This window comes from Hypanus sabinus, chromosome 29, assembly GCF_030144855.1.
Source record: "Hypanus sabinus isolate sHypSab1 chromosome 29, sHypSab1.hap1, whole genome shotgun sequence".
Taxonomy (NCBI): domain Eukaryota; kingdom Metazoa; phylum Chordata; class Chondrichthyes; order Myliobatiformes; family Dasyatidae; genus Hypanus; species Hypanus sabinus.
Window position 1 is genome coordinate 21,150,925 of NC_082734.1, and position 72,089 is coordinate 21,223,013.

Here is a 72,089-nt window from a genome sequence, read left to right on the forward strand (position 1 = left end):
CAATCAGTGCGGATTGGAAATAACATCTCCACCTTGCTGACAATCAACGTCAGTGCACCACAGGGCTGTGTGCTTTGCCTACTGTTCTACGCGCATGACTGGCTAGGCACAGCTCAAATTCCATCTATAAGTTTACTGATGATACAACCATTGCTGCCAGTATCTCAGATGGTGTTGAGAAGGCATACAGGAGTGAGATATCAGCTGTATGAGTGGGGTTGTAGCAACAACTTTGCACTTAACAACTTATCAGGACCAATCCTCATAGAGGATTCAGAAGTGGAGAGAGTGAGCAATTTCAAGTTCCTGGGTGTCAATATCTCTGAGGACCCAACCTGGTCACAACATATTGCTGCAGCTATAAAGAAGGCAGGACAGCAGCTATATTTCATTTGGAGTTTGAGGAAATTTGGTTTGTCACCTAAAGCACTTGAAAACTTCTACAGATGTACCATGGAGAGCATCATTGGCTGGTATGGTTGTGCTACTACACAAGATCGAAATAAGTTGCAGAAAGTTGTAAAATTAGTCAGCTTCACCATGGGTTCTAGCCTCCGTAGTATCCAAGACATCTTCAAGGAGCAGTGCCTCAGGAAGACAGCGTCCATCATTAATGACCCCCACCACCCAAGACATTCCCTCTTACAGTTGGGAAGGAGGTACAGAAGCCTGAAGGCACACACTCAGCGACTCATGAACAGCTTCTCCCCTTCTGCCATTGGATCTCTGAATGAACTTGGAGCCCATAAACACTACCTCACTACTTTTTTTTAAAATTTCTGTTTTTACACTACTTATTTTAAATTAATAATTTAATGTATATAATTACTGTATTTCAATTCTTTTTCTATATTTATCATGTATTGCATTGTGCTGCTGCTTCAAAGTTAACAAATTTCACAACATATGCCAGTGATATTAAACCCGATTCTGATATCTGGAGAGAGAAAGTCAGCAGGTGGTGAGAGGAACCCACCCAGGGCTCACGCATTTTCTAGATAACCATCAAAAAGGAAAGGACCACACTCTAGCCATGATTCTTTAACATATTCCCCGTCACTGACGTTTTTTGTATTAATCTTTGCAACCTCAAACACTAGCAGCAGCTAAGTTAGAACTACCTGAAGTAAACATCATCAAAAGATTTAATTGTGGGTTTTTTTTGTTGCAGATTTCCTCGTGTTTGCATTTCTGTTCTTACTCACTTTTATCGCAAAGCCATTTATGACCAGTTTCACTTTACGGAGGGAGACCTCCACACTGCTGTTTCAGAGCGTAAGGTGCTCAGTGCTTTTTTGTGCTTTTTAATCATGCCAACTCTTTCACTTCACCCATCTTGAAAATCTGCTGCTTCTCCCAACATTTGAACATTTTTGTTTCTGACATTCTGAACAGGGTAAATACAATTAAAACATATCTCACCAATAAAAAAATTACAAAAAAGGGGTACTAAACTACATACAGTGCTTACTGTTATTATCACTCAATACCCAGCGTTCACTCACAAATGACCGAAGTGTGCCAACAAAACTTTTGTACTGCCATTGGTTCGCTGCCCCTGTCTTAGGGTACTCTTGGTCAGGTTCTATGGATTCTTTCCTCTACTCCTTTATAATCCTCAACTTCATCAAAAACTCCTGGTTTGTAATTGGATTTAATTGTCAGGCACTGAAACCTACATGAAATGCGTTGTTTGTGTCAAATTAATTTGGTAAGGATTGCGCTGGACAGCCCATGGTGTCACCACTCTTCTGGTGCTAACACAGCGTACCCACAGATCTCTAATCCTAACTCTATGTCTTTGGAATGTGGGAGGAAACCCACGAGGTTTTGGGGAAAGCGTACGAAACTCCTCACAATGGCAGGAATCGAGTCCTGATCTTACGGCTGGAGCTGTAGAGAGATTGCAGGAATGGCCCTATTATGCCATATGCCATATTTCAGAACATCACCATTTTCCCCTCAGCTACCAAGGTAAATACAGAGGAGAAACATTCACTAAGACCTCACGCAGTCTCTTGTGGATCCACACGTAGACAACAGCACCAAACCTTAAGGAATCTGTTCCTTCCCTATTGACCCTTTTACTCTTAAAATACTCCTAGAATCTCTTTGGATTCTCCTTCACCTTATCTGACAAGAATAGGGTGTAAGAAAGGCATTCATCGAGACATTGAGTTCAAGAGCTTGATAGAATTTATAAGATTATGAGAGGCATAGACAGTAGACAGCCAGTACCTCTTTGCCAGGGTCAAAATACTAGAGGGCTTTAATTTACGGTGAGAAGGGATAAGTTCAAAGGAGATGTGTGGGGTAGGTTTTTTTTTACACACAAAGAGTGGTAGGAGTCTCAGTGTCACTGCTGGGGTGGGGGTGATGGAGGCAGATACAATAGAGGGGTTTGAGTGGCTCTTAGATGGCTATATGAATGTGCAGAGAATGGAGGGATATGGACAATGTGTAGCCAGAGAGGACTAGTGTTGTTAGTTATGAGTAAAAAAATCATTCAGCTTGATAACATGGGCAGAAGAGTCTGTTCCTGCACTGTACTGTTTTACGTTTTATGTTCTACATTTGGCCACTTTGCAGTCCTTTGTAATGAACAGTCAACACTCCAGCTTCAGGTAAACTGCTCTCTCATCATTTCCATGATGGTGCTGATGTCCCTGCCCCACCTGGTTCTATAAAATCCCTCCTTCGATCTTCACTTGCTCAGTCTGTTACCTGATCTGTCCAAAGCAGCCTCCACATTGCTTTGTGGATCCAGAACTGGCTCACCCACAGGAGGTAAAGAGTGGTTGTAGACGGGTCATATTCTGCATGGAGGTTGGTGACCAGTGGTGTGCCTCAGGGATCTGTTCTGGAACCCCTACTCTTTGTGATTTTTATAAATGACCTGGATGAGGAAGTGGAGGGATGGGTTAGTAAGTTTGCTGATGACACAAAGGTTGGAGGTGTTGTGGATAGTGTGGAGGGCTGTCAGAGGTTACAGCGGGACATTGATAGGATGCAAAACTGGGCTGAGAAATGGCAGATGGAGTTCAACCCAGGTAAGTGTGAGGTGGTTCATGTTGGTAGGTCAAATATGATGACAGAATATAGCATTAATGGTAAGACTCTTGGCAGTGTGGAGGATCAGAGGGACCTTGGGGTCCGGGTCCATAGGACACTCAAAGCTGCTGTGCAGGTTGACTCTGTGGTTAAGAAGGCATATGGTGTATTGGGTTTCATCAATCATGGGATTGAGTTTAAGTGGCAAGAGGTAATGTTGCAGTTATGTAGGACCCTGGTCAGACCCCACTTGGAGTACTGTGCTCAGTTCTGGTCACCTCACTACAGGAAGGATGTGGAAGCCATACAAAGGGTGCAGAGGAGATTTACAAGGATGTTGCCTGGATTGGAGAGCATACCTTATGTGAACTCGGCCTTTTCTCCTTAGAGTGATGGAGGATGAGAGGTGACCTGATAGAGGTTTACAAGATGATGAGAGGCATTGATCGTGTGGATAGTCAGAGGCTTTTTCCCAGGGCTGAAATAGTTAGCACGAGAGGGCACAATTTTAAGGTACTTGGAAGTAGGTATAGAAGAGATGACAGGGGTAAGTTTTTACGCAGAGAGTGGTGTGTGCATGGAATGGGCTGCTGGTGACGGTGGTGGAGGCAGATACGATAGGTCTTTTAAGAGACTCCAGGACAGGTACATGGAGCTCAGAAAAATAGAGGGCAAAGGGTAACCATAGGTAATTTCTATGGTAAGGACATTACGGCACAGCTTTGTGGGGCGAAGGGCCTGTATTGTGCTGTAGATTTTCTATGTTTCTATGTTCTATAGATGTTTGTCTTACACCTCACTTTTACACCCCCACACCCACTGTTAAAAAAAACTTGCCCACCTGGTTCTGAGGAAGGGTCCTTGAGCTGAAACATTGGGTTCCCTTTCCACAAATGTGGTTTGATTGGCTGGGTTCTTCCAGCATTTTTTGAGGTAAGGGATAACAGGTCAGAATGATGTAACAGGTTGCAGTGAGGGTAATGGGTTGAGGTTAGTCATAGGAGGTTGGGGTGAGGGGGGATGTTTTGCAGTGAATTTTATTGAAATATTTTGTACTTACAAAGATGGAGAAAGTTTTCCTCCTGCTCTGACAAGTTAATTATTTTGTTTCATTCCTCTCTGGAGACAGATCCTGTCGAATGATTCACTGGAGTTCATTGTCATTTTGCTCTGGTTAATTGCTGCTTTCAGCAGGTTTCACTGTGGAGACAGCGTTCCGATGGGCACCTCTCCAGGACTAATTTCAATTCATCAGTAACTGTCCCCCTGTTTACGTTGGATGCTTTTTGGCAGGATTAACAATGATTAAACAGAATGTAATGCAATCATCTTCACTCTCAGAGGAAATGAAATATCTGCATTAACAGGTGACTGAACTAGGGGCCTGACTGATGTTCTTGTAGTGGGTGTCTGACCCCAGTGGGTGGATAATTGGAAGTTCCTGGCTGAGTTACTGGTGTTTTCAAACAGATTTCAATTTAATAACAACAACTTTTGAAAGACAGTCGCGTGTCGTCTCAAAGAATCTTTACTGTGACTTGTTACATGAATCAACAGCTTTAAATGTCACTTGAGATCAGACGTTCTCCATTAGATATTCAATTTTAACCCTGTACTGAAGATCTGGAGGCTGCAAAACTTCCTTACACACCCACTGACAGTGAGCTCCTCTTTACACTCTTTATTGAGCGTGAGAGTGTACTTGCTCAGTCATATGTTGAGACCACACACTGAACACTATGCAGTTCTGTGTGCCACAGTACAGGAAGGATGTGACTGAGGTAGACAGGAAGCAGAAAAGTTTCACAAGGATACAATAGGATATTTTAAGAGACTCTTAGGCAGGTACATGGAGCTTAGAAAAATAGAGGGCTGTGCAGTCAGGTAATTCTAGGCTGTCTCTAGGGTAGGTTATATGTTCGGCATAATGTTGTGGGCCGAAGGGCCTGTAACATGCTGTAGACTTCTATGTTTCTAAGGAAGTTGCTAGGACTGGAGCACTCAGTTACAAGGAGAGACTGAACAGTCTGGACTGCTTTCCTTGGAGTGAAGGAGGCTGAGAGGTGACCTTGTAGAGGTTTATAAGTCAGGAGGGGCAAAGATAAGATGAATGGTCAGTTTGGGGAGTCTAAAACTAGAGGACTCAGGCTTAAGGAGAGAGAGGATTGATTTAAAGGGAAAGTTTTTCCACTAGTAAGGTTCTGCCAGAGGGAATGGGAGAGACAGGTACAATTACAATGGTTAAAATATATTTAGACATGTACATGGATAGGAATGTATCAGGGACAAACATGGGGAATGGAGTTTTGCTCAGGAATGCTCCTTGGTTAGCACGGATGAGTTGGGCCAAAGGGCCAATTTCCTTGCTAATATGATTGTGAATCTAAATAAATTTTAGTTGCAACTCTGTTCACCTCTCCAGCTGGGTGAGCACACACTAAAGCTCTGAGCTGTGTCTATTTCAGTGCAAGAAGTATTGTAGGTAAGGCAGATGAGCTTACAGCATGGACCAGAATGTGGAGTTATGATGCTGGAGAGATAGTAATGGGGTCCATTTAGAATGGAGATGAGGAGACTTTCGGTTTAAGATGGCAGTACTGAAGAGTGCAACAGCTTACTGCTAGATCAGAAGGCAAATAACGACTGAAAACATTACTAATAAAGCCTTTTCTGAAGTAACTTGTGGTCAACTATCACCGCAAAGAATGGATAAGCAAGCGGAGATGAAGCATGATTTGAAGGATAAGCTGTATTGGGGTATCTCAAAGCAGGAACTCAAGGCATTCAAGACGGCGTCACGGACGCAATTAGTATTGCTGCCAGCTGTTTGAGTGAACGATTTGGTGAGGAGGAGCCACTGCGGAAGAGTTTCGATGCCCGTCCACCTAACCCGGGTGCAAAGTTGGATCACTCCAAGCACTGAGCTGATTTGGTGAGATCGAGAATGGCTTCGGGTTGTGTGGTCTGGGTGTGTCACTGTGCCAGGGCCTGGGTCCTAGAGCGAGGCACTACATGGTACCAGGACAATTTAAACGTCAGTCCAGATAGACTGGAAAGCCCAAGCGCAGAAGCGACGGTCGGGCTGATTTCGCTCACTCTCACGCGATGTTCATTCCTCTCTCTGGTAGTTGTCATTTCTCCAAGTTTTGCGGCGTCTTTGCCTGGCTAAAATGATGAACTTGAGATGGAGGCTTGGGCCTACTACTCCGGCTGCTCTTGGGAGCAGACCTAAGGGCTCGGCCTGATTCAGAATGTTGTTGTTTGCATCTGGTGTCTGCATGACATGGACTTTTTTTCCCTTTATCTCTGCAGTGGTTATGGTCCTTCTCTATTTTAAATTGGATTTTTTGTGGCTGCCTGTAAGCAAACAAATCTCAAGGGGTATATACATTCCTTGATAATAAATGTACTTTGACTTTGAGGAATTTCTTTAGGCAGAGGGTGATGAATCTGTGGAATTCGTTGCCACAGATGGCTGTGGAGGCCAGGAGGTCATGGAGTGTATTTAAAGTGGAGGTTGATAGGTTCTTGATAAGTCAGAGCGTGAAAGTTTACGGGGAGAAGGCAGGAGAATGGGATTGAACAAGGAAATGGAATAGCCGTGATCAAATGGTGGAGGAGGCTCAATGGGCCAAAAGGCCTAATTCTGCTAAAATGTCTTATGGTCTTATTAATGAAACTTGGTTGCAGGAGGGGCAGGATTGGCAGTTCACAGAGTGGGAGGGAGCAAAGGGGGAGGGTGGCGTTACTCATCAGGGAAAGTGTCGTGTAAGTGCTCGGTCAACATGTTCTGGACATCTCATCTAATGAGTTACCATGAGTGGAAATAAGATATAAAAAAGGGATGACCACATTAACAGGACTATATTGTAGGTCTCCAAACATTCAGCGGGATTTAGAGGAATAAATTTATTGAGAGACAGCAGACAGTTGCAGAAAATGTATGGTTTTGACAGCAGGTAACTTTCCATATATTGACTGTAAAAGGGATGGGTGGGTTAGAGTTCATCAAGTATGTTCATCAATATGTAGAGGTCCCAACTACAGAAGGTACCATACTGGGGTCTCTATTAGGGAATGAGACAGCACAGGTGACAGAAATGTTTACAGGTCACTTTGGAGCTATTAGAATTCTATTACTTTCAAGATAATTATGGAGAAGGATAGGTCTGGTCCTCAGGTTCAGATTGAAAGTTGCAGAAAGGCCAATTTTGATGGCATCAGAGGGCATCTAGAGAGTACAGAATCTGTATGTTCCTGGTAAGGCTAACAGGTTTAGGGGACCTTGGCAATCAAGAGCTATTAAGGCTCTGGTAAAGAAAGAGAAGGAAGAATAGGTTATTCAAATCAATTGAGATGTTTGAAGAGTATAATAATTGCTAAAGAACACAAGAGAGTGATCACGAGGCCTGAAAGAGAACATGAGGCTGCTCTGGCAGAGAAGGTAAAAGAGAATCCCAAGGGCTTCTTCAGATCTTAGTGAAAGGATAGCAAGGGATAACACTGGTCCTCTCGAAGATCAGCATGATCAGCTATGATTGGAGCAGAAAGAGATGTGGGAGATCTTAAATGAAATTTTTGCATCCCGGTTTAGTTGAGAGACACACAGAGTCCATAGAACTGAGGTAAAAAATTAGTGAGGTCATAAACCATATACAAATTGTGAAAGAGAGAGTTGCAGGCTGTCCTGAGATAGATTAGGATGGATAAATCCCCAGAGTCAGATAAGGTGTCCCCTTGGACCTTGTGGGAGGTTAATGCAGAAAGTGCAGGGGACAAGGCTGAAATATTTAAAATGTCCTTATGAAATGTTGTTCAGTTGTTCAAGGAAGGCTCCAAGAATAATTTGGGAAATTCAAGGCCAAAGAGCTTGATATCATCTATCCAATCTTACAAAGTTTTTTTGAGGAGGCTGATGAAAGAAAAGTGATGGACATTCTCTACAAGGTCATTAGCAAGACCTTTGACAAAGCCCCATATGGGAGACAGGTCCAGAAGGTTAAGTCATGTGGCACTCAGGTTGAAGTAATCAATGGGATTTGACATTGGCTTTGTAGAAGAAGCCAGGGACTGCTAGTAGACAATTGCCTCTCCGACTGGGGGCCTGTGACTAGTGGTGTGCGACAGGGATTGGTGTTGGGTCCTCTATTGTTACTAATTTAGATGATAATGTAGTAGACTGGATCCACAGATTTGCAGATGACACCAAGATTTGGCATACATATACATCATGTGTATGTATGTGTGTATATATATATGTATATATATATATACACACACACACACACACACACACACACACACACACAATGCCCAAGACATTTATGCAATACTGTATTTGTGAACATGGAATGGAGAGTGAGTTTGTAAATCTAGTGGAAGCAAAGGATGTTGGGACTGGAGAGGATGGAGTACCAGGCAGGAGTGTGGGACTGGTGGCAGAGGATGAGTGCCAGGTATAGACACACCCAACCCTGAGACAACAGGCAGAGTAATTTGATTCCAAACTATCGGTTTATTGATCATTACAGTATGTGTCTCTGGCGTTTCCCACTCCCTCCCCTCTCTTCCCCTTACCCCAACAATGAGACCCCTTCCCACTCTTAGTCCACAACAGAGACTCATATCAGAATCAGGTTTATCATCACTCACACACGTCATGAAATTTGTTTTTTTTGTGGCAGCAGTACAGTGCAATATATAAATGTACTACAGTACTGTGCAGAAGTCTTAGGCATCCTAGCTGCACATGTGCCTAGGACTTTAGTGCAGTACTGCTCTTGGTTTTCCTTTAATTGATAAACATCCAATGGCGTTGCAGACACTTTTTATTATGTGACATTTGTAGAATGCAAAGAGGAACTGCTGAAAACCCAAACAAGGCGGGTAGAGGTCAAAGATTTGTTTCTCCTGTTACTCCCTCCACAGATACTGACTGACCAGCTGCCTGTTAATATTTTTTGCTTCAGCTCTCCAGCACCTGCAGTTCTTTCACTTTTGAACTGTGTCTAGAAATGGATACAAGTCCGTTGTTGCAAACCTGCTCAGACAGAAGGGACAAAATCAGGATAACACTGACAGGTACAGAACATGTTCGCCAATGACAGGTTTGTTCATTATGTGGCATGTCATATTGACGTTGGTGATCATGGTCTTTCCATGGCCATGACTATTCTCAGCAAATTTTTCTACAGAAGTGTTTTGCCATCGCCTTCTTCAGGGCAGTGTCTTGACAAGACAGGTGGCCCCAGCCATTATCAATACTCTTCAGAGATTGTCTGCCTGGCTGCAGTGGTTACATAACCAGGACTTGTGACATGCACCAGTTGCTAGTAGGACTGTCCACCACCTGCTCCCATAGCTTCACGTGACCCTGGTTCATGGAGGGAAGGAGCACCTCACACCTCCTTTAGTAGGGACGCATCTCCACCCTGCCACCCAATACAACAATTAGTGAACTGTAAAGTAACTGAGTAGGTGAAGGAAAGCAGACTGCTCTGTTCTCCATGGCTTAGACCAGTGAAGGGATTAACATGAGGGGATTTATTCATTAGGCCTTGTGAAAATGGGTGACAATGTTCTCTACTAGAAATTGCTTGAGTTGATTGGCCATAAAGAGTAGAATATTGAAAGCGACAGAGAAATGATCTAATGGAGACAGCAAATATCTGTGATAAATGAACACTACTGAAGCTGCTGTCAGGCTGAATTCCCCGGGGGATTGCTTTATGGATCACATCTTTCACTGAAGAATGAACAGCCTGCATTTAGAGTTGAAGGCTGGATGTCAAAAGCTCAGTGATCAGGACAAGTTGACTGTCAGTTCACATTGACTCTGTACCTGGGCCACCCACTCCGTCTCTTCCTGGCACCAGCTGAGGTTTCACTGAGATTATCACCTTCTCACTACACCTGCAGCACTTTCACAGTCCAGGGTGTGGTAGAACAGGGGTACAGACTAGTACAGATACACAGTTCCCCAGAGTAGCGACACAGGTAGATAGCATGGTGAAGAATGCATTTGGCACGCTGGCCTTCATCAGTCAAGGCGTTGAATATAGGAGTGGGGAGGTTATGTTGCAGCTGTACAAGATGTTAGTGAGGCCAAATTTAGGATACTGTGTTCGGTTTTGGTCACCACTCAAGGATAAAGGAGGGAATATGTGCTTGGAGGATGAGGATATGGGCAAGATCCTAAATGAGTAGTTTGAGTCATTCTTCACCAAGAAGGAGGACATGGAGAAGAGTGAGAAAGGTGTGAAGTGTGTTAATATGGTAGGGCATTTTGAGATGAGGAGGTAGAGTTAGGTCTCATAAAGCATATTAAAGTGGAGAAGTCTCCAGGTTATTGAGGGAGGCAAGAAATGAGATTGCTGAGGCATTGTCCAAGTAGACCAGTTTACTTAGGTATTTAATTACTAGCTTAATCTCTGTACTGTATTGTATTCTATAGTGTATTCTAATTCTGTAGCACTGTTTTCTGTCCGTGTCTAACCCGATGCTTTTGCTTTTCAGATTTTCCCCCCAGTGCAAGGAGAATTGTCCATTTATCATCATATGTAGATTCCACAATATTCCTGTGGCCACAATCTTTACAACACACGCCACGCTGCTGGGATGGTATCTGTGTGCTGGGAATACTAATTTCTACAACAACCTTTCAAATGTGTGTTAACATCCTTCCATTTCTGAGAAGGCACTGTTCTGAACTTTGGTCTTTCAAGAGCATCTGAGAGGATTAGGGTGGGAATCCCAGTTCAAGGATCCTGGCATTTGGAGATGCTCAAGAGAAGCTAGGAATTGTGGAGAATTTGTGGTCTGATTATGCGAAGAGACCAGAGAAGAATTGGAAAAATCAAGGATAATAATTTTAAACGGAGGCTCTGCTGGACCAGGAATGGAGTTGTGCGGGGGGGGGGGGAAGGATGGAGTTGTACGGGGGGGGGGGGGAGGATGGAGTTGTATGGGGGGGAAGGATAGAGTTGTATGGGGGAGGGGAAGGATGGAGTTGTACGGGGAGGGGGAGGATGGAGTTGTGCAGCATAGAAACAAGCCCTTTGGCCCAACTCATCCATGTTGACCAAGATGACCATATTCCTCTAAACATTCCTATCCACGTACCTGTCCAGCTGCCTTTTGAATGTTATTATTGTGCCTGCCTCAACCACTTCCTGACATCTCATTCCATATACTCACCAGCCACTGCTTAAAGAAGTTGACACCCCACCCCCAGTCCCTTTTAAATCTTTTCCTTCTCAAGTTAAACCCACGTTTTCCAGTCTTTGTTTCCCTTTTTCCCGGGAAAAGTCTGTGTGTATTCACTGTCTCTGCCCCTCATGGATTTCTAGACCTCTGTAAGGTAACCTTTCTTCCTCGTATCCTCCAAGGCTTAAAATCCTTGTCTGCCCAATCTTTCCCTTTAAGTCAGGCCCTCACGTTCATAAGTTTTCTTTCCACTCTTTCTTGCTTATTGACAACCTTTCTACAACACAACACAGAACATAGAATATAAAACAGGTTCCTGCCAAAATTCCAACTGCGTTCCACCCCTTGAACTCATTATTATGGATCAGGAAGAAATGGCAATGGACAAAGCAGTGTGAGGTAGTTTTCCGAAAGATTAAGGAAATGGTGACATCAGACACAGTACTGACACATTACTATCCACATCACTTGCCTGTGAAAGTGCCTATAGCTATACCAAATGTATAGGTGCCATCACGTCACATGTGATGGAAGTGAACGCCCCATAGCCTTTTGCATCACGTTCTTTTACTGCTGCAGAGAAAAATTATGAACAGACCGACAGAGAAGCCTTGAGTTTGGGTTGGGGTATAAAGTGTTTCAACCAGTGATTGTATGGAGAGAGTTTACACTCATTACTGATCAAACACTAGTGTCCAATTTCAATCCACAGAAGGGTGTTCCACCAAGAGCAGTAACACAAATGCAGAGATGGGCTCTGATTCTTGGAGGATGCAATTACAAGATTGAATTCAGGATGTCAACTGATCATGGAAATGCTTATGGATTGTCCTGTTTATCCTCGGAAAAGAAAATATCTGAAAAATTTACAAAAGAGGACACTCCTCTTGATAGATTCTCCCTGATGCAAACCAGTGCCAGGATGAACTTGCCCTTGTTGGGGTTTGCCTTAGGCGGAGAATTGAGAGTTGTTACTACCATCCAAACTGAGAGCTGAAGTGCTGGAAGAGCTACTTGACAGCCACAATGAAGTGTTGGTTCGAAGCTTTGTCTGGTGGCCTGGGATAGATCAGCAGATTGAGCAGCTTGTCATGCCCTATTCGGGATGCCAACACATCAAAAAGATGCCAGGAGCTGCCCCTCTCCATCCCTGGGAATGGCCTGCATTGCCCTGGAAGAGGATTCGTATGGAGTTTGCAAGACTGTTCATGGGCAGAAGTTGCTTGCCAGTAGCAGATGTGGCCAGAAATGTTCTCAACAACCTCACACACTGTTGATGTGTTGAGATGCCTCTTTTCAAGGTCTAGTGCTCCAGAACACTACAACGGACCACAGTTTGTTGAGGAACAGTTTGAGCCATTCCTGAAAATGAATGGAATCAGACATATTACATCTGCACCGTACTACCCAGCTACAAGTGGTTTGGCAGAAGGGTTTGTCCAGAGTCTAAAGAACACACTGTGAGCAATGTCAGCAGTATACTAACATGGAATCAGAAGCTCACCAATGCAGCAGACTCCACAACCAACAACTCACTAACTTCTAATCTAGACTCTTGAACTCAGTGGCTCAATTAATTATGGGAAACTTGCCATCGTTTTTCTTACCACCCGATCAACCTGTGCAGTCACTTTCAGGGAGATGTGAACTTGAACTCTAAGATCCCACTATACAAAGTATAAAGTAAATTTATTATTAATGTACATCCATGTTACCATTAACAACCCTGAGATTCATCTTCTTGTTGGTGTACAATGTGCTGTGTATGTTAATCAAAATGGCTTCCTTGTTTTGTTAAGAGTAAGAATGCTTCTTTGTTATGATAAGTGCTTTCTCTCGCAGTTGTTTAGCTTTAGACTTGCTGATATTGGGATTGTATTCTTTTGTTAACCAATGGGGAATGCTATTTTGTCTTGTGGGTCTGGGAGCTGGTGTTTTCGTGGTCTTTTCAGGGAGTTGGGAAGAGGACGCTGAGGAAGGTGGGCGTGTGCGGCACTGCTCGGCCGACCACCAGGGTGGTCCCAGGTGCAAGGACGTGGAGGTCAGCAGAAAGCGATGAGGGGGTCGAATGGTTAGATGGATGAGCTCCAACGATGTGCACTAAACTGACTGAACTCTGATAAGTTTTGGCGCCTTTTTATTTTATTTTCCTTTATATATACTGTACTGTAAGTAACCTTTTAGTTCTAGTAAAATCTATAAAGCATATTCTATAACGGTAAATGGTGTGAGTTTGATATTGTGTATGTGTCGCTGCATTAACTTGTTTTCCACAGCACCTGCGTATATGGGAGGTGGGGTTGGAGAGTGGCTGGAATTCTTCCCATAGACATATACCAGTTTGTTGAGCAGGTGTTACATTTGTGGGGGCTCATCCGGGATTTGGATTTTTCAGGGGCTGTGAAATCGCGCAGGCAGTAGTGTGGAGATGGACAGAGATAAGATTGTGAGCTGCTGCAAATTAGAAGATGTACTGGCGCATTATGTGTGCGTGGTGAGTGGAGTGGATTTTGGGGTTTCGGGAGAGGTGTTAGTGTGGGGATTAAGTTTGGTAAATGGTATGGGGCAGGTACAACTAGTAGCTAGATGGTGTGGTAAAGAGGTAGGGTCTAGCTGGGTGTTGGTTCGTACGAGTGCTGACATCATGACGTTGGATCTGCCGGCTGTGGGGACTCCACACACTCTCAAGGATGAGGATGACGAGACACTGGAGGAGGAGCTAGAGCTAGAAGTGGCCCCCGGGGAGGTGCCCATCACTAGTAAAGGGGGGGTCGGAGGAAGGAGATGTGACTAGGCCCCGCCCCCCCGAGGACGGTGGAGGCCTCGGAGCTTGTAGTCACACTTAACTCCCTGGTGGGGGTGGCCAAGAGGCCACGGCTGAAGCTGGGGGTGTACTCAGGAACCAAGCCTACCCCGGATGGGGAGGTGGACTATGAGACCTGGATCGAGCATACGTCTTTGATGTTAGAGGAGTGGCCAGGCTCGGAGGAGAAGAGGCAGCGATTGGTGGGAAGTCTGAGGGGTGCGGCGGCCAAAACAGTCCGGGAGTTGAAAGCTGAGAAGCCTGGGGCCTCAGTGGAGGAATGCATAGAAGTTTTGGAGGGAGCGTTTGGGTTGTCAGGGGAACCCTGGCTGCTTTTAGCAGAGTTCCAACACCTAGAACAACGGAGAGGGGAAAAGCTCTCCGAGTACATATTTCGGATGGAGGGGATGCTTACGGGGTTGCGGCGCCGGGGGGTAGTGAAGGTGCCTGACGTGGCTAGCGTGAGGATGAGTCAGATATTCAGTGGCTCTCTGGAGGAGGACAAGGTGGCGTGGACTATCCGGCAGGCTTATAGAAAGGGCCCCCCCTCCATCATTTGGGCAACTGTTTAGAGAGGTGCGGGAGGAAGAGAGAGCGTTGGGGCGGAAAAGGGGCTCAGCCACCAGGAGAGATCCTCAGCGAAACAGGAAGTGGTGGCTGGGTGGAGGACTGAATACCCCCAGGGGAATAGGGACCCCCGCTGGAGAGGAAGGACAGGGAAGGTACCCACTCCTGGGGTGATGCACCATCAATAACTCTCGGAGACTGGAAGAAAGCACAAGCAGCAAGCGACCACCACACAACATCCTGGAGACCGAGGAAGGGTCTGTGCCTCCAATCGCCTTTATACTGGGGTCTGTGGGAGGAGCCACAGGAGCAGTCAGCAGGGGAGGGCGTGTCCAGACAGGTATATGCAGTTCAACACACGGGAGCGGCTCGTGCAGTGGGCTGGGAGCGGGGATCGTCCTGGGAGAGGAGGGGCGGCGGGCAGCGTGTGCTTTAACTGTGGGAAAGAGGGGCATTTCGGGCGGGACAGTGGGCGGTCGAGGGTGTGCTATAGCTGTGGAGAGGAGGGCCACTTTTGGTGGAATTCTGAGAGACAGGGAGTCCAGCGGAGGGCAACCCCCCCCCCCCCACGACTAAGGTGTCGGAAACTTAGGAGAGGCTCAGTGAAGGAACGGACTGGAGCCTCTGGAGGAACACGTTCCCAGAGATCAGTCAGGGGACCACCAGATGCCCATGCCTTTATTCCGGATGGGCTGGTAGGACCCCGTGCCCGTGTGTGTCCACGGATAGAGGGAGTTTATGTAAAAGCCGTTCTTGATACGGGATCGCAGGTGACCTTATTGTACCAGTCTTTCTACAACCAATATCTAAAGCATTTGCCGCTAACCCCATTTGACGCCCTGCAGATTTGGGGTGTGAGCGAGGGTGATTACGATGGGTACCTATCAGTGAGATTGGAGTTCTCAGAGGGCGATGAGGGAGTGTCTGAAGCTATTGAGACATTGGTGTTGTTGTGTCCGGACCTGGTGGAAACCGGTAGTGCTGCCCTCCTGGTGGGGACTAACTCCCCCGTTGGGTGACGGCTCCTGGGAGCTTGTAAGGAGAAAAGGGGGGGGGGGAACACTTTCTGGAGACCCTCTTGGTTCATCCAGTGTTTCGAGAGGTATTTGCAGAAGGGGTTGCCCCCCAAAGGCTGGAGCCGGAGTGTAAAGGAGGGACGGTGTGGTGTACGCAGGCGAGGCCCAAGGTGATCCGACCAGGGGAGGTAGCACTCGTGATGGGGACTCCCAGATTCCCAGGAGTGCTGACAGGCGAAGCCCTGTTAGTAGACGCCCCGGACGATCTTGAGGGGGAGACACGATTTCCGGCTGGTGAGGCCCGAAGTGCAGAGACCAGGGGTGGTACATGTGAGGCGTATGGCCGTCAGTGTCAGGAACACTATGGCGCGAGAAATCATCTTTAAGAGGGGAATGCCGCTGGTACAACTGTTCCCGGTGACGGTGATGTCTAGCGCACCAGTGCGGAAGGGTTGCAGTAGCGAAGGGAGCTGACTGCTGAGGCTTTTAACTTCGGGGATTCTCCTGTGTTGCCGGAGTGGAAACGCAGGCTAGTGGAGAAGTATTTTGTATATTATGGCCTTCCCGGGCAGATATCATAGTGATCAGGTGCGGGACTTTGAGAGCCGCCTTATCCATGAATTACTGACTATGTTTGGGGTTGAGAAATCCAGGACTACCCCTTATCACCCCCAGTGTGATCCTCAGCCAGAGAGGTTCAACAAGACCCTGTTGGATGTGCTCGGGACACTGGAGATTGGTCAGAAAAGTAAGTTGAGTCGACAATTGGTTCACTGTTACAATTGTACTCGCAATGATGCTACAGGGTACTCATCTGATGTTCGGGCGGGAAGGGAGGTTGCCCATTGCTTTGTGTTTTGGGGCTGAAGCGGGTGAATTACCCGGGAAGCCCTATCTAAAGTATGTGTCCGATATGAGGAGGGAGTTGCAGAGGGCGCACGAGTTGGCGGAGACGGCGGCTACCAAACAAAATCAGAGGAATAAGAGGAGATATGATCAAAAGGTGAATTTTGCCCAATTATTGCCGGGCGACCGGGTCCTTTTACGGAATTTGGGACTCCCCGGTAAGCACAAGTTGGCAGTTCGATGGGCGGCCAGCCCCTATGTAATAGAGAGCCAGATGCCAAATCTACCAGTTTGCCGGGTGAAACCTGGGGATGGGAATGGGCCTGTCAAGGTACTCCATCGGAATCACCTGCTGCCCCTGGGTCAAGCGGTGCGGGTGGACAAGGAGCCAAAGAGGGAGGCTGTGCCAAGTACAAGGACTCTGCGAGGGCGCGGAGCGAGGGAAGAACCCACTGTTGAGGAGCCGAGACGGGTCCTTAACCCGGGAATGGATACCGATTCGGAAGATCATGACCAAGATGAGTGGCCCCTGCTCCCGTTCGCTGGCGCTCCAGTACCAGAAGAGGAGGCTCCTGGCCCTTCCCCTACTGAGTTGGGCGAGAGGAGGGAAGGTGTTGATGGTCAGATGGAGAGACAGCCAGCGTTGGGGGGAGAGAGGGTGGAACCCGAATGTGAGCCAGAGGGTTCTCGGGTGAGGGGGGGAGCCCCGTGAGGGAGGGGGTGAAGATCTGACAGGTAGACCTGGGGTGTCCAAGGCAGAGGGTTCACAGGTGAAGAGGAAGCCCAGTGAGGGGGAGGGAGAGGGTCCGACAGGAGTGTCCCCCGCGGGGTCTGAGGTGGAAGGGTCGGCAGAAGGGGTACGGAGATCTCAGAGGAGTAGGTGCTTCCTGGAGTGGTTGGCATGTGGTGCCAGGAGAACCAAGTGGGATTTCACCACCCTGGGTGGTTATGTCGCTGCTTTCTGCACCTGGGTTGGGTTTTGTGTGTTGCAAGAAGCTTTGGGGAACTCTGGTAATGTCAAGAGGGCATGACATTTGCTGGTGGGGGGAGAATGTACAATGTACTATGTATGTTAATCAAAATGGCTTCTTTGTTTTGTTAAGAGTAGGAATGCTTCTTTGTTATGATAAGAGCTTTCTCTCGCAAATGTTTAGCTTTAGGATTGCTGATATCGGGTTTGTATTCTTTTGTTAACCAATGGGGAATGTTATTTTGTCTTGTGGGTCTGGGAGCTGGGGGGATTTCATGGTCTTTTCAGGGAGTCGGGAAGAGGATGCCAAGGAAGGTGGGCGTGTGCGGCACTGTTCGGCCAACCACCAGGGTGGTCCCAGGTGCGAGGGCATGGAGGTGGCAGAAAGTGACGAGGGGTCGAGTGGTTCGATGGTTGAGCTCCAACGACATGCACTAAACTAACTGAACTCCAATTAAAAAAAAACACAAAAATACAACTGCAGATGCTGTGGATCAAAGAATACGTACACAACGTTGGAAGAACTCAGCAGGTCAGGCAGCATCAGTGAGAAAAGAGTAGCCAATGTTTCGGGCCGAGAGGGTCTTCCAGCATTGTGTGTGTATTCTCTGAACTCTGATAAAAGTTTTGGCGCCTTTTTATTTCATTTTATTTTCCTTCATATATACTGTATTGTTTAATATATACATATTAACATATAAATAGTTATATTTTTAATATACTTTAAAGTATATTCTATATCTGGTGTGAGTTTGATATTAACTTGTTTCCCACAGCACCTGCGTATACGGGAGGTGGGGTTGGAGAGTGGCTGGAGTTCTTCCCCCAGACATATACCAGTCTGTTGGGCAGGTGTTACATTGGCATACTCAATAAATCTATAGAATAATAACCTTAACAGAATCAGTGAAAGACCTCACCAAATGGGGCGTTCAACAAATGTACAAAAGACAGCAAACTGCAAATAGATAAAGAAGGAATAATAATAATAAATAAGCAATAAATATCGAGAACATGAGATGAAGAGTCCTTATAAATAAGTCAATATTTAAGGGTCTTGCTATTAATACCTCAGATTTGGTTGATGAAACACTATCTGCTTGTATCTGCAAATGATCAGCATCCCACTGTATCCTTCAGCAGGCCGCTACCTGATCAAAATCACCAATCGTCTTTGTTTCACCTGTAAGCTTAACCTCCAACTATCTACTCTGAAGGATATTCAGTTTTCAGGGCCTGAAAGACTTATTGCTGACCTCTTTCTGACACAGAATTTTGACCTTTCTAAAGAGTCAAAGTTGTTTGTAACAAATTTAAACTCCCAACTAATATTGTCATAGGGTGGGGGCATTGAGAACGGACCCAAATGCAAGACACAGACACTGAAGTACTAGGGACAGGACTAGGTGTGACAAGAAAGCAAGGGAAGAGGGGAAGAAACGACGGTGGACAAGACACAGGCCCTGGACGAGACTGGACTAGAACGGGTCTGGGCTAGGACTAGACTAGGAAAGTGGGACCTGGACGAGGAACTAGGAACTTGGAACCTGGACAAGGACTCCGAGCCAGAGACTGGACAGGGACCCGGAACCTGGGTCTTGACTCGGGCTTGGACTCCGGATCCAGGCAAGGACAAGATGTGGCAAGGCAACAGGACTGGACTTGAGGGCAGGACTCGGGACTCCTGGGCTAATGGGGACATGAAGCTCAGACTCAGACTTGGGAGACTGGAACACAGAGCCTTGGTCTTGGGAGACAGGAACAATAGACAATAGACAGTAGGTGCAGGAGTAGGCCATTTGGCCCTTCTAGCCAGCACCACCATTCACTGTGATCATGGCTGATCATACACAATCAATACCCCATTCCTGCCCTCTCCGCATTTCCCTTGACCCCACTATCTATAAGAGCTCTATCTAACTATCTCTTGAAAGCATCCAGAGACTTGGCCTCCACTATCTTCTGGGGCAGAGCATTCCACATATCCACCACTCTCTGGGTGAAAAAGCTTTTCCACATCTCTGTTCTAAATGGCCTACCCCTTATTCTTAAACCGTGGCCTCTAGTTCTGGAATCACCCATCAGCGGGAACATGCTTCCTGCCTCCAGCATGTCCAATCCCTTAATATTAGACAATAGGTGCAGAAGTAGACCATTCAGCCCTTCGAGCCTGCACCGCCATTCTGAGATCATGGCTGATCATCTACTATCAATACCCGGTTCCTGCCTTGTCCCCTTATCCCTTGATTCCCCTATCCATAAGATACCTATCTAACTCCTTCTTGAAAGCATCCAGAGAATTGGCCTCCACTGCCTTCTGAGGCAGTGCATTCCACACCCCGACAACTCTCTGGGAGAAGTTTTTCCTTAACTCTGTCCTAAATGACCTACCCCTTGTTCTTAAACCATGCCCTCTGGTACTGGACTCTCCCAGCATCTGGAACATATTTCCTGCCTCTATCTTGTCCAATCCCTTAATAATCTTACATGTTGCAATCAGATCCCCTCTCAATCTCCTTAATTCCAGCATGTACAAGCCCAGTCTCTCTAACCTCTCTGCGTAAGACAGTCCTGACATCCCAGGAATTAACCTTGTGAATCTACGCTGCACTTCCTCTACAGCCAGGATGTCCTTCCTTAACCCTGGAGACCAAAACTGTACACAATACTCCAGGTGTGGTCTCACCAGGGCCCTGTACAAATGCAAAAGGATTTCCTTGCTTTTGTACTCAATTCCCTTTGTAACAAAGGCCAACATTCCATTAGCCTTCTTCACCGCCTGCTGCACTTGCTCATTCACCTTCAGTGACTGATGAACAAGGATCCCTAGATCTCTTTGTATTTCTCCCTTACCTAACTCTACACCGTTCAGATAATAATCTGCCTTCCTGTTCTTACTCCCAAAGTGGATAACCTCACACTTATTCACATTAAACTTCATCTGCCAAGTATCTGCCTACTCACCCAGCCTATCCAAGTCACCCTGAATTCTCCTAATATCCTCATCACATGTCACACTGCCACTCAGCTTAGTATCATCAGCAAACTTGCTGATGTTATTCTCAATGCTTTCATCTAAATCGTTGATGTAAATCGTAAACAGCTGTGGTCCCAATATCGAGCCCTGTGGCACCCCACTAGTCACCACCTGCCATTCTGAGAAAAACCCATTCACCGCTACCCTTTGCTTTCTATCTGCCAACCAGTTTTCTATCCATGTCAATATCTTCCCCCCAATGCCATGAGCTCTGATTTTACCCACCAATCTCCTATGTGGGACCTTATCAAATGCCTTCTGAAAATCGAGGTACATTACATCCACTGGATCTCCCTTGTCTAATTTCCTGGTTACATCCTCGAAAAACTCCAATAGATTAGTCAAGCACGATTTGCCCTTGGTAAATCCATGCTGGCTCGGCCCAATCCTATCACTACTATCTAGATATACCACTATTTCATCCTTAATAATGGACTCTAGCATCTTCCCTATTACTGATGTTAGGCTGACAGGATGATAGTTCTCTGTTTTCTCCCTCCCCCCTTTCTGAAAAAGTGGGTTAACATTAGCCATTCTCCAATCCTCAGGAACTGATCCTGAATCTAAGGAACATTGGAAAATAATTACCAATGCATCTGCAATTTCCAAAGCTACCTCTTTTAGTACCCTAGGATGCAGACCACCTGGACCTGGGGATTTGTTGGCCTTCAGTCCCATCAGTCTGCTCATCACCGTTTCTTTCCTAATGTCAATCTGTTTCATTTCCTCTGTTACCCTATGTCCTTGGCACATCCATATATCTGGGAGATTGCTTGTGTCTTCCTTAGTGAAAACAGATCTAAAGTACTTATTAAATTCTTCTGCCATTTCTGTTTCCCATAACAATTTCACCCAATTCATTCTTCAAGGGCCCAACATTGTTCTTAACTATCTTCTTTCTCTTCACATACCTAAAAAAGCTTTTGCTATCCTCCTTTATATTCCTGGCTAGCTTGCGTTTGTACCTCATTTTTTCTCCCTGTATTACCTTTTTAGTTAAGTTCTGTTGTTCCTTAAAAATTTCCCAATCATCTGTCTTCCCACTCACCTTAGCTCTGTCATACTTCCTTTTTTTTTAAATGCTATGCAATCTCTGACTTCCTTTGTCAACCACTGTGGCCCCTTTCCCCCCTTTGAATCCTTCCTTCTCTGGGGGATGAACTGATTTTGCACCTTGTGCATTATTCCCAAGAATATTCTTATATGTTTCAATCAGATCCCCTCTCATCCTTCTAAATTCCAGTGTGTACAAGCCCTGTTGCTCCAATCTTTCAACATATTATAGTCCCGCCATTCTGGGAATTAACCTTGTGAACCTATGCTGTACTCCCTCAATTGCAAGAATGTCCTTCCTCAAATTTGGAGACCAAAACTGCACACGATACTCCAGGTGGGGTCTCACCAGGGCCCTGTACGGCTGCAGAAGGACCTCTTTACTCCTATACTCAATTCCTCTTGTTATAAAGGCCAGCATGCCATTAGCTTTCTTCACTGCCTGTTGTACCTGCATGCTTGCTTTCATTGACTGATGTACAAGAACACCTAGATCTCGTTGTACTTCCCCTTTTCCTAACATGACTCCATTTAGATAGTAATCTGCCTTCCTGCTCTTGCCACCAAAGTGGATAACCTCACATTTATCCACGTTAAACTGCATCTGCCATATATTTGCCCACTCACCCAACCTGTCCAAGTCACCCTGCATGCTCATAACATCCTCATGACATTTCGCACTGCCACCCAGCTTTGGGTCATTGGCAAATTTGCTAATGTTACTTTTAGTCCCTTCATCTAAATCATTAATATATATTGTAAACAGCTGCGGTCCCAGCACTGAACCTTGCAGTACCCCACTGGTCACAGCCTGCCATTCCAAAAGGGACCCATTAATTGCTACTCTTTGTTTCCTGTCAGCCAGCCAATTTTCAATCCATGTCAGTAGTCTGCCCCCAATACCATGTGCCTTAATTTTGCCCACTAATCTCCTATGTGGGAATTTAACAAAAGCTTTCTGGAAGTCCAGGTACACTACATCCACTGGCTCTCCCTTGTCTATTTTCATAGTTACATCCTTAAAAAACTCCAGAAGATTAGTCAAGCATGATTTTCCCTTCATACATCCATGCTGACTCAGACTGATCCTTCTACTGCTATCCAAATGTGTCGTAATTTCCTCTTTTATAATTGACTCCAGCATCTTTCCCACTACTGACGTCAGACTAACCAGTCTATAATTCTCTGTTTTCTCTCTCCCTCCCTTCTTGAAAAGTGGGACAACATTAGCCACCCTCCAATCCACAGGAACTGATCCTGAATCTATAGAACATTGGAAAATGATTACCAATGTGTCCACGATTTCTAGAGCCACCTCCTTAAGTGCACTGGGATGCAGACTATCAGGTCTCAGGGACTTATCAGCCTTCAGACCCAACAGTCTATCCAACACCGTTTCTTGCTTAATATAAATTTCATTCAGTTCATCCATTACCCTAGTTCCTTTAGCCACTATTACATCTGGGAGATTGCTTGTGTCTTCGCTAGTGAAGACAGATCCAAAGTACCTGTTCAACTGCCATTTCCTTGTTCCCCATAATAAATTCACCCATTTCTGACTTCAATGGCCCAATTTTGGTCTTAACTATTTTTTTGCTTTTCACATACCTAAAGAAGCTTTTACTATCTTCTATATTCTTGGCTAGTTTATCTTTGTACCTCATTTTCTCTCCGCGTATTGCCTTTTTTGTTATCTTCTGTTGCTCTTTAAAAGCTTCCCAGTCCTCCGGCTTCCTGCTCATCTTTGCTATGTTATACTTCTCTTTTATTTTTATACTGTCCTTTACTTCCCTCATCAGCCATGGCCGCCCCTTACTTAGGATCTTTCTTCCTCTTTGGAATGAACCGATCCTGCACCTTCTGTATTATTCCCAGAAATTGTTGTTCCCATTGTTGTTCCACTGTCTTCCCTGCTAGGGTATTGTTCCATTGAATTTTGGCCAGCTCCTCCCTCATAGCTGATTATTTCCCTTTGTTCAACTGTAATACATCCGATTTTCCCTTCTCCTTCTCAAATTGTAGGTTAAAACATATCATATTATGGTCACTACCTCCTAATGGCTCCTTTGCCTCGAGGTCCCTGATCAAATCTGGTTCATTGCACAACACTAAATCTAGAATAGCCTTCTCCCTGGTAGGCTCCAGTACAAGCTGTTCTAAGAATCCATCTCGGAGGCACTCCACAAACTCCCTTGCTTGGGGTCCAGTACCATTCTGATTCTCCCAGTCTACCTGCATGAAAATCCTCCATGACAACTGTATCATTACCTTTGCGACATGCCAATTTTAACTCGTCATTCAGCTTACACCCTACATCCAGACTGCTGTTTGGGGGCCTGTAGATAACCCCATTAGGGTCTTCCTACCCTTAGAATTTCTCAGTTCTATTCATACTGACTCTACATCCCCAGATTCTATGTCCCCCCTCGCAAGGGACTGAATATCATTCCTCACCAACAGAGCCACCCCGCCCCCTCTGCCAGTCAGTCTGTCCTTTCGATAAGACATATATCCTCGAATATTCATTTCCCAGGCCCTGTCCGCTTGAAGCCATGTCTCTGTTATTCCCACAACATCGTACTTGCCAATTTCCAGCTGAGCCTCAAGCTCATCTACTTTATTCCTTATACTTCATGCATTCATATATAATACTTTTAACACTGAACACAGAACCGGGACCCCTCCTTGGGAACAGGACATAGGGCTGGGACTCATACACAGAAAGCTGATCACAACGAGTCGGCTCCCAACTCAAGGTAGTGGCAAATGGCCGGACCTACTTAGCGAAGGTGAGGACGCAAAGAGACAGTTCCAAGCAACAAAGGATGGTTCCTTACCTAGACACAGGTAGGCTCCATTCTTGCTCTGGCGGTAGAACTTAACAGCGAGAATAGGCGAGGACGCAGGCGAGGCTCCAGCCAAGGGCTACAGAAAGGGGAAGGGAAGGGAACAGTCCAGCCTCAGGTTAACGGCAAAGATGGCCTGGCTTACCCAACAGAGGCAAAGACAGGAAGGGACAGATCCAACTGCAGGGTAACGGCAAAGACTTACACCACAGAAGTGAGGACGGGATACTGACGAGACGAACTGGCCCCTACACTCGAACCCAGAACCACTTATATTCCAGCCCCTGGACGAGCATCAGGTGCCTATGATTAAGCCCAACTGAAACAAGGGTCAGTTGGAAGACCCAGAGTCCATGGACTGGACCATGAACCAGAATGCTGTCTTAACAGACCAGACCATGACAGTACCCTCCCTTCTATGGGAGCCTCCGGGCAAACAAACAGGCTCTCCAGGACTGAGGATGACCTGGGTGGGGAGGGGGTGGGGAGGGGGTATTCAATCAGAGGGGAGCCCAGGATGACCAGAGTTAGATGACAGTGCCTGCTTTGCTGGGTCCATGTATGGCTGGTTTGTTCTGTCATAGAGTGGGGGCATTGAGAGCAGAACCAAGTGCAAGACACAGACACTGAGGTACTAGGGACAGGACTAGGTGTGACAAGAAAGCAAGGGAAGAGGGGAAGAAATGACGCTGGACAAGACACAGGCCCTGGATGAGACTAGGATACAGGGCCTGGGCTAGGACTAGACTGGGAAAGTGGGACCTGGACGAGGAACTAGGGACTTGGAACCTGGACAAGGACTCCGAGCCAGAGACTGGACAGGGACCCGGAACCTGGGTCTTGACTCGGGCTCGGACTCCGGATCCAGGCAAGGACAAAATGTGGCAAGGCAACAGGACTGGACTTGAGGGCAGGACTCGGGACTCCTGGGCTAATGGGGACATGAAGCTCAGACTTGGACTTGGGAGACTGGAACACAGAGCCTTGGTCTTGGGAGACAGGAACGCAGAACACAGAACCGGGACCCCTCCTTGGGAACAGGACGAAGGACTGGGACTCATACACAGAAAGCTGATCACAACGAGACGGCTCCCAACTCAAGGTAGTGGCAAATGGCCGGACCTACTTAGCGAAGGTGAGGACGCAAAGGGACAGTTCCAAGCAGCAAAAGACAGTTCCTTACCTAGACACAGGAAGTTCTTGCTCCGGCGGTGGAACTTGACAGCGAGAACAGACGAGGCTCCATGCGAAAGGTCGCAGTTGAGGCTTCAACCAAGGGCTACAGAAAGGAAGGGAAGGGAACAGTCCAGCCTCAGGGTAACAGCAAAGGCAGCCAGGTTCATTATCACAGATGCGTATCCTCAGTAAGGGTGAGCAGTAGAAAGGGGTGATCCTGGGTCTCAACATCCCAGAGGATCTGTTCTGAGCTAAACAGACAGACAGACAGACATACTTTATTGATCCTGAGGGAAATTGGGTTTCGTTACAGCCGCACCAACCAAGAATAGTGAAGAAATATAGCAATATAAAACCATAAATAATTCAATAATAATAAGCTAATCATGCCAAGTGGAAATAAGTCCAGGACCAGCCTATTGGCTCAGGGTGTCTGACACTCCGAGGGAGGAGTTGTAAAGTTTGATGGCCACAGGCGGGAATGACTTACTATGACGCTCAGTGTTACATCTCGGTGGAATGAGTCTCTGGCTGAATGTACTCCTGTGCCTAACAAGTACATTACGGAGTGGATGGGAGTCATTGTCCAAGATGGCATGCAACTTGGACAGCATCCTCTTTTCAGACACCACCGTCAGTGAGTCCAGTTCTACACCCACAACATCACTGGCCTTATGAATGAGTTTGTTGATTCTGTTGGTGTCTGCTACCCTCAGCCTGCTGCCCCAGCACACAACAGCAAACATGATAGCACTGGCCACCACAGACTCGTAGAACATCCTCAGCATCGTCCGGCAAATGTTAAAGGACATCAGTCTCCTCAGGAAGTAGAGACGGTTCTGACCCTTCTTGTAGACAGCCTCAGTGTTCTTTGACCAGTCCAGTTTATTGTCCATTTGTATCCCCAGGTATTTGTAATCCTCCACCATGTCCACACTGACCCCTTGGATGGAAACAGGGGTCACCAGTGCCTTAGCCCTCCTCAGGTCCACCACCAGCTCCTTAGTCTTTTTCACATTAAGCTGTAGATGATTCTGCTCGCACCATATGGCAAAGTTTCCCACCGTAGCCCCGTATTCAGCCTCATCTCCCTTGCTGTTGCATCCAACTATGACAGAGTCATCAGAAAACTTCTGAAGATGGCAAGACTCTGTGCAGTAGTTGAAGACCAAGGTGTAGATGGTGAAGAGAAAGGGAGACAGGACAGTCCCCTGTGGAGCCCCAGTGCTGCTGACCACTCTGTCTGACACACAGTGTTGCAAGCACACGTACTGTGGTCTGCCAGTCAGGTAATCAATAATCCATGGCACCAGGGAAGCATCCACCTGCATCACTGTCAGCTTCTCACCCAGCAGAGCAGGGCGGATGGTGTTGAATGCACTGGAGAAGTCAAAAAACATGACCCTCACAGTGCTCGCCAGCTTGTCCAGGTGGGCGTAGACACGGTTCAGCAGGTAGACGATGGCATCCTAGTTGAGCTGGTAGGTGAACTGGAGGGGGTCTAACATTGATGCAATCACAAAGGAGGCAGTCCAGTGCCTCTACTTCATACTTAAGGAGCTTGAGAAGATTTGGACTGTCATCAAAAACTTTAATACATTTCTACATACGTACAGTGGAGAGTATTCTGTCCGGTTGCTTCGTCGCCTGGTATGAAGGCATAGCTGCACAGGATCACAACAGGCTGATGAAGGTTATAGACTTAGCCAGCTCCTCCATGGCATTAGCCTCCCTACCATCAAGGCCATCTTCAAAAGGCAGTACCCCGAGAAAGTAGCATCCATCACTAATAGTATTTTTTAATAGGCATCCGTTAGTCTCATGAAACCATGGATTTGCACCATGGAAGGTTTCCAGGGCACAGGCCTGGGCAAGGTTGTATGGGAGACTGGCAGTTGCCCAAGCCGCAAGTCTCCCCTCTCCATGGCACCGATGTTGTCCAAGGGAAGGGCACTAGGACCCAAGCAGCTTGGCACCAGTGTCGTCGCAGAGCAATATGTTGTTAAGTGCCTTGCTCAAGGACACAACACACTGCCTCAACTGAGGCTCGAACCAGTGACCTTCAGATCACTAGACCGATGCCTTATCCACTAGGCCATCCATCGCTAAGGACTCTTTAATATCCAGGACATGCCTTCATCTTGTTATTATCATCGGGGAGGAGGTACAGGAGCCTGAAATTTCAGAGATTCAAAAATCAGCTTCTTTCATTCAACTTCATATTTCTGAATGATACGTGAACCCAATTTTTCCTTTTTTTAAAAGTTATTTATTTTATCAATTTTATAGTAGTTCTGATGTAGGAAAACAACACATTTTACATTTTTAAGTCAGTGATAAGAAATCTGTTGTTGATTCTTCACCAACATTCCTGATACATAACAGCATGAATCTTTTCCAAAGTCCACCAGTCTGTCCAATAAGGGACAGACATTCGGCCCTGCATGTTGGTCCTACTTAACAATGAGATACTGGAAAAAAATGTTTTAGAAGCTTTCTGTAATTGTATTAACATTGACCTTTTGGGAGAAACAGATTTTGCCAGTGGCTCAATATGCTCAGGGTGAGAATAAACTCCAGCCCAAGTTCAAGAGTTTTGTACCCTGTGCAGTTTGATACTCCAACGCAGCACTGAGGGAATATTGCACTGTGGAGCCCACTGGGTGAAACATTCGCCCTGTCATGTGGCCTTTACATATTCCACAACACCATTTCATAGGGCAAGGGATCCTCTGGGAGATGTGGCTGGCATTAACACAGCACATTATCTGAACAGGTTTACAGTGGGTGCAATCATGCTGGCTTTCCACTTGGCCTTGAACCACCTGGACAACAGTTATAACAACGACAAGCTGCTGTTTATTCAGTACCGCTCAGTGTTCAACATCTTCATCCGCTCAGTGCTAAACAACAAGCTTCAAAACTTGGGCCACCGTGTTGCCCACAAATGGATCCTTGACTTCCACATCAGGAGAGCACAGTCAGTGCGGTTTGATAATAACATCTCCACCTCAGGGACAATCAACAGAGGAGCATGTCAAGGGTGCATGCTTAGCCCACAGCTTTACTCTCTCTCCACTCATGACTGTATCTAGACGCATCTCAAACTCCATCTGTAAATTCGCTGGTGAAACCACTGTCGTTGGCAGGATCTGGGATGGCAACAAGGAGGATCACAAGAGTGAGATAGATCAGCTGGTTGAGTGGTGTTGCAACAACAAGCCTGCACTCAGTGTTGGCAAGACCAGGGAACTGATTGTAGACTTCAGGAAGGGGAAGACAGGAGAGCATACACTAGTCTCTTTGAGGATCAGCAGCAGGAATGACGAGCAACTCCAAGTTCCGTGTGGCTTTTCCCTGGTAGAATTCCCCCCGCACCCCAACAGTATTGAAAGTGTTATTGTGGGGAACAGCATAGGAGCACTTTGCCCTGCCTGCCTATTCCCACTCCCTTTCCTGCCAGTCACCCAACTACCAGCCTCCTGCAATTTAGGAGTGACTATCTCTCTGTAGATCTTATCTATCTCCTTCTCATTCTCCTGCATGAGACGAAGGGCATCTAGTGGCAGCTCCCGTTCCATAACGGAGCAAATTAAAGAGCTGCATCTGGATGCACCTCATGCAAATATAGCTATCAGGAAGACTGGAGATCTCCCGGAACTCCCAGATCTGTCATAAAGAGCAGACCACTGACTCTGGAGCCAATCTCACTACACTTCTATAGCTAGGCAGTAATAGATGCAGAAATAAATCTATCTTAGCCTTTTCCTCTTCATGCCTAAGCCTCAAACCCTCCATCTAACACTGGTCCACTCACACAATGGGCAATGTGGGGTAACCACTGATCTCATTAGCTATGCACAACTGGACTGCCTGTTGAGGTACAGAAGACTGAACATAAGAACGTTGCCCTAGAGGAACCTTTCAGCTCCTCCAGTCTGCTCGTCCATGTCATAATATCACAGCTGACCTGCATCTATCACCAGAAATCCCTTCTGCTTTGATCTGCGGTCTTAACTGAGGAGGGAAATGTAGTGTCTCTGACTCCCTCTGACCTACCTGGAATTGGGAATTATACCAGAGGTACGGAGGATTGAACACAATGGACAAACAGGAAAAGAGATGACCATTCTCCAGTCAGTTTAACAACTCATGACAATATGCTAAATGTACCCATTATGTTCGTTGCCAACAACAACACGAAGTGCACATCAGGTTCCCAGAACCGTGTGCTGGATGTGGACTTCTCCGGTGATGATTCCTGCCGGCACCTGACCCAGAGGTTCGTCGGCGTTCAGTGACTTCATCGGCATGGCTGGGTGCCTCAGCACTGTGAACAATTCACAAAGACAACAAACCAGCAGAAATGGTGTAGTATTTTAACTGCCATTTTACTGGAGTGAAAGATATTTTTAAAAATGGACCAGCTGTCAATGGTTGGGCTGAGATTACCATCCTGTGGAAATCCAGCTTTTAAAATAGCACAGACTGTAATTATCATTTTAATATCCAGGATGATTTTGAAATATACACCTGTACTTAAACAAAATTATTTTTCCTGAAGTACTCTCTGCCATGATACTTTGCCATGGATTTGTATAAAAACTTGCATTCATGTCTCAAAGTACAAAACTGTCAGGAGATTGGTTTAGAAAGGCTGGTTCGTAAATTCCTGAACATTTTCCTTCACTGGCAGTGCACTAGTGAAGGAGCTGAAAATCACAGTGGGACATGAGGAGGTGGACAAGGACAGGAGATTGAATAAACTCTACAACAACGCACCTAGGGTCTGGGTTTTGTCGATCGCCATTTATTGCACCTCCTGTATAGTAAAGCATGGCAACTGAAGATAACTGCTCAAACTTCGGTTCACTGTTAGCATTGTGAAGATTGGAATGACACAGTGAATCTCCTTGTTGAAAGCAAATGCAAATTCAGGTCTTACCCCCCTCCCAAACCCGATGCTATCGCAGCTGGGTGCATTCCAGAGGTCAGGTTTAAATTAACCATATAACCATATAACAATTACAGCACGGAAACAGGCCATCTCGGCCCTTCTAGTCCGTGCTGAATGCTTACTCTCACCTAGTCCCACCAACCTGCTCTCAGCCCATAACCCTCCATTCCTTTCCTGACCATATACCTATCCAATTTTACTTTAAATGACAATATCGAACCTGCCTCTACCACTTCTGCTGGAAGCTCATTCCACACAGCTACCACTCTCTGAGTAAAGAAGCTCCCCCTCGTGTTACCCCTAAACTTTTGCCCCTTAACTCTCAACTCATGTCCTCTTGTTTGAATCTCCCCTACTCTCAATGGAAAAAGCCTATCCACGTCAACTCTATCTATCCCCCTCATAATTTTAAATACCTCTATCAAGCCTCCCTCAACCTTCTATGCTCCAAGGAATAAAGACCTAACTTGTTCAACCTTTCTCTTAGGTGCTGAAACCCAGGTAACATGTTAGTAAATCTCCTCTGTACTCTCTCTATTTTATTGACATCTTTCCCATAATTCGGTGACCAGAACTGTACACAATACTCCAAATTTGGCCTCACCAATGCCTTGTACAATTTTAACATTACATCCCAACTCTTACACTCAATGCTCAGATTTATAAAGGCCAGCATACCAAAAGCTTTCTTCACCACCCTATCCACATGAGATTCCACCTTCAGGGAACTATGCACAATTATTCCTAGATCACTCTGTTCTACTGCATTCCTCGATGCCCTACCATTTACCATGTATATATAAGTTCCAGCGACATTCTGTAAGGAATCTGCACGTCCTCCCTTTGGAATACATGGGTCTTCCCTGGGCGCTCCAGTTCCCTCCCACCATCCAAAAACATACTAAGTAGGTTACTTGGTCATTGTAAGTTGTCCCGTGATTAGGTTATGGTTCATCAGGGTTGCTGGGACAGCATGGCTTGGAGGGCCAGAAAGGCCTACTCCATGCTGAATCGCTAAATGAAATTAGATAAATAAAGGCACATGGTAGTTTACTGCACTTGGAATTCATTGAGTCAATGGCGCGCTTGACAGCAGGGTTCTGTGGGTCCACCAACTGCACCAGCGTTCTGACATTATACTCAAAATATGGACCTATGTTCACATAATTCTCTTGCCATTTGTCTGTCGTGAGCTTTGTTTTTGTTTGAATCACTGTGTAGATACCTCCAGCTGGAAACAGAAAGTGGAACTGTTATAAAATATCCACAGCAGACCAATGACAGACATACTCTAGGACACGTAGTACATAATATCAGCACATTTGTCCTGAAGAATTGTAGGATGTGACCAAATGTCCCATGCCATTGCAGAGTTCAGCCTGAGCTCACCTGCTTACGTGACATAATAGACTCCAATACTGGCAATCACCAAGCTTTTTTATTTAATAGAACATTACTAGTTTGTTGGGGAACGCACATGTACCTCTGTGTCTGAGAATCAGACCTCAACCCTGGTGCCAGTGTTGGGAATGTCTCGGATCAGGAACAGGATGTTCTGCAAGGGATGGAGAATTGCCAACGCCTTAAAGCACTTCGGTGCAGATGATGTAGATAGAAAGAGGGGCGAGGTCCTGCAAAATAAATTTTGGAGTGTTAGGCAGGATCTCTGAGATGTGATCTCCACGTTGCACATGTTGGTGAGGATGGAGAGAGGAGAACCAGACTCATCACCTTGTAGCTACAGAGCTGGTACAGGAGGGAGAGCCTTGGGTCAATGGGTTACTTCTGGGCTTGGTGGGGCCTGTACAGACACAGATAGAAGGGGTGGTGAAGCCAAGCAACATGATAGTCTTCACTGGTCAGAGCACAGAGTAGCAGAGTTGGCTGGTTCTATCAGAACTTTACAAGACACTGGTTAGGCTGTACTTGGAGCACTGTGCGCAGCCCTGATTGCTACCCATTAGGAAAGATGTGATTACAGCGGGGAGAGTGAAGGAGGGGTTCACCAAGATGCTCTCTGCACTGGTGCACATCAGTTATGGGGAGAGACTGGACAGGGTGAGTTCGCTTTCCCTGGTGCAAAGGAGGCTAAATGATGGTGTGATAGAGGTAGATAAGTATTAAAGGCTCAGCCACAGCAGATCCCAGCATGAGCCCTCACCGTACACCACTACCATAGACCTCAGAGGAACAGCCAGCAAGCACAGATGCCTATGACCATCTCCAACAAAGTCTGCTCATCAATCTGTGTCATTCCTACGTTCACCCAGCATCAACATCCTAGCAGGGTCACCATGGAACACTGCTCAGCAGGCCAGCTACCCTGAGCAGTAGAGAGAAGATCAGAGAGTTGACACCCCATCAAGCTGCCTGCCTCTTGAATGGGTAATACCACTTGGAGCTTCATCAGGGTCCATTCACGTGGACCAATTGACAAGCTGGGCGGCTAATTAGTGTCAGTGCAACCCTCACAAAATGCTGGAGGATTCCAGCAAGCCAGGAAGCATTTATGGAAAAAAGTGCAGTCAATGTTTCAGGCCCGGCCTGCTGAGTTCCTCCAGCATTTTGCGTGTGTTGCTTGGAATTCCAGCATCTGTGGACTTTCTCTTGTCAGTACAACCTACTTTTGGCAAAAGTTGTTTTTACACCCACCTCAACCACTTTGGTAGCTCATTCTGCATACACATTCTCCTCTGTATGAAGTTAACCCCTAGTTTCCTCTTAAATCTTTACAAATCTTTCCTCTCTCACCTTGAACCTCTAATTCCTTGATTCCCTTTCCCTGAGAAAGAAAGTGTTTTCACTTGATCTATGATGTTTCTCATAACATTATATAGGATCATAAGACCCGAAGAGATAGGAGCAGAGTTAGGTTGTTTGATCCAGTAAGCATTCCATCATGGCTGATTCATTATGCCCCTCAATCCTGCCTTCACTCCATAACCGTTGACACCCTTACTGATCAAGAACCTTTAAATATACTCAATGACTTGGCTTCCACAGCCATCTCTGCAAAAAAATTCACAGATTTACCACCCTCTGGCGAAAGAAATTCCTCCTTATCTCTGTTCTAAAGGACATCCTCTATTCTGAGGCAGTGCCCTCAGGTCCAAGACTCCCCTCACTCTAGGAAACATCCTCTCCACACTCACTCTATCTAGGCCTTTCAATATTGGTTTCAATGAGATCCTCTCTCGTTCTTCTAAATTTCAGCAAGTAATAATAACTTTATTTATAGAGCACTTTCCATACAGATGATCTAGTTCAAAGCACTTTACAATGGGATATAGTGCAGACATGAAAATAAAAGACAAAAAGAGGTTAGTTAAAAGCAAGGTTAAATAAATAAGTTTTAAGCTGGTCTTTAGAAGTGCCACCTGAGTCTGCATCCCCTATAGTTGAGGAGCATAGTACAAAAAAGCTGACCCATCACTTATCTTTTGAGGGAGATTGTTTATGTTTACGAGACTGACAGATAAGAGTACAGGCCCAGAGCCATCAAATACGTCTTGTCCATCAAACCTCTCATTCCCAGGGACATTCTGCTGAACCTCCTCTGGACCTTCTCCGATGCCCAAAACTGCCGACAATATTTCAAGTGCGGTCTGACCAATGCCTCAAAGTGGTCCCAGAAGGGCAATGTATTTGCCCAAATTAATGCTAAGTGCAGAGAGTTGTGTGGAAATGCAAACTTCTCCATATAGATAGAAAGAGCAGAAATGCAGACCATTGGTTAAGGTTTGTTAAATGTCAGAGTCCACAGGGTATTCTATACAGAACTTAAGAAGTTAGTGTGTGGATGAGGAAATAATTGAAGAGACAAAGGAAAGCATCAAAGTTAAAATTTAACTCTGAGATTCATTTTCTTGTGGGCATTCTAAGTAAATGCGAAGGAACACACGAGAATCAGTGAAAAGCTGCATACAAAGATGGACAAACAAGCAATGTGCAAAAGGCATCAAATTGTACAAATACAAAAAAGAGAAAACAAAATAATAATAAATTAATTAATATTGAGAACATGAGTTGTAGAGTCCTTGAAAGTGAGACAATAGGTTGTGGAATCAGTTCAGAGTTGGGGTGAGTGAAGTTATCTACTCTGGTTCTGGAGCCTGGTGGTTGAAGGGTAATAACTGTTCCTGAACCTGGTGGTGTGGGACTGAAGGCTCCTGTACCTCCTTTCTGATGGCAGCAGTGAGAAGAGACCATGGGCTGTTGGGAGATCCTCGATGATGTCTGTTACTTTCCTTCAACAGTGCTCCTTGTAGGTGTGCTCAATGAACTGTGGGAGTTGCTTTACCTGTGATGGACTGGGCATGTCTACACCATTTTGTAGAATTTTCCATTCATGGGCATTGGCGTTACCATACCAGGCTGTGATGCAATAATACAGTATATTCTCCATGGCACATCTATAAAAGTTTGTCAAAGTTTTGGATGACATTTATTGCAAAGATAGTAGAGACCAGGAGTAAGTTAGTCATGCCACAACCCAGGGATAAGACTTTATCAGTTCAGTTAATCTATACAATTCATGACTTTATACACCACTATAAAGTCATCACTCAATCTCCTATGTTTGAAGAATAAGGTCCTAGAATGACCAACATCTTCCTATTAGTCAAGCCATCAAGAACTGGCAAGTTCCTCATGAATCTTTCATGTAACCTTTCCATTTTATAGATGTATTTCCTGCAACAGGGTGACCAGAATTGAACACAACACTCCAATGTGGTCTCGCCACCCAACACTGTCCCAATCAGGGGAGTATACACAACACTCCAATGTGGTCTCTCCACCCAACACTCTCCCAATCAGGGGAGTATACACAACACTCCAATGTGGTCTCTCCACCCAACACTCTCCCAATCAGGGGAGTATACTTAATACTCCAATGTGGTCTCGCCACCCAACACTCTCCCAATCAGGGGAGTATACACAATACTCCAATGTGGTCTCGCCACCCAACACTCTCCCAATCAGGGGAGTATACACAATACTCCAATGTGGTCTCGCCACCCAACACTGTCCCAATCAGGGGAGTATACACAATACTCCAATGTGGTCTCTCCACCCAACACTCTCCCAATCAGGGGAGTATACTTAATACTCCAATGTGGTCTCGCCACCCAACACTCTCCCAATCAGGGGAGTATACACAATACTCCAATGTGGTCTCGCCACCCAACACTGTCCCAATCAGGGGAGTATACACAATACTCCAATGTGGTCTCTCCACCCAACACTCTCCCAATCAGGGGAGTATACTTAATACTCCAATGTGGTCTCGCCACCCAACACTCTCCCAATCAGGGGAGTATACACAATACTCCAATGTGGTCTCGCCACCCAACACTCTCCCAATCAGGGGAGTATACACAATACTCCAATGTGGTCTCGCCACCCAACACTCTCCCAATCAGGGGAGTATACACAATACTCCAATGTGGTCTCTCCACCCAACACTCTCCCAATCAGGGGAGTATACACAATACTCCAATGTGGTCTCGCCACCCAACACTCTCCCAATCAGGGGAGTATACACAATACTCCAATGTGGTCTCGCCACCCAAAACTCTCCCAATCAGGGGAGTATACACAATACTCCAATGTGGTCTCTCCACCCAACACTCTCCCAATCAGGGGAGTATACTTAATACTCCAATGTGGTCTCGCCACCCAACACTGTCCCAATCAGGGGAGTATACACAATACTCCAATGTGGTCTCGCCACCCAACACTCTCCCAATCAGGGGAGTATGCACAATACTCCAATGTGGTCTCGCCACCCAACACTCTCCCAATCAGGGGGGTATACACAACACTCCAATGTGGTCTCGCCACCCAACACTGTCCCAATCAGGGGAGTATACACAATACTCCAATGTGGTCTCGCCACCCAACACTCTCCCAATTAGGGGAGTATACACAATACTCCAATGTGGTCTCACCACCCAACACTCTCCCAATCAGGGGAGTATACACAACACTCCAATGTGGTCTCTCCACCCAACACTCTCCCAATCAGGGGAGTATACACAATACTCCAATGTGGTCTCGCCACCCAATACTCTCCCAATCAGGGGAGTATACACAATACTCCAATGTGGTCTCGCCACCCAACACTGTCCCAATCAGGGGAGTATACACAACACTCCAATGTGGTCTCGCCACCCAACACTGTCCCAATCAGGGGAGTATACACAATACTCCAATGTGGTCTCGCTACCCAACCCTCTCCCAATCAGGGGGGTATACACAACACTCCAATGTGGTCTCGCCACCCAACACTGTCCCAATCAGGGGAGTATACACAATACTCCAATGTGGTCTCGCCACCCAACACTCTCCCAATCAGGGGAGTATACACAACACACACACAAAATGCTGGAGGAACTCAGCAAGCCAGGCATCATCTAAGGAAATGAGAAAACAGTTGACTTTTCGAGCCGAGACCCTTCATCAGCACAGGAAACAAAGATGAACTCAGAGCAGGTAGGTGAGGTGGAAGAGAGGAAGAAGAACAAGATGGTAGCTGTTAATTGAAACCAGGAGAGGGGGACGGGTGAAGTAAGGAGCCGGAAAGTTGATTGCTGAAAGAGATAAAGGGCTGGTGAAGGGGAAATCTGATAGGAAAGTATAGAAGACCATGAAAGAAAGGAAAGGGGACGGAGCACCAGAGGGAGGTGATGGGCAGGAATGGAGTTAAGGTGAGAGAGGGAAATGGGAATGGGGGAAATGGTGAAATGAAGGGGGGGGCGATTATCAGAAGTTTGAGAAATCCATGTTCGTGCCATCAGGATGGAGGTTACCAGATGGAATGTAAGGTATTGCTCCTTCAACCTGATTGGGTTTTCATCGCAGCAATAGAGGAGGCCATGGACTGGCATGTCGATGGTAATGGGAAGTATACGCAATACTCCAAATGTGAGCCACCAGTCAACTCTTTCCCAATCGGGCAACTGAATCCCAGTCTCCCATGTGCTACCCTCTGTCAGCAGGAAGGAACAAGGACTAATTAAGTTGTTTTCTCTGGAGAAGCAAGGACTGAGCGGAGATCTAATAGAAACACACAATTAGAGAGTCATAGGTCGGGGAGACAGTCAGAATATCTTTTTCCCCAAGGTAGAAATGCCAAATACTAGAGAACACGTAGGTGAGGTAAAAGTTTAAAGGAGACATGTGGGACAAAGTACAATTCACTGACTGAGTTCCAGGTGAGGGGAGGAGAAGGGGTGGGACTTTGTACAGCCGAGTGAGCTGACAGGTATATTAAAGGCACTGTCTGCCTCAGTGGCAACAGACACAGCACCCAGGAAGCGGCTGACACATTGGCTTGGCCCCCGGCAACAACCGAAGACAAGGAGCTCCCTGTCCTGCACTCCTCCTCTGCCCACTGGCATCGTTGGTCACCATCCACAGAAGAAAACTGTAAGTTGCCATGAACTTTTTCATTTCATTAAAGAAATCTGTTCATAATTTAATGTTGTTGTCAGAACCCTTACCAGTGGCCAGTTCGTTGTGAGATGGACATAGACCCACCACAGCCCCACCAAACAATGGCCTCTCAACTGCATTAAGCCCAACTTCCAGCACTTGACCTTCTGAGGGATTCAAGTGTTCATCAAGAAACTTCTTAAATGCTGTCAGTGACCCCAGTACAACCACACAGTCCAGCAGAGAATTCCAGGTACTCACAACTTTCTGGCTGAAAGAGATCCCCTTGTATCCTCCCTGAACCTCCTCCCACTTACTCTAAATCTATAGTCACTTGCTTTTTCCACCACTGATATGGGGAAAATTGCTTGTAATCCACACTGTCTACACTAACTAGTGACAAGTAGCAAGTCCATAATCATTCAATCGACAGCAACTGATTACTTAGATTAATAATGTTTTTTTTTTCCCGCAGTCCAATTGAATCATGAGCAAGAGAGGAGTCCATGACTGAGATTAAAAAAGGAGTGTCTTGTGGCAGTTACATTGCGGCACAATCAAACAATGATTCATTTGCCAGGTCAAATAAAAATACGGTAGGGACAAGTGGAGAGGCCATGTGTGAAAGGACTAGATTTAGGGTGAGGTGACTGTCAGGAGAGTGAATGGAAATGGGCAGCCATTGCAAAGTATCCCTGTGGCCGTTCCCCTCGATAAAAAGTATACTGTTTTGGATACTGTTGGGGAAGAGTTTCACCGACTGGGTCTCTGGCACTGAATCTGCCACTGTGGCTCAGAAGGGAAAAGGGTTGAAGAGGACTGCATAGTGATGTGGAATTCCATATACAGAGAAGCAGATGAAGGATTCTGTGAATGCAACAGAGACAGGTGGATATGTTGCCTCCTGGGTGCCTGAGTCCTGGGACATTTTGGAACAGCTCCACGGTGTTCTGAAGAGGCAGGTATGGTACATATTGGCACCAATGACATGGGTAGCAAAAGGGAGGAAATCCTGTCAAAGTTTAGGGAGGTAGGTAGAAAGCTGAGAAACAGGACCTCCAGGGTAGTAATCTCTGGGTTGCTGCCTATGCCAGATGCCAGTGAGGGTAAGTAAACGATGATTTGACAAATGAATATCTGGTTGAGGGACCAATGCAGAGAGCAGGGGTTCATATTTCTGGATTATTGGGATCCCTTCTGGGTACGATTGTCAACGATTTAGATGAGGGCATTGAAAACTATATCAGCAAGTTTGCTGACGATACTAAACTGGGTGGCAGTGTGACATGCGAAGAGGATGTTAGGAGAATACAGGGAGACTTGGATAGGCTGGGTGAGTGGGAAGATACTTGGCAGATGTCATTCAATGTGAATAAATGTGAAGTTATCCACTTTGGAAGCAGGAACAAGAGGGCAGAGTATTGTCTGGACGGTGTAGAGTTAGGTAAGGGAGAAATGCAAAGAGACCTAGGAGTCCTAGTTCACCAGTCAATGAAGGTGAATGAGCAAGTGCAACAGGCAGTGAAGAGGGCAAATGGAATGTTGGCCTTTGTTACAAGGGGAATTGAGTACAAGAGCAAGGATGTCCTTTTGCATTTGTACAGGGCCCTGGTGAGACCACACCTGGAATATTGTGTACAGTTTTGGTCTCCAGGTTTAAGGAAGGACATTCTGGTAATTGAGGAAGTGCAGCGTAGATTCATTAGGTTGATTCCTGGGATGGCAGGGCTGTCTTATGCAGAGAGATTGGAGAGATTGGGCTTGTACACGCTGGAATTGAGGAGATTGAGAGGGGATCTGATTGAAACGTTTAAGATAATTAAAGGATTTGATAGGATTGAGGCAGGAAATATGTTCCAGATGTTGGGAGAGTCCAGTACCAGAGGGCATGGATTGAGAATAAGAGGTCAGTTATTTAAAACAGAGTTGAGGAAGAGCTTCTTCTCCCAGAGAGTTGTGGAGGTCTGGAATGGACTGCCTCGGAAGATGGTGGAGGCCAATTCTCTGGATGCTTTCAAGAAGGAGCTAGATAGATATCTGATGGATAGGGGAATCAAGGGATATGGGGACAAGGCAGGGACTGGGTATTGATAGTGAATGATCAGCCATGATCTCAGAATGGCGGTGCAGACATGAGGGGCCGAATGGTCTACTTCTGCACCTATTGTCTACTGTCTATTGTAAGATATGACCTGTACAAAAGAAATGGGTTACACCGGAACCCGAGAGGGACCTTGCCGACAGCTTTGCTAGAGGTGTTGAGGAGGGTTTAAACTAATTTTACAGGGTGGTGAAAACCAGAGTGATAGGGCTGAGGATGGTACAAGCACAGACAGTGTGTGGTGAGACTGTGAGGAAGGACAGGCAGATGTTAGGACAAAATCGCAGTCAGTGGGATTAGTTGAAACGTAACATGGGGACAAAATTGAAAAGGACAATGAATACAGAACTGAAGGCATTATATTTGAATGCATGCACTTTATGGAATCAAGTAGATGATCTTGTACGCAGCTAGGGATTGGCAGGTATGATGTTGTGGGCATCACTGAGTCATGGCTGAAAGAAGATTATAGTTGGGAATTTAACGTCCAAGAATACACAGTGTATCAAAAGGTCAGGCAAATCAGCAGAGGGGTGGCAGGGCTCTATTGGTAAAAAATGGAATCAAATCCTTAGAACGAGGTGACATCGGATTGAAAGATGTAGAATCCTTGTGGGTAGAAATAAGAAACTGCAAGGGTAAAAAGACCCTCAGGGGAGTTATATAGAGGCTACCAAGAAGTAGCCAGGATGTGGCTACAAAGTACAATGGGTGATAGAAAAGGCGTGTCAAAAGGGCAATGTTACAATAGTCGTGGGAGACTGCAATGTGCAGGTAAATTGGGAAAGCCAGGTTGGTGCTGGGTCTCAAGAGAGAATTTGGAGAATGCTTATGCCATGGCTTTTTAGAGCAACTTGTGGTTGAGCTCACTAGGGGATCCGCTGTCCTGGATTGGGTGTTCTGTAATGAACTGGATTTGATTAGATATATATAGGCATCTGTTAGTCTCGAGAGACCATGGATTTGTGCCTTGGGCACAGGCCTGGGCAGGGTTGTATGGGAGAACAGCAGTTGCCCATGCTGCAAGTCTCCCCTCTCCACGCCACCGATGTTGTCCGAGGGAAGGGCAAGGGCGATACAGCTTGGCACCGGTGTCGCCGCAGAGCAATGTGTGGTTAAGTGCCTTGCTCGAGGACACAACACTCTGCTTTCACTAGACTGATGCCTTAACCACTTGGAAATGTGCCAACACAATTAAAGAGCTTTAGGTAAAGGGACCCTTAGGAGACAGTGATCATAATATGATAGAATTCACCCAGAAATATTGAAAGACCTAGATAGAGTGGATATGGAGAGGATGTTTCCTATAGTGGGAGACTGTCGGGCAAGAGGGCACAACCTCAGAATGGAGGGACATTCAATTAGAACAGAGATTAGGAGGAATTTCTGGAACTAGACAATGACAAATCTGTGGAATTCATTGCCACAGGTGGCTGTGGAGGCCAGGTCACTGGGTATAATAAAGGCAGTTGATAGGTTCTTGATTATTCAGGGCATGAAATGTTATAGGAAGAGGCCAGAAGAATGGGGTTGAGAGGAAAGTGGATCAGCCATGATGAAATGGCAGAGTGGACTCGATGGGCTGAATGGCCTAATTATTATTGTGTGAGTGAGAGATAGAGTGAGAGTGAGAGTGAGAGTGAGAGTGAGAGTGAGAGTGAGAGTGAGAGTGAGAGTGAGAGTGAGAGTGAGAGTGAGAGTGAGAGTTAGAGTTAGAGTTAGAGTTAGAGTTAGAGTTAGAGTTAGAGTTAGAGTGAGAGTGAGAGTGAGAGTTAGAGTTAGAGTTAGAGTTAGAGTTAGAGTTAGAGTTAGAGTTAGAGTTAGAGTTAGAGTTAGAGTTAGAGTTAGAGTTAGAGTTAGAGTTAGAGTTAGAGTTAGAGTTAGAGTTAGAGTTAGAGTTAGAGTTAGAGTTAGAGTTAGAGTTAGAGATAGAGATAGAGATAGAGATAGAGATAGAGATATGGGTGTGAGTTGATTGCCAGGTACATCCTGGAGTAAGAACCAGCCCCATTGGCAGAATGCAACTCCATTGGTTTCACACAAGCTGCAGCCACAACCTGCCCTGTGTTTCACCGTGGGCCTGAAACAAACATTCAGGCCGTTGTTTCTTGTTTCTCTCACAGGTCATGGAGACTTGGTCCAATGCTCGAGTGCTGTTGGTGGTTCTGGGACTGGTACTGAGCTGTGTCCCAGCCTCATATGCTGAAGCTGTTCCTGCCTCAGCTCAAGACGAAGAGAGGTAAAATCCCCTCAGCAACAGTTGCTGTTGCCCACGTGCCATCTGTATTAAACGTTGAGAAGGTCATGGAAGCTCGGAATTCAGGGAGAGAATAGTTATGTCTTGGATCATGTCCATGAGAAGAGAGATGAGGTGCAGGTGCAGGTGGTCTTAACTCGCAAAAAGGGGCCTAACCAAGTGCATTGTGGGAAACCAGGGGCGACATAAAACAGAGGCCCTGACAGAGATATTTGACTGTGATTGACATGTGTCCATTGCTGTGAAGAACATCAGACTGGCACTTGACAAAGCCAATCACTTCCAAAACGGTTTCCTGGGAGAGAGCTAGAACTAAGAATTTACAGGACATTTCCATTGTTCTGAAAATGCTGCCGCATCTCTGCAGTTCAGTGCCTCTGCTTGTGGGTTGACAGGCCACAAGGGGATGGACACAGAAAGAAGGCTGTTGTCCCGCATGGGACTGAGGGAGTGGGGCAGTGTCAGGGGCAGTACTGAGGAAGGTGGGCAGTGTCAGGGGCAGTAATGAGGGAGATAGACATTAGAGAGGGCAGTACTGAGGGAGGTGGGCACTGTCGGGGCTGTACTGAGGGAGGTGGGCAGTAGAGGGGGCAGTACTGAGGGAGATGGGAAGTGTCAGGGGCAGTAATGAGGGAGATGGACAGTAGAGAGGGCAGTACTGAAGGAGGTGGGCAGTGTCGGGGCTGTACTGAGGGAGATGGGCAGTGTCGGGGCAGTGCTGAGGGAAATGGGCAGTACTGAGGAGGAGGACAGTGGAGGGGGAAGTACTGAGGGAGGTGGGCAGTACTGAGGGAGATGGGCAGTACTGAGGGAGGTGGGCAGTAGAGGGGCCTGTACTGAGGGAGATGGGCAGTACTGAGGAGGAGGATAGTGGAGGGGGCAGTATTGATGGAGGTGGGCAGTAGAGGGGACAGTACTGAGGGAGATGGGCAGTACTGAGGAGGAGGATAGTGGAGGGGGCAGTATTGATGGAGGTGGGCAGTAGAGGGGACAGTACTGAGGGAGATGGGCAGTACTGAGGAGGAGGATAGTGGAGGGGGCAGTATTGACAGAGGTGGGCAGTAGAGGGGGCAGTACTGAGGGAGATGGGCAGTGTTGGGGGCTGTACTGAGGGAGGTGGGCAGTAGAGGGGCCTGTACTGAGGGAGATGGGCAGTACTGAGGGAGGTGGGCAGTAGAGGGGCCTGTACTGAGGGAGGTGGGCAGTACAGGAGGAGGCAGTACTGAGGGAGGTGGGCAGTGTTGGGGGCAGTATTGAGGGAGGTGGGCAAGGTCACGAGGCAGTAATGTGGGAGGTATGAACTGACACTGGCACTACGAATAAAATATAACTCTCCTGGGTGAATGCTCCTGAAGTGAAGGGCCAGTAGTGAAGGGGTCACCATGGCTGCACTGTGAGTGAGCAATCTAGTCCACCTACCATTGGTGCCAGTTCCTCATCCTCCTCACTTCCCTGATCTTGTGACACCCTCCACCTTTTAGACACGCCATGCCCTACCCTTCCCTTCCTGCAGGGAGCACTCACTCCACTGGTAGGCTCTCGATGGCCAAGGAACAGATGGCTATCTTTTGTCCCCATCTAGTGCTCAGCAGTTTGAGGAGATCCCAATGAGACACAGCGAACCAGTGATGATGGTAGCTGACAACTGGCCAGAGCCCATCGAAGTGGCGAAGAGGAAAAACGCTGAGATCTATTTAATGAACAAAAGGGCAGAAGAGAGGGAAAAAATAAAGCGCAGACAAGCTATTTTGAAATTACTGTGCCATGTGTCGCCTGATACGCCAGGTCAGTTACTAAACTGTTTTGCTCTTGCAAAAATACTTCTCACTTTTTAATCAGAATACAGACAAGCTCTCAAACTAAAACATGCCCGCTCTTTTCCAGGATGTCCGAGTGGACCGAACTAGATGTGAAAGGAGATTCACTGAGAAGGGTCTAGGGTAAATGTAGGAAACCTACAGCACAATACGGGCCCAGACTCCCGACGAGCACAGACATCCAGCACGGACAGCTGGTGGCTCTGACCTCTCACTTATGATCTGCTCCTGAACTCCAATAAATTTCTCTTCAACGTACTGCCTGCTTGTATACTTTATAATTCCAAACAGTGACTCTGGATTGATAGATTTGGCACTAAGTTGCCAAAAGGGGGAAGGGACACAGCAGAGGAGGGTAGGGGCAGTGGATGTGTCCAAGGAGTCAACAGGTGAGGGTTAACGTTGGGAATGAATGGGTCGGGGGGGGGCAGTGTGTCAGAGGGAATGGGAGTCAAGGAAGGGCTGGAGTAGGGGTAAGGAGGGGAGGCCACAATAAAAGAGGCAAGTGGAGGTCGAGGGCAAGAAAGGGAGAGCATTGGATGCACGTCAGAGAAGGGGAAAGATGGAAGGACAGAGAGAGCAGGGTGATATGACTGAGCGAACGTCGGGATTACACAGGAGGACAAGATGGGCTGGAAAGTTGATTAGGACTGTGTAAAGTCTGGGGAAGTTGGGCTTGTTCTTTGAACGGTGAAGGAGATTTACAGAGGCACCACAACCTGAAATGTGCAAGGAGAATACAGATAAATTAATTCCATTGGCAGAGGAGAAGATACTGAGGCTGGGGAAAGATGTTTTCAGGCAGAGAGTTGTGAAATGGAACACACTTCCTGAATGGGCTGTGAAAGGAGGTTCACTGGGAAGGGGCTGAGGTAAACATAGTAACATAGAAGACCTGCAGCACAATACAGGTCCTTTAGCACACAAAGCTGTGCCGAACATGTCCTTACCATAGAAATGACCTCGGGTTACCCACAGCCCTCTATTTTCCTGAGCTCCATGTACCTGTCCAGGAGTCTCTTAAAAGACTCTATCGTATCTGCCTCCACCACCATTGCCAGCAGCCCATTCCACACAATCACCACTCTCTGCATAAGAAACTTACCCCTGACATCCCCTCTCTACCTACCCCTCAGCACCTTAAACCTGTGCCCTCTTGTGGCAGTCATTTCGGGCTTCGGAAAAAGCCGCTGACTATCCACATGATCAATGCCTCTCATCATCTCATCCTCCATTGCACCAAGGAAAAATGGCTGAGTTCACTCAACCTATTGTCATCGGGCATGCTCGCCAATCCAGGCAACATCCTTGTCAAACTCCTCTACACCCTTTCTATGGCTTCCACATCCTTCCTGTAGTGAGGCGGCCAGAACTGAGCACAGTACTCCAAGTGGGGTCTGACCAATAGAGCTGCAACATTACCTCTCGGCTCCTAAACTCAGTCCCATGATTGATGAAGGCCAATACACGATACGTCTTCTTAACCACAGAGTCAACCTGCACAGCAGCTTTGAGTGTCCTATGGACTTGGACCCCTAGATCCCTCTGATCCTCCACACTGCCAAGAGTCTAACAATTAATACTATATTCTGCCATCATATTTGACCTACCAAAATATACCAGCTCACACTTATCTAGGTTGAACTCCATCTGCCACTTCCCAGCCCAGTTTTCAACCCTATCAACGTCCTGCTGTAAACTCTGACAGCTCTCCATACTATCCACAACAACCTCAACCTTTGTGTCATCAGCAAATTTACTCTGTTTCTTCATCCAAGTCATTTATAAAAAATCACAAAGGGCATATTTCTAGATGCCGAAAAAGCGTTTGATTGTCTTGAATGGCCATATCTTACTTAATTACTTTACTTTTAATGTCACCGAACAATTGATACTAGAGCGAACAATCATCACGGTGATATTTGATTCTGTGCTTTGCGCTCCCTGAAGTACAAATCGAATTAAATCTAATATAAATTTAAATTATAAATTATAATTAGAAAATAGAAAAGGGAAAGTAAGGTAGTGCAAGTCAGGTCCGGATATTTGGAAGGTACGGCTCAGATCCAGGTCAGGATCTGATGCACCATCAATAACTCACACTGAGACGTAAGGCGAGATATCGGCTTTTATTGACTGGAAGAAGGAACCAGGAGTGAGTGACCATCATACTATGTCCTGGAGACTGAGGCCGAGCGTCAGGCCTCAGATCGCCTTTATACAGGGGCCTGTGGGAGGAGCCACAGGAGCAGTCAGCAGGGGCATGTCCAGACAGGCACACGTAGTTCACCACATTCACCCCCGCTTTGTTTAAAAGAGTCCCCATGTGACGAAGTTTCTTACAAGTCAAGTCTATCAGGTGGTCGAATCTGTCGCTGCGATCTACGTAGCACCGGCTGTGATCGCATGGATGCCAGCGACATTGGTGATTGCACAGGGGACGGAGGTTGCACTTGTTCCTGCCCACTAGGCGCCGGTGATCCCTCATGCATGTGTGAGGCGCCTGGTATAAATGCGTACGAAACGCCCGGTATATAAGTGTTGTGAGGAGTCTGTGTAGGGCCTGGTGAGCATGGTGTCACCTCAGGTGCAGGGTTCATAGTTACCGGAGAGCCTTCAGGGTAGTGGTCTGCTGCACCTGCGGGTGCCATGTCGTGGACGGAGACTGTGTCCTCCCGCCCATCAGGTAAGACCACGTAAGCATACTGGGGGTTCGCATGTAGAAGGTGAACCCTCTCAACCAGCAGGGAGTATTTATTGCTCCTCACATGTTTCCGGAGCAGCACTGGCCCCGGGGACGTCAGCCAAACTGGTAGGGTGGTCCCAGTGACAGACTTCGTGGGAAAAGAGAATAGGCATTCGTGAGGGGTGGCATTGGTGGACGTACATAACAGAGAGCGGATAGAGTGCAGTGCCTCAGGGAGGACCTCCTGCCATCGAGAGACCGGCAACCCTTTTGACTTAAGGGCTAAAAGTGTGGTCTTCCACACTGTGGCATTCTCCCGCTCCATCTGGCCATTACCCCGGGGATTATAACTCGTGGTCCGACTAGTAGCAATGCCCCTAGCTAGCAGGTACTGGCGCAGCTCGTCACTCATAAAGGAGGACCCTCTATCGCTGTGGATATAGCAGGGATACCCGAACAGAGTGAAGAGCTGGCGCAGGGCTTTTATGACGGACGTGGCAGTGGTGTCGGGGCAGGGGATGGCAAAGGGGAACCCTGAGTACTCGTCGATAACACTCAGAAAATAGACATTGCGGTCAGTGGAGGGAAGGGGGCCCTTAAAGTCAACACTCAGTCGTTCAAAAGGGCGGGTGGCCTTGACAAGTTGTGCCGTTTCAGGACGGTAGAAGTGCGGTTTGCTCTCAGCGCAAATTTGGCGGTCCCTGGTCATCGTCCTGATGTCCTCCAGGGAGTATGGCAGGTTCCGAGCTTTCACAAAATGGTAAAATCGGGTGACCCCCGGATGGCAAAGTTGTGCATGAAGGGTGTACAGCTGGTCGAGCTGTGTGCTAGCACACGTTCCCTGGGATAGGGCATCAGGGGGCACATTGAGTCTGCCAGGCCGGTACAGGATATCATAGGTGTAGGTGGAGAGTTCTATCCTCCACCGCAAAATCTTATCATTTTTGATTTTGCCCCGCTGTTAGTTGCTGAACAGGAACACAACCGAGCGCTAGTCGGTCAGCAAGGTGAACCTTTTGCCAGCAAGATAGTGCCTCCAGTGCCTAACAGCCTCCACTATGGCCTGGGCTTCTTTCTCCACCGCGGAGTGCCAAATTTTGAAGCCTTGGAGGGTGTGAGAAAAGAATGCTACTGGTCTGCCTTCCTGATTGAGGGTAGCAGCCAGAGCAAAATCGGAGGCGTCACACTCCACTTGGAAGGGAGCGGTCTCGTCCACCGCATGCATCGTAGCTTTAGCAATGTCCTCTTTAATGCAGCTGAAGGCCGCGCGGGCCTCAGCAGAGAGGGGAAACGAGGTAGACTTGACCAGGGGGCGTGCCTTGTCTGCGTAATGGGGGACCCATTGGGTGTAATAGGAAAAAAAACCCAGGCACTGTCTGAGGGCCTTGAGAGTGGTGGGAAGAGGGAGTTCTAACAGGGGGTGCATACGGTCGGGATCAGGGCCAATAACCCCGTTTTCCATGACATACCCAAGTATAGCAAGGCGGGTGGTTCCAAACACACACTTGTCCCTGTTATAAGTAAGGTTCAGAGCTGCGGCTGCTTGGAGAAATCGTTGGAGGTTGGCGTCGTGATCTGGCCAGTCGTGACCACAGATGGTGATGTTATCCAGATAGGGAAATGTGGCCTGCAGTTGGTACTGGTCCACTATCTGGTCCATTTCCCTCTGGAAGACAGAGACACCATTTGTGACACCGAAAGGTACGCGCAGGAAGTGATAGAGCCTGCCGCCCGCCTCGAAGGCGGTGTAGGGGCGGTACTCTGGGCAGATGGGGAGCTGGTGATAAGCGGATTTCAGATCTATTGTCGTGTACACCTTGTACTGAGCAATCTGGTTGACCATATCCGCGATGCGGGGTAGGGGGTACGCGTCAAGCTGCGTGAACCTATTGATGGTTTGACTATAGTCCACCACCATCCTATTTTTCTGCCCAGTCCGAACAACAACCACCTGGGCCCTCCAAGGGCTTGAGCTTGGCTCAATGATCCCCTCCCTGAGCAGCCGCTGCACCTCCGTCTGAATGGAGGCCCTGTCCCACGCGCTGTACCTCCTGCTTTTGGTTGCCACAGGTTTACAGTCGGGGGTCAGGTTGGCGAACATCGGTGGGGGAGGGACCTTGAGAGTGGAGAGGCTGCAAGTGGTGTCGGTAGCGCAGCTGTCGGCATGGTTCTGGATGGGATGTGTGTGCCCGTGTGTGTGTGTGTGGTCAGTAGCGGGGTATGTGAAGAAGTCCCACAAAACTGAGGATTCCGGACAGTGAGTGGTGGGAGGGGCCCGTCGTATACCATAGTCACACTTTCGAGATGGCTCTGGAAGTCCAGCCCCAATAACACAGGTGCACACAGATTAGGCATGACCAGCAGTTCAAAGTCCCGATATTCTGTGCCTTGCACCACCAAAGTCGCTACACAACCCGCCCGGATGTCTGCGGACTGCGACCCAGAGGCCAAATGGAACCTCCGACTGACCGGCCGCGTTGCGAGTCCACAGCGTTGCACTGTGTCCGGGTGAATAAAACTCCCAGTGCTGCCCGTGTCAAACAGCCATCCAGTCCAGTGCCCCTCCACCTGGATGTCCATCATGGACCTTGCAAGCTGGTGTGGGGCGCTTTGGTCGAGGGTTACAGTGGACAGAGACCCGGTCAGCATCGGAGGGTCGGGGGCGGGGCGTGCTGACGTCGACAAAGATGGCCGCCCACATCCGGGGTACCCAGTAAGCATCGGAGGGTCGGGGGCGGGGCGTGCTGCCGCCGACAAAGATGGCCGCTCACATCCGGGGTACCCGGTAAGCATCGGAGGGTCGGGGGCGGGGCGTGCTGACGCCGACAAAGATGGCCGCCCACATCCGGGCATGCAAGATGGCGGCCCCCACGTTTCACCCGGAGCGCTGCACTCCGCTCGAGGTTGAGACTTACCGACCTTGGCGAAGTGGCCCCGCTTCCCGCGCTGGACAGCGTTGTCGAGGATGTTTTTTATGGCCACAGAAATAACACACGGGCTTCTGACGGGCCACCGCCGTGGTCAGGGTTGGGGAGATCGTGGAATCGCGACTGGCGGCGGCGTTGGCGAATTCGCTCCCGGGAGCCGGCGGTGGCGGGGTCTGAGGCGTCCACGGAACCGGCGGGGAATCGCGCGACTGGACAGCGTCGGCGTTATGCAAAGCAGCTTCTAGAGCGTTGGCCGTCTCGATCGCCGAGCGTAAGGTAAGGTCGGCATTTTCCAGCAGCCGCTGGCGCATGTACACTGACCTCAGTCCCGTCACAAAGGCGTCTCGCACCAGCAGCTCCGCATGCTGGTCTGCCGTGAGCGTCTTGCAGTCACAAGGTCGGACGAGTGTCTGTAGTGCTCGGAGAAACTCAGCGCACGATTCGCCAGGCCGCTGTTGCCGGGTAGCTAAACGATGTCTGGCGTAGACGGTGTTCACCGGCCGCAGGTACTGTCTTTTGAGGGCGTCCAGTGCCCCATCGTAGGTCGGCAGGTCCCGGATAATGGAGTAAACTTTGGGGGTGACCCTTGAGAGTAGAATTCTGTGCATAACGGCGGGTTCAGTTGCACAAACCTCCTCCAAGTATGATTGGAAGCATGCAAGCCAGTGTTCAAAAGTGAGAGCTGCGTCAGGGTCTTGAGGGTCCAAATCCAACCGTTCTGGACGCAAAACGGTTTCCATGTTTTAAAACTGTCAGTCAATAAAATTGATGCACCATCAATAACTCACACTGAGACGTAAGGCGAGATATCGGCTTTTATTGACTGGAAGAAGGAACCAGGAGTGAGTGACCATCATACTATGTCCTGGAGACTGAGGCCGAGCATCAGGCCTCAGATCGCCTTTATACAGGGGCCTGTGGGAGGAGTCACAGGAGCAGTCAGCAGGGGGCGTGTCCAGACAGGTATATGTAGTTCACCACAGGGGGTCAGTGGGAGGAGTCACAGGAGCAGTCAGCAGGGGGCGTGTCCAGACAGGCACACGTAGTTCACCACAGGATCCATTCAACAGTCTTATCACAGTTGGAAAGAAGCTGTTCCCAAATCTGGCTGTACGAATCTTCAAGCTCCTGAACCTTCTCCAAAGGGAAGAGGGTCAACAAGTGTGTTGGCTGGGTGGGTCGTGTCCTTGATTATCCTGGCAGCACTGCTCCAACAGCGTGCGGTGTAAAGTGAGTCCAAGGATGGAAGATTGGTTTGTGTGATGTGCTGGGCTATGTTCACGATCTTCTGCAACTTCTTCTGGTCTTGGACAGGACAACTTCCATACCAGGTTGTGTTGCACCCTAGAAGAATGCTTTCTACAGTGCACCTATAAAAATTAGTGAGGGTTTTAGGGGACAGGCCAAATTTCTTCAGCTTTCTCAGGAAGTAAAGGCGCTGGCATGCCTTCTTGACAGTGGACTCTGCTTGGTTAGACCAAGTCAGGTCATTTGTGATATTGACCCCGAGGAACTAAAAGGTTTTGACCTGTTCCACCTGCGCACCACCATTGTAGATGGGGTCGTGTGGTCCGCTACTCCTTCTGAAGTCAACAACCAATTCCTTCGTCTTGCTGACGTTGAGGGATAGGTTATTGTCTTAGCACCATGCCACCAGGTTCTTGATTTCCACTCTGTACTCAGAATCATCATTACCCAAGATACGGCTTACAATTGTGGTGTTGTAGCGGTGTGCTACACGCAGCGCTAAAATTACGACACGGAGTCGGTAAATGCAGTCGAAGGAAAAAACTTTATTCGAAATCTTCAGCCTCACTTTTAAGCCTCCCTCAACCTGCCCCCCATGGTGCAGAGGCTGCAAAGCTCTGTGCTCGCAAACCCCCGTAGGCTATCTAATTGTGAGTCGGTTCGGATGTGCCAGGAAATGGGTCGCCACATAACCCCCCCCCCCCAGAACCGGCGATACACCCCCCAATGTCCACAGTCTGGGCCAGAACCTGCTTGGGAGGTCGGCCTCTGCGCCGAGGTGCCGGAAACTCGGTCGGTTGCGCCAGGTCCACATGGGCCGGTTTGAGGCGGTCCACCGTGAAAACCTCCTCTTTCCCCCCAACGTCCAGCACGAACGTGGACCCGTTGTTCCGGAGCACCATAAACGGCCCCTCGTATGGCCGCTGCAGCGGTGGCCGATGCCCGCCCCTTCGTACAAACACAAACTTACAGTTCTGTAGGTCTTTGGATACGCAGGTCGGGTGCCGCCCGTGCTGTGAAGTGGGTATGGGGGCCAGGTTACCGAGCTTCTCGCGTAGTCTGCCCAGGACTGCTGCGGGATCTTCCTCTTGCCCCCTTGGGGCTGGTAGGAACTCCCCGGGGACGACCAGGGGCGCGCCGTATACCAACTCGGCCGACGAGGCGTGCAGGTCGTCCTTGGGCGCTGTGCGGATGCCGAGTAGGACCCAGGGAAGCTCGTCCGCCCAGTTGGCTCCTCGCAGGCGGGCCATGAGGGCCGACTTCAGGTGACGGTGGAAACGCTCCACTAGCCCGTTCGACTGTGGGTGGTAGGCAGTGGTGTGGTGCAGCTGAGTCCCCAAAAAGCTGGCCATAGCTGACCACAGGCTGGAGGTGAACTGGGCGCCTCTGTCGGAGGTAATGTGGGCTGGTACACCAAAGCGAGATATCCAGGTGGCGATCAGGGCTCGGGCGCAAGAATCGGAGGTGGTGTCGGTGAGCGGGACCGCCTCTGGCCATCTTGTGAACCGGTCCACGATAGTCAGGAGGTGCCGCGCTCCGCGCGACACTGGCAGGGGGCCCACGATATCCACATGAATGTGGTCGAAACGCCGGTGGGCGGGATGGAACTGCTGCGGTGGGGCTTTGGTGTGCCGCTGCACCTTGGCCGTCTGGCACCGCAGTTCACAGCGGCCATGCCCAGGCACGGCGTACAGCACCACATCCCGACCCAGGGACCACCCCTCCACGCCCGCGCTCGGCGGCTTCCCCCGGACAAGCTCCGACTGGTGAAGGAGGAGTTCCAGAGGATGGAGGAATTGGGGATCATCCGGCGGTCCGACAGCCCATGGGCCTCCCCCCTGCACATGGTGCCCAAAGCGACGGGGGGCTGGAGACCGTGCGGCGACTACCGCAGGCTGAACGAGGCTACCACACCGGACCGCTACCCTGTGCCGCACATTCAGGACTTTGCAGCAAACCTGCACGGCGCAGGATCTTCTCCAAGGTCGACCTCGTCCGAGGGTACCATCAAATCCCGATGCATCCTGACGACGTCCCCAAAACGGCTCTCATCACCCCGTTTGGCCTTTTCGAGTTCCTCCGCATGCCGTTCGGCCTGAAGAATGCCGCACAGACGTTCCAGCGGTTAATGGACGCGGTGGGACGGGACCTGGACTTCGCGTTCACCTATTTGGATGACATGCTCCTGACGACTGCTGCTGGCTATGAGGATCTGTCCCATCTCCGTCAACTCTGCGCCCGACTGAGTGAGTACGGTCTTACAATCAACCCCGCCAAATGCCGGTTCGGACTCGATACCATTGACTTCCTGGGCCACAGGATTACTAAAGACGGGGCAACCCCTCTCCCCGCTAAGGTAGATGCGGTCCGCCTCTTTCCCCGACCCACCACGATCAAAGGCCTTCAGGAATTCGTAGGTATGGTCAATTTCTACCGCCGCTTCCTCCCTTCAGCTGCCCGGATCATGCGCCCCCTGTTCGCCCTGATGTCGGGTCCGAGCAAGGACATTATCTGGAACGAGGAGTCCGCCGCCGCTTTCGTTCAAACGAAGGAAGCTTTGGCGGATGCCGCAATGCTAGTACATCCCAGAATGGACGCCCCTACCGCCCTCACAGTGGACGCATCAAACACGGCAGTCGGTGGGGTGCTGGAGCAACTCATCGCAGGTCGCTGGCAACCCCTGGCGTTTTTCAGCAAACACCTGCGACCACCCGAGCTCAAATACAGTGCTTTCGACCGGGAACTGTTGGCGCTCTACCTGGCAATCCGGGATTTCAGGTACTTCCTAGAAGGTCGGCCCTTCACCGCGTTCACGGACCACAAACCGCTTACCTTTGCGTTTACGAAAGCGTCCGACCCCTGGTCGTCCCGCCAGCAACGCCACCTGTCCTACATCTCTGAATACACAACGGATGTCCGGCACGTCTCGGGTAAGGACAATGTCATGGCGGATGCGCTTTCTCGCCCTACCGTTCATGCCCTTTCCCAAGGGGTAGACTTTGAGGCACTGGCAGAGGCGCAGCAGGCGGATGAGGAGATTCCGAGTTACAGAACCGCAGTCTCAGGTTTGCAGCTCCAGGACCTCCCCCTGGGCCCGGGTGAGAGGACCCTACTCTGTGACGTCGCCACCGGCCAGCCCCGTCTAGTCATCCCGACAGTCTGGCGGCGACGCGTTTTCGACTCCATTCATAACTTGGCGCATCCCTCCATCCGGATGGTTTCCAGCAGGTTCGTTTGGTACGGACTCCGCAAACAGGTCAGTGAATGGGCCAAAACGTGCATGCACTGCCAGACGGCCAAGGTGCAGCGGCACACCAAAGCCCCACCGCAGCAGTTCCATCCCGCCCACCGGCGTTTCGACCACATTCATGTGGATATCGTGGGCCCCCTGCCAGTGTCGCGCGGAGCGCGGCACCTCCTGACTATCGTGGACCGGTTCACAAGATGGCCAGAGGCGGTCCCGCTCACCGACACCACCTCCGATTCTTGCGCCCGAGCCCTGATCGCCACCTGGATATCTCGCTTTGGTGTACCAGCCCACATTACCTCCGACAGAGGCGCCCAGTTCACCTCCAGCCTGTGGTCAGCTATGGCCAGCCTTCTGGGGACTCAGCTGCACCACACAACTGCCTACCACCCACAGTCGAACGGGCTAGTGGAGCGTTTCCACCGTCACCTGAAGTCGGCCCTCATGGCCCGCCTGCGAGGAGCCAACTGGGCGGACGAGCTTCCCTGGGTCCTACTCGGCATCCGCACTGCGCCCAAGGACGAACTGCACGCCTCGTCGGCCGAGTTGGTATACGGCGCGCCCCTGGTCGTCCCCGGGGAGTTCCTACCAGCCCCAAGGGGTCAAGAGGAAGATCTCGCAGCAGTCCTGGGCAGACTACGCGAGAAGCTCGGTAACCTGGCCCCCATACCCACTTCACAGCACGGGCGGCACCCGACCTGCGTACCCAAAGACCTGCAGAACTGTAAGTTTGTGTTTGAACTAAGGGGCGGGCATCGGCCACCGCTGCAGCGGCCATACGAGGGGCCGTTTATGGTGCTCCGGAACAACGGGTCCACGTTCGTGCTGGACGTTGGGGGGAAAGAGGAGGTTTTCACGGTGGACCGCCTCAAACCGGCCCATGTGGACCTGGCGCAACCGGCCGAGTTTCCGGCACCTCGGCGTAGAGGCCGACCTCCCAAGCAGGTTCTGGCCCAGACTGTGGACATTGGGGGGGTGTATCGCCGGTTCTGGGGGGGGGGGGTTATGTGGCGACCCATTTCCTGGCACATCCGAACCGACTCACAATTAGATAGCCTACGGGGGTTTGCGAGCACAGAGCTTTGGAGCCTCTGCACCATGGGGGGCAGGTTGAGGGAGGCTTAAAAGTGAGGCTGAAGATTTCGAATAAAGTTTTTTCCTGCAACTGCAGTTACCGACTCCGTGTCGTAATTTTAGCGCTGCGTGTAGCACACCGCTACAATTGCCCAAGCCATTCAGGTGCAGTAAACGGGCAGCCCGCTCACGCCGAGAGAGTCCGAAAGTCCTGAGGAGCAGGGCTTTGAATTCCGTGTACTTGCCGTCTGCCAGGGGCGACTGTACGAACTCCGCGACCTGGGCCGCTGTGTCCTGGTCGAGGGAGCTCACCACGTAGTAGTAGCGGGTATCTTCTGAGGTGATCTGGCGAACGTGGAATTGGGCTTCGGCTTGCTGGAACCATAGGTTCGGGCGCTGTGTCCAGAAACCCGGCAGTTTCAACGAAACCGCATGAACAGAGGCGGCGTCGGTCATTTCTGGTCCAAAAATCGTTTGGACCGTCGGGGTCACCAATTGTAGCGGTGTGCTACACGCAGCGCTAAAATTACGACACGGAGTCGGTAACTGCAGTCGAAGGAAAAAACTTTATTCGAAATCTTCAGCCTCACTTTTAAGCCTCCCTCAACCTGCCCCCCATGGCGCAGAGGCTCCAAAGCTCTGTGCTCGCAAACCCCCGTAGGCTATCTAATTGTGAGTCGGTTCGGATGTGCCAGGAAATGGGTCGCCACAGTGTCATCAGCAAAATTATATACTGAGTTTGATGGAAGCTTGGCTACACAATCATGGGTGTACAGTGAGTACAGCAAGGGGCTGAGTACACAGCCTTGTGGGGCACCGGTGCTCAGAGTGATTGTAGAGGAGAGCTTGTCCCCTATCTTTACAGCCTGGGTCCTGTCTGTGAGGAAGTTGAAGATCCAGCTGCAGATCTGAGTGCTGAAACCCAGGTTCTGGAGCTTAGGAATCAGTTTATTTGGAATGATGGTATTAAAGGCAGAGCTGTAGTGAATGAAAAGGAGCCTTACATTGGCATCTTTATTCTCTAGGTGTTCTAAGGGGGAATGTAGTGTTACGTACTCGTGACACATGACAGTGGTGCCCTTGTCATGTGGCTGGGGTTGAAGCTGTACTGGACTTGAGGTGATGGTCTTGTGATGGTGGTGACGTCATTTTCCCGCCAGTAGAGATCATGTGACGGGTTTTTTTTACAGGTTATAAAAGGTAGACCCCACCCTGTGAGGAGGGGCAGTTAGTGGCTGGATTTGCCAGGTTGACTTCATGCAACTGCGTGTTTGAAGTGATGACGCATTTAGTTGAAGGATGAAGTTTTTATTTAATGCCTAAAGTTTAAAAGGTCATTGCCAGCAGGTTCTTTATGATTCTGTTATTTCGCAATTAGAGGAGAGTGAAGATTCAAAGTTGGAAGTTAAAGATCGAGGAGAATCGCTTTCTACGGTGAAACGGGGGCGACCTTTGTTTGATCCTTATTTGGAAGGATTTCGTTGACTATCTTCGTGCTAATCCCTGGGTTTACCAGAAAGGATTGAGGATAGTGAGGAAGGAAAGGTCAGTGCCTTTAAGCCGTTCTGTTTCGTAAATTCTTCGTGGGAAGTTCGACGTCGGGGATCGAAGCAAGCGACGTGAAAGAGAACCTAAATCGTCCTGTAAAGTCTCTCCTTTTAAATGGACTGTGAGCATATCGAACTTTTGGCAATATCACTTTTAAGAACTGTTTTGGAATACCACTTTAAAGAACTGTTTTGGAATATCACTTTACGAACTGTTTGAACAGCCGCTCAGCAGCTGTTTCCGGTTACGGTAGTGTTTGTTTACTTTTGGGGGGTTTGTTTTCTATGTTTAATAAACGTGTTGTTTGTTATAAGAAACCCTTGCCGAACTCATATATTTATTGTTGCCTGAATACGTAACATTAAATATGGGGACTGCGTCTGGATTGAATCTTTTGAGTTTACATGCTTGCTGACTTTTAAATCGGTGTTTTGGAAACGGGGATTACTCGGTTCTTTTGTTTGGCTTGTTGTGGTATTCGGTAGCAATGAATATTGATGAGTTTCTGGCTTCGCCAGCTGCGGAGGTGTTGGCGAAGGCGAAAAAAACTGAGGTGTTAGAGCTACCTAGTAGATTGCGACTTAAAGGTATTTTACAGACTACTTCTAAGGCTGTAATACAGAGGAAAATCGCGTCACACTATGTGGATTCGGGTGTTTTTGATGAATCGATTTTAGAGTCGTTTCAAATAAGTAATCTGGAGATGCAGTTGCAAATCGAACAAATGAAATTGGAACAAAGTAAAGCTGATTTGGAGAGGTGTAAATTGGAGGCAGAACAAAAGAAGAGAGAATTTGCATATGCAATGGAGGAATTAAGGACTGGAAATCAGTCTTCTGGTTCTAAAAAAACGTTTGTTGCTAGTCAAGAAATTAAATTGGTCCCTCCATTTAGTGAAACAGAAGTGGAAAGGTATTTTCAACATTTTGAAACTATTGCTCGGATGTCAGAGTGGCCGAAAGATAAATGGTCAGTGTTGTTACAGAGTGTAATTAAAGGCAAAGCACAACAAGTTTACACAGCTTTAACAGCTGCACAAGCTCTTGATTATGATATTGTAAAGAGTCATATTTTAAACGCATATGAGTTAGTCCCAGAAGCATATAGGGAAAGATTCAGAAGTTTGAAAAAGTCTGTGGAAAAAACATGTGGAATTTGCCTATGATAAAGCTATGTGTTTTGAGAGATGGGTTTCTTCTAAAAATGTAAATGGGGACTATGATACATTGAGAGAGCTGATTTTAATGGAGGAATTTAAAAGAAGCATTCCTGTTGAAGTAAGGACCTACTTAAATGAGAAGGATACTGATAAATTGCAGGATTGTGCTAGATTAGCTGATGAGTATGTTTTGATCCATAAGAACAAATTTCCTCAGGGCAGAATTTTTAAGAGGAAAAATAACATGGAGACTCCAGGTAAATTTGAAATTAAATCGGAGATTAATGAGAAAGTTGATGAGAAAGGAAAGCCTGTGAAGGAAAGACAGTTTGGTCTTACTTGTAACTATTGTAAGAAGCCTGGCATGTAATAGCTAACTGTTTCAAATTGAAAAAGAAAGAGAAGGAAGCAGTTCCAGATGCTTGTGTGCAACATACTGAAGCACCTGTAAAGTTACAGGGTTTGATAAACATAAATGAGGCTTTGTTAGAGTCTGACCAAGTTAGAAAGGGATATGATCATTTTGTAACTGAAGGGTTTGAAGGATCTACTCTGGTGCCAATAAAAATCCTTAGGGATACTGGTGCTTCTCAATCATTGATGTTAGACAGTGTGTTGAAGTTTGATGAAGAGTCTGATACTGGTGAGGTAAATTACATAAGAGGTGTTGGAAGTGATTTTATGCCTGTACATTTACATAAAGTAAATTTAAAATCAGGGTTAGTTACTGGATTTGTTAAAGTAGGATTACAGCATAGCTTACCTGTGAAGGGTATTTCTTTATTGTTAGGTAATGACTTGGCAGGTGGACAAGTTTTTCCTGAAGTGCATTTGACAATGGAGTCAGAGGAACCAGAGTTGAATTCTAACACAGATTCTTCCTGTGTTGTGACTAGAGCTATGGCTAAAAAGATTGATGCGCAGAATGAGGTTGTTATTCAGGACTGTTCAACTCAGGATTCGAGTTTTGAGGATGTGTCAGAGACTTTCTTATCTTCGTTGTTTGAACAAGATTCTGGGAGTAAGTCTGACTATAAAGATTTATCTTTGTCTAGGAAGGAGATGATAGCAGAGCAGAATATAGACTCTGAGATTATAAAATTAAGAGAGCAGGTTTTACTAGATAGTGAAATTGATAAGGTGCCAGTAGGATATTACTTGGAAAAAGGAGTGTTGATGAGGAAGTGGAGATCGCCTACAATTCCTGCAAGTGACGATTGGAATGTTGTTTACCAGGTAGTTGTTCCAAAAGCTTATCGAAATGAGATTTTGACTTTAGCTCATAGTGTGCCTTTAGGTGGACATCAAGGGGTAAGGAAAACTGTGGACAAGATTTTAAAACATTTTTACTGGCCTGGTCTAAGAAAAGATGTGGCGATGTTTTGTAAAGCGTGCCATACTTGTCAAATTGTGGGTAAACCAAATCAGGTTACACCAGTAGCTCCATTACAACCTATCCCAGCATTTGGTGAACCATTTTCTAAAGTTATTGTAGATTGTGTTGGTCCATTACCAAAGACAAAATCTGGTTATCAGTATTTGTTGACTATCATGTGTACTTCTTCTAGGTTTCCAGAGGCAGTACCACTTAGGAATATAAAAGCTAAGACTGTGACAAAGGCCCTTATAAATTTTTTTACTTATTTTGGATTACCTAAGGAGATACAAACTGATCAAGGCAGTAATTTTATGTCTGGATTGTTTCAACAGATAGTTTATAAATTGGGAGCTAAGCAAATCACTTCGTCTGCATACCATCCAGAATCGCAGGGTGCCTTGGAGAGGTTTCATTCTACCCTCAAGAATATGATTAGGACATTTTGTGTGGAAAATGAAAGTGACTGGAATGAGGGTATAAACTTACTTTTATTTGTAGTAAGGGAATCGGTACAGGAATCTTTAGGTTTTAGTCCATTTGAACTTGTGTTTGGGCATAGAGTTAGAGGACCTTTAGCTTTTTTGAAAGAACAGTGGATTAATAAGGAAGTACACACTAATTTGTTGGACTATGTGTTGAAATTTAAGGACAGGTTACATAAAGCTTGTAGCTTAGCTAAGGAAAATTTAAAGTTGGCTCAGGAGAAAATGAAGACTTGGTATGATAAAGACGCTAGGATGAGGATGTTTAAGCCTGGAGATAAGGTGTTGGTTCTTTTCCCAGTGCAGACAAATCCTTTACAAGCTAGATTTCATGGTCCTTATGAAATTGTGTCTAAAATCAATGATGTGGATTACGTGGTTAAAAACTCCAGATCGTAGAAGGTCAACACAACTTTGCCATATAAATATGTTGAAACCATATTTTGAGAAACAATCTGATACTGTGACTGTTGTGGTTAGTGAGAATGAGTTTGATTTAACTAGGAACATGATAGATGATTCATCTGACTTTCATTCTAAATCCAACATTGTTTCTGTTAGGTTACCAAATTCAACCATTCTGGAAAATATTGATGAAAAATTAGCACATTTACAGTTAGAGCAGAGACAACAGATGAAGGAGTTGATTTTTAAATATAGGGAGTTGTTTCCAGATGTTCTGAGAAGGACTACTATAGCTTCACATGATGTAGATGTTGGGGATGCCAAACCTATTAAACAACATCCATATAGGATGAACATGGAAAAATGTGAACTTGCTGAGAAAGAAATTGAATATATGTTAGAGAATAATATCATTAGACATTCTAACTCGAATTGAAGTTCGCCATGTGTTATGGTGCCAAAGCCAGATGGTAGTATTAGGTTTTGTACGGACTATAGGAAGGTGAATGCTGTAACGAAAACAGATGCATATCCAATTCCTAGAGTAGATGATTGTGTAGATAAAGTTGGAAAGGCAAAGTTCCTTACAAAGATTGATTTATTGAAAGGGTATTGGTGTGTTCCATTAACGGACAGAGGTAGAGAGATTTCTGCATTTGTAACTCCATCTGGGTTATATGAGTATAATGTTCTTCCATTTGGGATGAAGAATGCCCCAGGTACTTTCCAGAGGATGATTAACTTTGTGATTCAGGGATTGAAAGATACTGATGCTTATATTGATGATTTAGTGACAGGAAATGATACTTGGGAAGCGATGGAGAAATTGTTTGAAAGGCTTTCAAAAGCTAACTTAACTATTAATTTAGCTAAGAGTGAATTTGGACATGCCACTGTGACTTGGTTATGTTGTGGGTCAAGGTAAGGTAGCTCCTGTTCAGGCAAAAGTTCAGGCAATTTTAGAGATTCCCACTCCAACGGGGAAAAAAACTCTCAGAAGGTTTTTGGGAATGGTAGGATATTATCGGAAATTTTGTAAGAATTTTGCTAATGTTGCCCTTCCATTAACTAACCTGCGGAAGAATGAGAAGTTTGTATGGACGGTGCCTTGTCAAGAAGCATTTGAAAAATTGAAAACAATGATATGTCAACAACCTGTGCTTAAGGCACCTGACTTTGGAAAACCTTTTTCATTGGCTGTGGATGCTAGTGATGAGGCTGCAGGAGCAGTATTAATGCAAAGAAATGAGGGTGATGAGGTTGATCATCCAGTAGCTTACTTTTCTAAGAAATTTAATAAGCATCAAAGAAATTATTCGACAATAGAGAAAGAATTGTTATCTCTTGTTTTAGCTTTGGAATATTTTGGGGTATTTGTTAGTACAACTCAGAAACCACTTATTGTTTACACTGATCATAATCCATTAGTTTTTCTGAGTAAGATGAAAAACAAAAACAGAAGGTTATTAAATTGGAGTTTGATGTTACAAGAGTACAATATTGTGATGACTCATATTAAAGGTAAAGATAATGTGGTTGCTGATTGTCTATCTCGATGTTGAATGTACTCTGTAATTTTTTTTATGGAGTGGTTTTTTTTTCAATTGTAACACTCCTACTGTATTGTGACTTATAAGCTGTTATATGATGGTGTTGTGTATTGTGTATGTTATAAAATTTATACCTTTGTTTTTCTTGTAAGCAATTGTTAAAAATTTTTGTTCTTGTCAGACCAAAATTGTTTTTTTTGGAGGGAGGTGTTACGTACTCGTGACACATGATAGTGGTGCCCTTGTCATGTGGCTGGGGTTGAAGCTGTACTGGACTTGAGGTGATGGTCTTGTGATGGTGGTGACGTCATTTCCCCGCCAGTAGAGATCATGTGACGGGTTTTTTTTACAGGTTATAAAAGGTAGACCCCACCCTGTGAGGAGGGGCAGTTCGTGGCTGGATTTGCCAGGTTGACTTCATGCCACTGTGTGTTTGAAGTGATGACGCAGTTTAGTTGAAGGATGAAGTTTTTATTTAATGCCTAAAGTTTAAAAGGTCATTGCCAGCAGGTTCTTTATGATTCTGTTATTTCGCAATTAGAGGAGAGTGAAGATTCAAAGTTGGAAGTTAAAGATCGAGGAGAATCGCTTTCTACAGTGAAACGGGGGCGACCTTTGTTTGATCCTTATTTGGAAGGATTTCTTTGACTATCTTCGTGCTAATCCCTGGGTTTACCAGAAAGGATTGAGGATAGTGAGGAAGGAAAGGTCAGTGCCTTTAAGCCGTTCTGTTTCGTAAATTCTTCGTGGGAAGTTCGACGTCGGGGATCGAAGCAAGCGACGTGAAAGAGAACCTAAATCGTCCTGTAAAGTCTCTCCTTTTAAATGGACTGTGAGCATATCGAACTTTTGGCAATATCACTTTTAAGAACTGTTTTGGAATACCACTTTAAAGAACTGTTTTGGAATATCACTTTACGAACTGTTTGAACAGCCGCTCAGCAGCTGTTTCCGGTTACGGTAGTGTTTGTTTACTTTTGGGGGGTTTGTTTTCTATGTTTAATAAACGTGTTGTTTGTTATAAGAAACCCTTGCCGAACTCATATACTTATTGTTGCCTGAATACGTAACAGTAGTGCCAGAGAGATGGTATCTGCCGTTGACCTTTTGCTCCAGTATATGTAAATATATACACACACACACACACACACACACACACACATACATATATATATATACATACATATATTCATACAATATCCTATGCCCAAGAATAGGCATGTGGCCTAGTGGGCAAGGCATCAGACTAGTAACCTGAAGGTCACTGGTTTGAGCCTCAGCTGAGGCAGCCTGTTTGTGTCCTTGAGGAAGGCATTGTTAACATTGCTCTGCGATGTCACCGGTGCCAAGCTGCATGGGTCCTAGTGCCCTTCCCTTGGACAACATCAGTGGCATGGAGAGGGGAAGGCCTGCAGCTTGGGCAACTGCCGGTCTCCCATACAACCCTGCCCAGGCCTGTGCCCTGGAAACTCCAGGCGCAGATCCATGGTCTCTCGAGACCGACGGATGCCACCACCATACCTGAGAAACCCTTCTAAACCTCTATGTATATATATATATCTTTGGAGAATTCTAAAAGAATTAAAGTTTGGTGATATATTTATCAATATGATTCAAACACTGTATGCTAATCCTTCAGCCCCGGCATGTGTGGGAGGAGGTTTCTCAGAGTTAATTGACATGGGACGGGGCACAGGAACAAGGGGACACTCCGTCTCCTTTAATTTTTACTAAATCTACTGAACCACTTGCACATTTAATTAGAAACTCTCCTCAGATCTCCCCTATTTCAATAGGTACAACATCACACTCAATATCACTTTACACGGATGACACACTAGTTTATATGGCAAATGTTCAACAAACTCTCCCATATGTTTTAAAAACACCAGAGCAATTTGGATTTCTTTCAGGACACAAAGTTAATTTGTCAAAATCAGCATTAATGCTGATTAATACAGATAAAAGTAAGGTAACTCTCCCTCCCCAGATTAAGGTTACAAAAGAGGTCCTCTACTTGGGTATTAAAGTTAATACTTCCCTATCATCTGTGGCTAAAACAAATTACTCTTTAATTTTGAAAAATATAGAAGATATTAATAGATGGAGACACCTGCCAGGATCAGTCCCAGCCTGTATATCAGTCATTAAAATGAACACCTTACCCCACATTAATTTTATCAGCTCAATGATCCCATTTGTGTCTCCAGCAGGATATTGGCAAAAACTGGACTCCTTACTACAATGCTATGTTTGGAACGGTAAACAACCCAATATAAAGTGGTCAGCTCTACAATTCAAAAAGTCGGATGGGGGGATTGGCATGTCCAAATTTTAAATTGTATCACTGGGCATTTGTATTAAAAAGTCTTAGCTATTGGATGGAGGAGGATAAAGTTTCGTCATGGAAAAATATAGAACAAGACCTAATAGCACCAATAAGTTTGAAGGACTTTCTCAGTATGTCTACCAAAAAATGTGACTTGTATTATGGTCCAATTTTAACCCACATGCTACAAGTGTTTAAGAGCAGAAGAAAAATTCCCAAAATTTAAAAGCATATGATGCAAATCTTCTCCATTATGGAGCAATAATCATTTTCTATCTTGGGGGAAACCATTCACTAACAGAACTTGGGAGGATAAAAGTATTACTACTCTTCAAGAAATTAATGGGACAAGTACTATCCTTAGCTTTCAAGAACTGGTATCTCGATATAATATTAATAAACACTCTCTTTTCTTCTACTTTAGAGTAAGATCAGCTTGTAAAGCCTACAGGGTTCCCTGCGGGGGGGGGGGGGGGTCAGATTTAAAGGACCATCCCATTTTAAGTTGGATACAGAGTGCTCCAGGACGGATAGTGTCATATATCTATGATAAATTAAACTCCAGAAATATATGCATACATCAGGAATGAAAGCCTGGGATAGGGTTTCTGAATTGGGACAATACTTAGACTGGGATGCGATTTTGGTAAAATGCTGCCAGCGCTTTGAAAAAGCCCAGATCATCGGTATACAGGTGGCCCTAGTTTTTCAAACGTTCGCTTTAGGACACCTTGCTGTTACGAAAGACCCACATTAGTTACCCGGTTTCATTAACAGAAGGTGTTTTCACTTTTATGAAAAAAGACAGTGCGCGCCCCTGGCAGCCAAACTCCTCCCCCGGAACTGCATTCTAGCCGGCATTGCTCAAACTCGTGCCTGTGAGCATCTGGGCTTTATCTTGATTTATTTTGTGCATCCATTAGCAAGATGAGTTCTAAGGTATCAGAAAAGCCTAAAAGAGCTCGTAAGGGTGTTACACTTAGCGTAAAACTAGACATAATTAAGCGTTTCAATCGTGGTGAACCAAGTTAAGGACGAAGTGAGTTTGGTTTGTGGAAATTGATGAAGATGATGTTGAAGAGGTTTTGGCATCCCATGACCAAGAACTGACAGATGAAGAGCTGATGAAGAGGAAAGGATAACAATTGAAACCAAACAGAGTAGCAAACGGCCCGAAAGTGAAGTCGTCCAGGAACTGAACGTGAAGCCACTGTGTGAAATTTTCGCTGTGATTGACAACGCTGCAATGATTGCAGAAAAGTATGACTTTAATTTTGAAAGGGTACGTAGGTTTAGGGCAGGTTTGCAGGATGATTTGAGTGCTTACAAAGAACTGTATGACAGAAAAATACGCGAGGCTTAGCAGTCAAGCATACTGTTGTTTTTCAAGTCTTCCAAATCAGCCACAGCAGACGACAAACCTCGACCTTCGACAGCAAAGCAGGCAGACATAGGAGATGTTAGTGACCTGCCTGCCCTGATGGAAACAGACGATGATGAGATGACACCCCATCTCCCACCATCCCAACCTCCGACGACTTAGCCTACAACACCATCATCAGTGTGCTCACTGTCTTTCCAGATTCCAGTAAGTGAAACTACACATTATTCCTACATTATATAGGCTGTGTATTTTTATGTGTTATTTGGTATGATTTGGCAGCTTCATAGCTTAAAGGTTATTGGAGAGAGTGCTTCTGCCAAGAGTGCTTGCATGAGATTTTCGCTACCATGGTCAGTGCTGCAATGATTGGAGAAAAGTATTCTTACTTCATATAGACTGGATCCACAAAGCAATATGCTCTTGGATCCCATGACTGCTTACTTTCTCAATAAGCCTTGCATGGGGTACCTTGTCAAATGCCTTGCTGAAATCCATATACACTACATCTACTGCTCTACATTCATCAATGTGTTTAGTCACATTTTCAGAAAAAACAATCAGGCTTGTAAGGCATGACCTGCCTTTCACAAAGCCATACTGACTATTCCTAATCATATTATGCCTTTCCAAAAGTTCATAAATTCTGTTCATAAATTCAGGATCTTCTCCATCAACTTACCAACCACTGAAGTAAGACTCAGGACATGGACTGGGGTACATCTCGTCCAGTCCTGGTGACTTATCCAACTTGATGCTTTCCAAAAGTTCCAGCACATCTTCTTTCTTAATATCTACATGCTCAAGCTTTTCAGTTCACTGTAAGTCATCCCTGCAATCGCCAAGATCCTTTTCCATAGTGAATACTGAAGCAAAGTATTCATTAAGTACCTCTTCTATCTCCTCCGGTTCCATACACACCTTTCCACTGTCACACTTGATAGGTCCTATTCTCTCACGTTTTACCCTCTTGTTCTTCACATACTTGTACAATGCCTTGGGGTTTTCTTTAATCCTGTCTGCCAAGGCCTTCTCATGACCCCTTCTGGCTCTCCTAATTTCTTTCTTAAGCTCCTTCCTGTTAGCCTTATAATCTTCTAGATCTCTATCATTACCTAGTTTTCTGAACCTTTCATAAGCTCTTCTTTTCTTCTTGACTACATTTACAACAGCCTTTGTACACCATGGTTCCTGTACCCTACCATCCTTTTCCTGTCTCACTGGAACATACCGATGCAGAACTCCATGCAAATATCCCCTGAACATTTGCCACATTTCTTCTGTACATTTTCCTGAGAAAATTTGTTCCCAATTTATGCTTCCAAGTTCCTGCCTGATCGCCTCATATTTCCCCTTAGTCCAATTAAACGCTTTCCTAACTTGTCTGCTCCTATCCCTCTCCAATGCTATGGTAAAGGAGATAGAATTGTGATCACTAGCTCCAAAATGCTCTCCCACTGAGAGATCTGACACCTGACCAGGTTAATTTCACAATACCAAATCAAGTACAGTCCCTCCTCTTGTAGGTGTATCTATATATTGTGTCAAGAAACCTTCTTGAACACACCTAACAAACTCCACCTTGTCTAAATCCCTTGCTCTAGGGATATGCCAATCAATATTTGGGAAATTAAAATCTCCTACCACGACAACCCTGTTATTATTTCACCATTCCAGAATCTGTCTCCCTAGTTTCTCCTCGATATCCCTGTTACTTTTGGGTGGTCTATAAAAAAACACCCAGTAACTTCCACCAACAGAGACTCTGTAGACAATCCCTCCATGTCTTTCCCATTTCTGCAGCTGTGACACTATTTCTGATCAACAGTGCCATGCAGCTACCTCTTTTGCCTCCTTCCCTGTCCTTCCTGAAACATTTAAAGCCTGGTAACCATTCTTGTCCCTAAACCATCCAAGTCTCTTTAATGGTAAATGGTGAAGGTGGAGGGAGAGGGTGACATCAGTGGAATTATCCTTCCGCAGGACGTCCCAAAGATGTGCAGCTTGATGAGGTAATTAGACTCCGTAACCAGCCCCTTGGGTGTTGAGGAGGGATAGAATCTGGGGACAGTCAATGAGAGTGGGAAGAGAAGAAAGTAAGATTAATGTAGCTTGGTGCACAATGGTCAGCACAGAATGAATGGGACAAAGGGCTTGTATCTGTGCCAGATGACATTTTGTGTGCAGCTCCGATGAGAATCATTGAATATTCCCATTTAGGACAATTATCTCTGAAGTCCACAGTCACAGCCCATGGTGCTTCAGTAAGCAGCATTGTTATAAGATGTTTTAAAAAATCTATTGAAACTCACAATTGACAAGCCTTGGATAGCAGACTCAGGTTACAAGTGCAATTCTCCTTTAAGAAAACTGCAGCAAGGTTGCTGCACTAGTCTGCAGGGTAAGATTGAAATGCAGAGAATTTAGATTTCCACTCCTGGTGGATGTACAGTCGCTGTAAAACTGAAGACCTCAGAACAAGGGATATCAGAGACTGCTGTGTACTTTATTTCACAGAACGTGGCTCACACCTACCATATTGCACATCGATGGCTTCACCATTCTCCACAAAGACAGTACAGTCGAGCCTTTTAAAGGCAGAGGAGGTGGAGTATGCTTTGTGATTAACTCATCATGGTGCACAGATGTGGTAGTTCTGTCTCAATCCTGCTTACTTGACCTGGAACATCTAGATGTCAAATATCCTCCGCTCAATCTGTTGAGAGAGTTTTCCGCCATCATCCTGGTAGTGGTATACATTCCAACTCAATCCAATGTCAGCAGGAACTGAAAAACATAATCGTCAGGCACTAACTGTGGATCCTGGTGTCTTCACCGTCATTACGGGAGATTTCAACCAGGCCAGCTTGAAGGAGTCTGAACAACTATCACCAATATATCACTTGTGGAACCAGGGGAGCCAACACACTTGACCATCATCAAGAATGCTTACTGTGCCATTCCATTCCCACATTTTGGAAATTGCGATTGTCTCTCTGTACATCTACACTTAGCATATCGGCAGAGACTAAAGACTGCAGCACCAGAGCTGAGGTCACGGGAGATGGAGGAGTACTTACAGGACTCTTTTGCCTTAGTGGACTGAACAATATTCAGGGATATATCTTCAAATCTGAATGGATATGCCAGAGTCGTCACTGACTTCATTAAACCTGTTTGGGTGAGAGTCTGCAAGTACAGCCTGCGGATTAAGGGCAAAGAAACAATTCTGATTGAGGTTATGGATGGAATCCGATGTGTGTCAACTCTGGCAAAGTTTGGCGGCCACTAACTCCTACAAAGTGAAACCTGACATCATGAATGGCTGCGAAGCTTCACTCCCAGATGAACTCAATGCCTTTTATGCCCACTTTGAAAGGGAGCATGAAACTACACTTATGTGTATTCCTGCAGCATCTGGTCACCCCGTGACCTCTGGCCAATGGCAGAACATCTTTCAAGAGGGCGAACCATTGCAAGGCATCAGGCCCAGTTGGTGTACCTGGCAGGGCTCTGAAAACCTGTGCCAACCAACTGGCAGGAGTGTTCAAGGACACTTCAGTCCCTCACTGCTGCAGTCGGAGGATCCCACCTGCTTTAAAACAGCGACAATCACACCAGTGCCCAGGAATAGGAGGGTGAGCTGCCTATTGCCACAATAGGTCTACAGCAGATACAATCTTACCGGCTCTCTATTCAGCCTTGGATCACTTGAACAATAGTAATACCTGTGTAAGGCAGCTGTTTATTAACAATGCCTCAGCATTCAACACAATCATACCCTAAGTTCTAATCATTGGGTCCAAAACCTGGACCTTCCTCTGCAACTGGATCCTTGACTTCTGGGAGACCACAACCTGTGAGAATTGGAAATAACGTCTCCTCCTCACTGACAATTAACACTGGTGCACCCCAAGGACATGTGCTTAGCCCACTGCTCCACTCTCTCTACATCCACAACCGTGTGGCTAGACACAGCTCCAGTACCATCTAGGAACCTCCTGGTGACAGACATATTGTTGGCAGATGGTGATGAGAAGGATTACAAGAGTGATGTAGACCAGCTGGTCAAAAGGTGTTGCAGCAAAAACCTGGCACTCAGTGTCAGAAAGACCGAGGAATTGATTGTGGACTTCAGGAATGGGAAGTCAAGGGAACACACACCCATCCTCTTAAAGGGGTCAGAAGTAGAAAAGATAAGCGGCTTCAAGATTCTGGGTGTCAACATCTCTGATCTATCCTGGACCCAACATATTCATGCAATTATAAGGGCTGTATTTCATCAGGTGTTTGAGAATTGGTATGTACTCACAAATTTCTACAGATGTACCATGGAGAGCATTCTAATGGGTCGCATCAGCATCTGGTGTGGAGGGACCACTGCAGAGGATCAGAAAAAGCTGCAGAAAGTTGTAAGCTCAGCCACCTCCATAAAGGGCACTAACCTCCCCAGCATGCAGGACACCTTCAAGGAGTGATGCCTCAAAAAGGCAGCATCCATTCAGGGCCCCCATCACCCAGGACGTGCCCTCTTCTCAATGCTACCATCAAGGAGGAGGTTCAGGAGCCCGAAGACATACACTCAGCGTTTCAGGAACGGCTTCTTGCCTTCGGCCATCAGATCTCTGAACAGACAATGAATCCATGAACACTACCTCAGTATTTTTTCCACTCTCTTTGCACCACACATGTAATTTTTTATTATAACTTATAGCTTTGATGATTAAGTTTTGCAATATACTGCTGCCACAAAACAACAATTTTCACGACTATGTCAGTGATAATAAACATAACTCTGATTCGGATTCCCTATCTGTAATGCTTTGTAACTTCAAAACATTAAACTAATTGAAAGGAGAACAAGAGAGTAGGAAGATAAATTGTGTGTTTCGTTTTTACTTTATATGCACGTATCACATGATAGCACCATGACGTATGCAATTAATCTATTTTTACATATAAACAGTACTGAATTATTTAAATGAACAAGAATACTTAATCAAGCAATATGTTTACAATATTACTCAAATACTACTGAAATATTTTAAATATAAAACATTATCTATGCCTCCAAGAAGTTTAAATGCCTCTATCAGGTCTCCCTTCAGCCTCCGCTGCTCCAAGTTTGTCCAGCCTTTCCTGAATCCAGGCAGCCTCCCACCTAATCCATCCAAGGTCTGAATAAACCTCTCCTGCACTTTCTCCACATCCTTCCTGTAATGGGACAACCAGAACTGCCCACAATACCCCAAGTGCAGTGTGATTTAGTTTTTAGACTTCTTCAGTCTTCCATACGATGAAGTCAAGTCAAGTCACTTTTATTGTCATTTCGACCATAACTGCTGGTACAGTACATAGCAAAAATGAGACAATGTTTTTCAGGACCATGGTGTTACATGACACAGTACAAAAAACTAGACTGAACTTTGTAATATATAAAAACACAACACAGAGAAAGGTACACTAGACTACAGGCCTACACTGGACTGCGTAAAGTGCAGGCATTACAATAAATAATAAACAGGACAATAGGGCAAGGTGTCAGTCCAGGCTCTGCGTATTGAGGAGTCTGATAGCTTGGGGGAAGAAACTGTTACATAGTCTGGTCGTGAGAGCCCGAATGCTTCGGAGCCTTTTCCCAGACGGCAGGAGGGAGAAGGGATTTTATGAGGGGTGCATGGGGTCCTTCATAATGCTGTTTGCTTTGCGGATGCAGCATGTAGTGTAATTGTCCGTGATGGCGGGAAGAGAGACCCCGATAATCTTCTCAGCTGACCTCACTATCTGCTGCAGGGTCTTGCGATCTGAGATGCTGCAATTTTCTGAATTGCCAGAGGCCTTCTTACCACTTCATCCTCTTTTATTGGTATTTTCAGTAAACGATGGACGTGGACCCCAAGACCCCTCTGTAGCACAATGCTATTAAGTGGTCTACCATTAACTGCAAATGTTCTCCTTTCATTTGACCTCCCAAGGTGCACATCACATGTTTGCCCTTGGAAGACTGCAGCAGTGCAAGAGGCAGGCCATGCTTGCTGCAGAATGGGGGTTGTACGTAAATGTCAATGATTGGTTCACATAACTTTGCTGTTTACCTGGTTCTTCATCTACCAGTCAGGCCTCACAAAGGTCGCTCGTCAGATGAAACTCTTCCATCCTGTCACAAGCTGTCAAGCACTCCCCCCTAACAACAACCGGCACAGAATCAACAATGGTGATGGAGTGAAAACCGTTGTTACTGCAGCTTCTGCCCTATATAGAGAGGCCCGTCTGCTCAGCCCACAAAACCATTAATGCTACCTCACTATTCATCTTTAATACCATCTATTTATACTTACGTAACTTGTAGACCTTAACTCTGCACTGTACTGCTGCCACAAACCAACAATTTTCACGACGCCGTATGTCAGTGACAATAAACCTGATTCTGAATCTGCTTTTGGTTATAGAATTTACAAATTACAGCACCCTACAGAACCTTGGGCCGTGATGTTGTGCCGACCTTTTAACCTCCTCGAAGATCAATCTAACCTTTC

The 72,089-nt window shown here is 46.7% G+C and overlaps 1 long non-coding RNA gene across 1 annotated transcript; it reads right to left on the bottom strand.

The window, feature by feature from the left end:
- Positions 1 to 11,003: 11,003 nt before the first annotated feature.
- LOC132383107 (uncharacterized) lies at positions 11,004 to 29,888 on the bottom strand. Its single transcript, XR_009508546.1, has 4 exons — positions 29,744 to 29,888; positions 25,578 to 25,821; positions 24,386 to 24,473; positions 11,004 to 12,618 (listed from the first exon to the last, which is right to left on the bottom strand). It is a non-coding gene; the product is annotated as an uncharacterized LOC132383107 (long non-coding RNA).
- Positions 29,889 to 72,089: the final 42,201 nt, after the last annotated feature.